Source organism: Passer domesticus, chromosome 7 (assembly GCF_036417665.1).
Source record: "Passer domesticus isolate bPasDom1 chromosome 7, bPasDom1.hap1, whole genome shotgun sequence".
Classification (NCBI taxonomy): domain Eukaryota; kingdom Metazoa; phylum Chordata; class Aves; order Passeriformes; family Passeridae; genus Passer; species Passer domesticus.
In genome coordinates, this window is record NC_087480.1 from 32380767 (window position 1) to 32440788 (window position 60022).

General features: G+C 52.9%; 1 protein-coding gene and 1 long non-coding RNA gene across 2 annotated transcripts; one reads left to right on the forward strand and one right to left on the reverse strand.

Annotated features, from left to right (window-relative positions):
• Window positions 1-11990: 11990 nt before the first annotated feature.
• Window positions 11991-46792, reverse strand: TMEM121 (transmembrane protein 121). Its single transcript, XM_064427453.1, has 2 exons — window positions 46625-46792; window positions 11991-14746 (listed from the first exon to the last, which is right to left on the reverse strand). The coding sequence occupies exon 2, from the start codon at window positions 14110-14112 to the stop codon at window positions 13174-13176; it is 939 nt and encodes a 312-aa protein (XP_064283523.1). The 5' UTR covers window positions 14113-14746; window positions 46625-46792; the 3' UTR covers window positions 11991-13173.
• Window positions 46793-53712: 6920 nt separating this feature from the next.
• LOC135304733 (uncharacterized) lies at window positions 53713-59445 on the forward strand. The gene is made up of 3 exons (XR_010366002.1): window positions 53713-54992; window positions 58904-58966; window positions 59316-59445. It is a non-coding gene; the product is annotated as an uncharacterized LOC135304733 (long non-coding RNA).
• The last annotated feature ends 577 nt before the right edge of the window (window positions 59446-60022 follow it).

Sequence of the window (60022 nt, forward strand, 5' to 3'; positions counted from 1 at the left end):
TGTTAAATGAAGAAGAATTTTAATGCAACACTGAAGTTCTGAGTTTTGGGTAAGAAGCACCAGCCCAGGCAAGCAGGGAAGGCTCCTGTGGCAATGTCCCTGTGCCAAGGGCTGTGCAGCTCTGCTGGGAGTTGGTCCCCAATCTCCCCAGTGGGGGACAGGCCAGAGGCTGCCAGGAGCATCTTTCTGACAGGGAAAAGCTCATTAGGACCCGGATTTCAGGCAGTGCAAAGCCTGCAAGAGTAGGATTTAGCACCTAGAAAACTGCATTTTGTGTGAGTACTGAGGGCTGGCAGCTTGACTTTTGAGGAGCAGATCCTGCAGCCATCAGGAAGATGCTGGTGCTCACAGGGAGAGGTGAGAGCCTGCAGTGAGCACAGCCAGTGTGGTGTGAGAACAGACAAGTTGGCACTCTGTGGGAACACCAGCATGCTGGAGGCCGCCTGCAGAATAAAGCAGATGAAATTTCACAGCTCTATTATCACTGTCTGAAAGGCAAGCAGGTCGCTGCTCTCCAAATGAGAACTCCTGACTAGCCCTGCATGCTTTGATGGCCCAGAAAATCTCACCTGTAAGGGCAGGTGCAGCAGGAGCAGCCAGGCCACGACACAGTGAGATGCTGGTGATAGCCTGGAAGGACAGACAGCAGGATGCTGCACTCCCTGATTTATCTGGGGAAAGCCCTGCTCAGAGGAAACCCCTCTGCCCTGGGAGGCAGCTGGGGGATGAGCAGGGAAGAACTCGTGCCCAGGCTGCAGGGACTGTGGCCTGCACAGGGTGGGCTGGGTGAGGGGGTATGCTGTTTCCCCTCTCCCGTGAGTCCCTGAGCCTGTGCAAGCTGCCCCTCTGCCTTCAGCATTCTGCACAGCTTTCTCCGTGGAAAGTGCTCCAGCAAACACATCTTGAAGAAAAGCAGCAGCTGAAAAGAAAAGCAGAATTCCCTTGGAATTCTCGGATAGCTGTGATTAGTGCTGCCAGGTGTTTGCCAGCCCTCGGGGGCAGGCTGGGACAGTGAATTCTGCTGGCCAGAGGGGCTGTCCTGGACTGGCAGCGGGGAGCACAGGCAGGAGCCCCTTGCTGGTGCTGCACAGCATCAGGAATTCCCTGGGGATGCTCTGGGATGCAAGAGGGAACTCAGCCACAGCGGCTCTGGATCCTTCAGGCTGGAAGGTCTTCCAGTGCCTTTGCCCAGGGACAGAGGGCAAATCTTCCAAGAGCACCCAAAGAGCTCAGGAGTTTGTGATGTCCCCAGTCTCACAAACACCCCCCAGCACCAGTGACAGGTGGTGGGAGCGAGCAGGCTCCAGATCCTGCTGTCCCTCCTTCCCCTTGCAGGAAGGGAAGGCACGGTCATGGCAGCTGCAGCGGCTCCGTGGGGCCATGATCTGCCAGGGACCCCCTCTGCATTTCCCTCATCAGCATCACCTGCATCCTCCAAATCTTTTCCATCCTTCAAATCTTTTCCAGCCCCTCTCCAGCTCTGGCAATCAGTTGCCTGTGAAAGAGCAATGCTCACGCCCAGGATGACTGTTGTAGTAGGGCTCCACACTGACAGAGATGTGCAGAGCCCTGCAGTGAAATTCAGGAGATCCTCATCTCTCTTCCCAGCTAAGGTGAGCTCCAGGTAGCTCCCAGATGTGTTTTAGCTCCTTGCCAGCTGCAGCAGAGGAGACCAACCATAATCCAGGGGGTGGTGGGTGGTTATTCACCAGTGCACACACTGATCTGGGCTCTGTTCATCGTAAGTCCAGGGAGCAAACACACCATCCAGACTGCTCCAGCAGCTGAGAACTGCCCCAAAAATGCAGCCCACAGGTGGAAAATAGGACACAGTCCTATTCCAACCTTCTTTGAGCATGCAAGTTCTCCTTTTCCTCTCCTAATTTGGGAGCATTCTGGGGAATTCTGACATTATGGCTGTAAGAGAAAACACAGCGTTTTGTTTTTCACAAGAATTGGTGGTTTGCCAAGACATATCTCTGTGAGGAATCCATGCCCTCTGCTATGCCTCCAGCTGAACACTTCCCAGCAGAGTGCTGAGCCAGCCCTGTACCATCCTCCCTCTGCTTGCCTGCTTGCAGTGAGGAAGAGGAGGAGGATTTGGGCTGGATTTTGTGGTTTTGCTCCTGCTTTTCCCTGACTTTGCAGAAACGTGAGCCCCTGAAAAGCCCAGGAGACAGAGGAGTGTAATTAAGGAACAGAGGAGCTCCAGATGACACTGGCTCTGGAGAGCAGTGCTTCCCCCTCCCTCTCGGTGCTCACTTATTGCATCTGTCTCTTGCTGGGGGCATGAGTCACATTGGTTCTGGTGATGGATGAAATTAGCTGCAGTGTGGAAGGGGAAATAAAAAGCCATTCACCAACAAGACATCTGCACAGGCATGGAGCTCAGGGCAAGGATCCTCTCTGCCTTTTTCTGCTCTTGTGCTTTTCACAAGCAGCTCCCTTTTAATTAGATAGGATGCAGTTCTAAGTCGACTATAAATGATATTATCAAACTAATAGAGTGTGATCATATCTTGGCTTTTATTGGTCTGGGAGCTGCTGCTGGCTGCCATGGGAACAGTGTTTTTCACAAAGCTCCTCAGCTCTGGCTTGTAGGCATCAAAAGGAGGTCAGGGGAGAGGTGATGAACCCCTGGGATGTCCTTGGCTTGCAAAGAACCGAGGAGGGGTTCCCCTCAGACACTCATCCACTGGGATGTTTTCACCCCCTCTTTCCTGGTCAAGGCTGCTCTTGATCAATCAGCACTGGTGTCCATCTCCTGCTGCCCTCCACCCTTGAGTCTTACTACTGATCAACGCCCTCACTGCATCCAGGCTGGGCAAAACCAAGAGTGGTAGAGAAGGAAAGCAGAAAAGACAAGGGAGGACATTCGCAGCCTGCATGTGAGCGTGGGGTGGAGCAGCATTTGCCCACACTGGGCTGTCCTCAGGACCAAACCCACTGTCCCCAGCTGAGCAGCTCACAGGTGCTGCCCTGCACCTCGGGGAGATGTGAAAAACACAGGCTTCCTCAAAGTTATCCGAGGGGAATGAGAGCAGTAGCACAGGGGAGGCATTTCCTGAGTCCTGCAGCTGCCACACCCCTGAAATGCCAGGTGGGAGGTGGGCAGCAGCAGGAGGGGACAGCGGGGCTGGAGCCTGCCCCCACACCCACAGGAAGGAAGGAAGGAAGGAAGGAAGGAAGGAAGGAAGGAAGGAAGGAAGGAAGGAAGGAAGGAAGGAAGGAAGGAAGGAAGGAAGGAAGGAAGGAAGGAAGGAAGGAAGGAAGGAAGGAAGGAAGGAAGGAAGGAAGGAAGGAAGGAAGGAAGGAAGGAAGGAAGGAAGGAAGGAAGGAAGGAAGGAAGGAAGGAAGGAAGGAAGGAAGGAAGGAAGGAAGGAAGGAAGGAAGGAAGGAAGGAAGGAAGGAAGGAAGGAAGGAAGGAAGGAAGGAAGGAAGGAAGGAAGGAAGGAAGGAAGGAAGGAAGGAAGGAAGGAAGGAAGGAAGGAAGGAAGGAAGGAAGGAAGGAAGGAAGGAAGGAAGGAAGGAGAGGAAAACATGGCTTGGTGCTGTCCTGGTTGGTGTTCTGAGCCTGACAGGAGGTTGCAGGCTCTCTGAGGATCAGAGGATGGCACAGTGGGTGTGCACCCTCACGGGCACACGGGGCACCTGCAGGGACATGGGGTCCACGGGGATCAGGGGGACTTGGTGAAATGAAGGCTTCTCTGCCAAGTGCAGTTCTGTCTTCCTGTGGCAAGAGATCCAGGTCCAGTCTCAGAGCAGGGCTTGTGGGGAATCAAGGCTGTGAGTGACCAAGGGGACAAGGGACAGCCTGGCCATCATCCCATCAGCTCCTCAGCTCAGTCCTGCCTGCCCCCTGCTCCTGCTGCCCGTAAGGCTGCATCTCACACTGCTGACTTGGCCTCGCCTTGCCTGTTAGCTGCTCTCCCCTTCTCCCAGCATTTGGGATCCTCCAAAGAAAACCTACCCTAAGAAGGAGGGGTTTGTTCTAATAAGCTTTTTCCCTGCCTGCTCCTTGATATCCCCTGGAAAAGATGTGTCCATGCTCTGTGAACAGAGGCAGCGTGAAGTCTCAGGGCCCAGCCGAGATCTCAAACCACCCCCTGCTGCATTGATTTTTTTGCATAGGACTAATTTTTTTAATCAGAGTGATATAGAACATGATCAGAAGCAATTAAAGGCTGGCAGGCTAATTAGTGTCAATCAGCATGGTTTACGGGTATTGGCCTTGTCAATCAAACTTGATTTTGTATGTTAGGGAGATTGCTTTTGGATCTCAGAGCTAATGCTTCACAGAGAGCTTTTCTTTCTTGAGATGCTTATTAAAATAGTGCAAGTCCTTCAGAAACCAGTTAAAGGACATATTTAATAGTCCTTTAGGCACTGACAATTACAGGTAGATCCTTTGCTAAATCTTACTTGGGGCTACAGCAGATTAAATGCCAAGCTTATTCCTGTGCTCCTGCAAACTGGGCTGGGTTGGTCCCACCCCTCCTGGGGCCATTGTGCAAAAGCTGGGGCTGAAGGAGATGGGTATGGCCAGCTGCTCAGCCCAGGAAAGGAGGGATTAAAGGGTCATCATGGCAAGGCTTAAGCAGGAGAAGGGCAGGATTTCTTCCAGACTGGAAATGTGATAAGGGCCATTGGGTGGTATTCAGTGGGATGTCTGGGAAAAAGAAAAAGAAGCAGAAACCTGTCTTGAGGTTGATCCTGACAGAAGCAAATCCCCAGGGTATGTCTCTTGGGAAGGTTGTGTTTGGAAGCAAGGAGACCTGCTGCAGCCAGGGCATTCCCAGCACAGCTGCTGCTGTCTCCACAGGGCTCCAGATTTCAGCTGACTGTAGGCAGCGTTTCCAGGATCCCACATGAACCCACAGAACAAGAGCAGAGCCAGCACTGAAGCACATAGTCCATGTGCCCTGAGCCTGGTTCTGCCCTTGTTAACAAAAAAGAATCAAGGAGCGAGTGTTAGGATGGCACAGGCACAGCAGCCATGAGTACACGCTGCCTTTTAGACCCTGAGCCCCACAGCACTCATGTTCTTTGCACTTAATAGTAAAGATGTAATTTTCTACTTGTAAGAAAAATAAAGGAAGAGCTCCATCAGGCAGAGCCCCTGGGAAGTGCCTGACAGAGGTGTGAGGTATGAGAGAGATGGTCGTGCCAGACAGGGCCAGCCAGGGAAGCAATGCTCAGGAGTCCCAGCAGGCCAAATCAGGGATGGCACGAGCCACCAGACTGATGGCATTGTCTTCCCAGCAGAAAACACCTGGCCTGCTGACAGCATCATGCTTGGGAGGGCTAAGATTCATGGCAGCATCATGCCAGCTCCTCCCTATACAGCCCTGGAAGGGGCTGAAATGCTGGTCCACATCCTGCTGGCTTTTATAGGCCTCCCTGGGTCTGAGAAAGGCTGGTGTGCTGCTCAGCATCCCCGTCAAATATTGCAGCTCAGCCAGCAGATCTCTGAGTGGGCGCCATGACATTTATCTGTGTGGTTGCTGGGCTCGTGTTGCTGGACTGCAGCTGTGTCATTGTGCCCTTCCTGAGGGCTCACGCCTGCCAGGTGGAGCTGTGTGAGGCACCACGGCAGGCTGAGCTCAGCACTGCTCAGCTGGGAGCTGGGGAGCTGGGTCAGGCAATGCTCCCCAGCTCCAGCAGGCAGGGAGCTGCTGCAGCATCCCAGCAGCCATGGCAGGAAGCAGAGGGATTTTTATGACACACTCAGTTCCATGGTACAGAGCCACATCTTGACATCATTGTAGAAGATCCTTTGCCTGGTTATTGCCTGAAGACATATATTTTATCTAAGGAAATGCTTAATTGCTCCTCGTTGGACACTGGTTATGGAACATTAGGCATCAATAAAAGACAACTCTTAAAATCGGGGCTGAATACCCTTTCCAGAAATGGTGGTGGTTACAGGCACAGAACAGATTTGCTTCACTGCATTTTTATTTTTTCTTGACTTTCCCATTTGGGCAAAGTGGGTGGTATCCCTGCCATAACCACATCCCTGCTTCCCAGCCCCAGCCTTTGCCCTGAAGCTTTCCTAATGCAAAATGCCCCACCCTTGAGGAGGCCACTGTGGACAGAGCCACGAATTTTAATTCCTAGCTGATGTAGGAAGAGCCCGGCCCTGACACAGATGAGGCTCAGCAAAAACATGGAGCTGCCAGTTGCTCTGAGGACATGGATGCTGGAGGAAGCATTAATATTCCAGGCCACCGTGCCTCCCTACCATCTGTTGCACCGAAGCAAAGGATGCCCAAATAAATTTCAAAATCCACTGCAAGGGAGAACACTCTGGATGCTATTTCTACATCAAGCTGTTCAAGACTTGCTAAATCATCTCTCTCCTTTCCAACCATTTTTCAGAGCTGTCTTGCCTCAGGGAGGTGGCTTTGGTGGCCGTGTCCCACTCGTAGGAGTGTGATGGCACATGCTGGGTGTTCACGGTGCTCCAGCACAGCCAGTCCAGCTGACTGCCAGGAGAAGGATGAGACAGGAACCACACCATGTCCAGAGCAGCTAGCTGGGATCAGGCAGGGATCTGCAAGCTGGCAGCTCTTGTGAAGCAGTGTGCTCCTGAGCTGGCAGCACCATTTGAAGTTTTTGGACATTTCCTGAGATGTCCCATGGAAAGACAGTGCCCCTGAACACCTGCAGACCTTGTGCTGCCCTACCTCCTTCTAACATCCTCCAAGGACCCATCTCCTCCAAAGATTGATGCCCTCTTGCCAGGAGGAGATCAAGAGGAAAATTTTATGAGGGTTTCTTCTTTATTTGCTGTTTGGGACTCTCCCATTATAACACACTTTCTGATGATGGCCTGTTCCCCTGTTTCCTACAATGCGCAGGTAAAGATTTATGCAATTCCAGGTGCCAGCTTCATTTGAGAGATTAATCAGAGATAATGTCTCACAAAGAGGTTTATTGAGTTCTCTGAGTTCATTCACCAGCTGTGAAGTGAAACATCCGAAAACAGTTTTTGAATACTAAGTTCTCCCTGGCACCAGCACAGGAAAGGCAAACAGTGCCTTTTTCTGCTTGAGATACTTATTCTGCCGGGCAGAGCCAGCTCCATGTGAGCGGCCCTGGGAGCTGGGATGCTGGGGTTTTAGCTGCCTGCTGGCCTGGCCCGCCTGGGGTGCACGAGGATGTGTCTGGCATGCTTAGGGTGCTGTGCTCTGGTTCTCAGCATCCTCAGCCCTGTAAGTGATGAGCTGCTATTTCAGGGCAGATTTGAAGAATCAGGAGAACTCTGGAGAGCAAGGTGATCACTCACCTACAGCCATGGAAAGGCACTAGAAAATGTATTTGTGGCTGCAGAACCCTGCAGGCCTCATATCTGCTGGCTTATGGCATGAAATTGATTTGATGTGGTAGCAATATCTCTTCAAGGGTGGAGAAGGAAGGTCCTTCCTTGGACCTCAGTCTGTGCTGGTCACCACTGGATGAGTTTGGTTCATTTGCTTCTTGGGACACCAGGAAGCTTCTTGCTCCTTCCCTGTGAAGCCAAGAAGCCAAGTTCTGGCTCTTGCACCTGCCCACTGGGCTGCTCAGAGGGCAGAGCCAGCCTGGCACCACCCAGCAACCCTGTCCTGGCACCACCCAGCAGTCTATCCCCTGGCACCACCCAGCAGCCCATCTCCTTCACCACCCAGCAGCCCATCTCCTGGCACCACATCTCCTGGCACCACAGGCAGAGCTGCTGCTGGTTTTCTTCCTTGGTGCACGGCTCCCTTGAACAGAAGGCACTCCTGCCTGGGCTGGAGGAAATGGGTTGCAATAAATAAACTGTCTTTTAAAAAAATCCTCCCATCAGCAATTGGGCAGGTGGCTGTGCAAGGGCCTCTTGGGTGCATCTCAGTATGCAAATGTGGGCCATGAGGAGATAATTATTCTGCTCTCCCGTCTTGAGCTCATTCCTACCTTGCCAACGGATCATTCTACTAATTTTTATCTCTGTTGCACTCAGCATAAAATGCCCACACTGAATTTGTGTTTTCACACAGACATTGGGGTACATTAGCTGGGAAGAGCCCATGTGGAAATCCACAGCTCTGAGGACAGATTTTGGCAGATGATTTATCCTTTCCATCAACATGCTGCAGCAAATCCCCAATGAGGCATGAGGGCTTTTCCTCTGGGATGCACCAGTGGGGAGGACCTGAGCATCTTCATCACTTACTTATTTATTTACACCTTGACATCCCTTCCTTGGAGATGACTTTTCTGCTATCTGCAGGAATTTCCCTCTAAAATCGTCCTCCTAACAATATCCCAGCAACACGACTTCTCCATGTCCTGGTGAAGAACTTGCAGACACTTGTTTGCAAATGCCTTTTGTTGTAACATCGGGAAGCTCACATAAAAACAAAACACAGCATTCCCTCTTCCATACAACTGGTCTTTGTCTTCAAGCAGCCGTAAAAGAGGGCAATCAATAAACCTTGCCAGGGTCTTTTTAATGCTTTTTGAGCCATTATGGTCATAATGCTTCTTCAGGCTGCCCTGTCAATACACTCGAGACACTGAATATGTCAAAACCACATAAAATCTTTATTAAGATGAAATTAAATGAGCAAGCCCAAATCAGCAATTTAAATGGATATTGTTCTTCAAGGATGCCAGACCTAAAAAACAGAGACAACTGAAGAATTCAGGGCATTCAATTAGGATTAAATTGGTATGAAACTCAAACTTTTGCCACAGTTCCTGGGCAGGAGGAATTTAGGAGGATGGGAATTGCTGTCAAGGTGCTCTTGACACCTGCCCTGTGTTTTCTATAGCAGCATTGGCCTGAGCTAAAAAAGTGAAGCAAATCTGGGGCAGGCAGGAAGAAAACAGTTATTGGCATGAAAGTTCAGTCTGCTTCTGCTCATCAAATTAACCCAGACTGATCCAAAGGGAAAAATTATTCCTTATTTACGTATGGTTCCAGATGACAGTGCATGGAGCTGCACCGGGTGGCACTGCAAAGAGTCCATCCTCGTGCTGCATAGCCCTGGTGGGTGGATTCCTTCTCCCAAATCCTCCCAAGCCTTTTGGGCCCTGCAAAGTCACCAGAGCCCTGCTCACAAGGAGAATCTGGCGGCAGAACCGTGGGGCACTTTCAGCTCAGTCACTGAACCCTCCTCCAGCCTTACACCGAGGCTGCAGCACCAGAGATTTTCACCTGCCAAAAGGAGGTAGGACAAGCAGGACGTGTGAGAGCTGCCAGGACCTTGGGAAAGAAAAGCTGCAAGCTCAGCACCCCCCAGCACACAGCTGAGTGCAGCAGCAAGAGGCTTGGGCTGCCTCGGGCTGCATGTGAGATCCAGGAGGGTAAAACACTGTGCTCAGCCCAAGCAGAGAGGAGGTACTGCAGGTACCACGAGGCTGTTGGGGCACAGGAGCTGGGTCTGGGCTCTTTCCAGTGTCAGGCATGCAACAGTTCCAGCCCTTTGCTGCCACTTTGCCCAAATTTTGCACAGCAGGACAGGAGCCAGGTGGGCTTGGCCGGGCTGGATGCACTCTGACAGCCTGCATGGCTTTGGGAGCCCCTGTTTTGCAGTGCCACAATGCCTGGGACATGGGTGGGTACAGCCCAGCCCTTTGGCACTGGCCAGCAGGTGATATCAGCTCCTCTGTGCCTGTGCAGGGCTGGCCAGTTCACTGACCCTTGGCACCAGCCTGACAGAAAGGCTCGGGAGGCTCAGGTTTTGCATCTCCAGAGGTGGCCACGACTCTGATGTGCCCTGCAAGATACAGGGTGGAGCTGGCTCCTCCAGGCGTTGTCACTTGGAAGGAGGAGTAGCCTCAGCACTGGCCAGTGGGTTGGCAATAGGTAGGACAGCACCAGCCTAGTCCCCAAAGCATCAGCAGGCTCCCCTGCCAAGGGCATGGCTGCCCTGTGCTCGTGGCTGTGTTCTGATGGCAGCAAGGGACACCATCCCTGTGGGTTCCACTGGAGCACAGGGATCCCTTCTGCATTGTGATTGTGCAGTTTTTGCTTCATCAGGTGGGATCCTACAGCTTGCCAGAAGGATTTCACTGTTCACAAAGGAGCTTTTTTTCTTCTCAGCGGAAAGCTGAAAAATTGCTCGGTTCCAGCCTATTTAGTTTTAATTGTTTCCTTTAGTTCTCATTGCCCACAGCAAAATATCACCTTCCCCTAACAACCAGCCAGGCTGGGAGCCAGCCACCCTGCCCAGCCACTCTGCTAACCCTCCTGCTGGTTCCGTGGCTCCCGAGAGTCTTGTCCGTGCTGGCAGGGCTGGATTTTGGGGAAGAGGCATCACCCTCAGCGGGCAGAAGAGCTGCAGTGCTGCCATTGCTGGGCTCTGGCCATGCCCCCAGGGCTCTGCTGGCTGCTCTGGCTCTCTGCCTTTCCCAGCTCAGCCCTCCCTGCTCCCCAGCCTTCCTGGGCAGCTGCTGAGGAGGGGCCAGCTCATCATCCCCACTTCAAGGTGGCTTTGAAGAGGAAGGGCTGTGCTGCTGAGGCAGAACGCCATGCACTCAGAGCCCTGGGGATGATGAACAGCACAAGATGAGAAAAGCCTCTTCTCTCTCCCTTCACCAGAGTGGGCTTCGAGCACCTGTGGCTTTTTGGGAATGATGTGGAGCATCCCAGGTGAGCATCACCTCCAGGACCTCTGTTCCTGCTCCTAATGCAGCCCTTCCACAGGGACACCCCGCTCCACAAAGACAAAAACCTCACATCAGCAGTAAAAAGCAGGGTCTTGCAACCTCAAGAAGAACCTGTGAGGACTCCTAGACCTTCTTGGAAGTTATGGGACCAGGAGGATAAAGCAATATTCCCTTTCCATGCAGCCTGCCTTCAGGGAGCACAGCCAGACACCTCCAAGAAACCTTAGCAACAGCTCAGGCTCAAGGGAATATTAATGTATAAGGCAAGGATGCAGGGCTAGCTATCGGGGTGAAACAGAACAAAAATACACCCAACCCCTCAGAGTAACCCACCAGATCACTGATTTTATCCCCAGGATCAAAGATCTCTGCATCAGGGTTCAGTCTGATGCCAGGCACCGCCTCAGCTGGCAATCCCAGCCTCCAGTGCCCGCAGCACCATGGCAGAGGTTTCCCTGAAGGTTCTGCTCTGCTCACTTCTGGGGAAGAACTATAAAACAAAGGCTCATAAATTAATTACCTAAAAGAGCAGCAGAATGTTACTAGATACTTGGGAGTTAATTGCACTGATGCTAATCACACGTATTTTAAAGGAACCAGCAGAGATGTAATATGTAATTCCACAGGTATTCCAGAATAATTTAGCAATTTAATTAATTTCTGCTAATACCTTTTAAAGCACCTGCCCACTTCCTCTCATGTTTCCTGAGGGAAAGGGGGAAGAAACTTTTCCACTTGGCTAAATCTGTTGCAAACTCACTTTTGTTGGCAAAGATATTGTTGTATTTCTCTGTGGATTTAATTAACATTAGAGTTATCCCTGGGTGACAGGGTGGCCAAGCAAGACTGCAATTGCCTGGTCCTAAAATTAGAAGTCTGGATCAGGGAAGGTTGAAATGTTTTGGACAGATTGTGATGGGCTGAGAAGATGGAAACTGAAATGATTTGTGGATTTAGGTCAAATTCGGTAAGCAGAGCCAGGGGAAAATGTGGAAGAGAAATGTAAACAGCACCAGGCATTTTATTCCATCTCCTTAAAATGCGACATTTTGTTTAGAAAAAGAAAAAAATATCCCATTTCAGCATGTCTGAGATGCAGGTTTTCTGCTTGTGTCCTTGTGCCTCCCCCAGGGTCAGGCAGCTGAGACGCACCCAGCCCTGGGGCAGCATTGCAGCAGGAGAAATTATTTCTTTCCTTTCTGGGCCAGCTGCTCAGTGAATGCAGGGCACAGAACCCAGGGATGGCACTTGGGAGTCCAGGGGAGGACAGAAGCAGAGACAAGCGATTTGGGCTGTATGAGAGCTGAGCCCCACCCTCCCCACGCTGGCAGAAAAGAGACCACCAGAAGCCATTGCTCTCATGGGGCTTTTATTGTCCGGCTGGCCCTCACCTCCCACCCTGCTGCGCATGGCTGAGCCCCTCAGCACCACCCACACCTGCAGAGGAGACCCCAGCCCAGCTCCTCCCCAGGCCCAGCCACCTGCCTGGGGCAGCACATTCGTCCCGGCTCTTTTTTGGGGGTTTGGTGGGTTTTTTTGTTTCGTTTTTTTTTTTTTTTCCTTTTTTAATATTTATTTTAAAAATATAGTAGCTGTGGAAAGCAGCCCTCTTTATAAATGCTTGATGCCAGAGTGAAATGCATCCTCGCCATCCTTGCTCCTAATCCCTCCTGGGTGCCCCTGCCTGCCAGCAGCAGTGCCAGGGGCTGGGGAGGCTGCTTGGCTGCTGCAGGCAGGGAGGCTCTCGATGGCAGGGAGAGAGAGAAAGAGGGACCCTTCTAAAAATAGAAATATTGTGCTGAGTCGTTTGGAGTGAATGAAATACATAAAACACCAGCATCAGATTAGCTCTAGCTCATAGATATTGCTCCCGGCAGAGTTGGTGCGGGGCGCTGGTGGAGGCTCAGACCTCCTCACCCGGGCCAGGGCAGCCACGCCAGCCCCGCCCCCTCCCCACTGCAGGGCTCCCTGCTCTCGCCCACCTCGAGGACACTGGCCCACAGGGCAGCCCGAGAGCCCCCGGAGCCGATATAAATAGGAAACTGTAAACACAACCATTGGAGATAAGAGACATCTACGATCACAGGGTTTACTGCTTCAAACGCCCCGCCCTCCCCCCAATCCGCACCCCTTTGCCCTTGTCCCCACTCCGTATAAAGGTCTCCAGTAACAAAATCTTCGATCCAGGCTTGGAGTAAAGGTGAGGTGCTCAGGGAGTAAAAAGGGACATTGCAACCTTAGCAGTCTTTGCTCGGGAGGGGAGATGGTGGCAGGAGGGGGAGAGAGGGTCAGCTGGTTCAGGTCCTTTGCAAGTCCATTTGGTTTGTCTGGAGGACTCCTAGGGTTGTACCTGAGATGAAGACGTCTAGAGGACACTCCATAGCTCAATTAGAACGCTGTTGGTGTTTTTGTGCCTAGAAGAGCCCTCACTGCCGGGATTTGTCTGTCGTGCTTGCACCGGGCAGCAGGAAAGCAGCATCATCCCTCCTCCACTCAGCACGGGGCCATCTGAACCGACGCTGGGCTGGGGTCCCCTCATGTGTCCAGGATCTCACTGGTGGGCGACGGCTCGTGGGGGATGCCCTGTGCGCTGTGGATGGTCTGGTTGTGCGAGAGGGAGTTCTGCTGGAGCTCCAGGGCGATGGCGTTCTGCGGGAACTCCTTCACCTGCCGCTTGTACTCCAGGAAGGTGCACGCCTTGGTGGCGATCGCGATGATGTTCTTGCCGATAAAGATGGTGGAGACCCTGCTATCCTGGAACAAGATCATGTTGATGGCCCGGATGAAGATGGTGACGATGTTGATGGTGACCAGGCTGAGGACGGGATAGAGCATCATTTTTTGCGGGGCAATGTGCTCCCCTTGCATACTGATCTCACTGAGGGACACGCAAGGCAGGATTAGGAGGAGTATGTAGCAGTAGAAGAACATGAGCCCCTCTGCCCAGATGGGCAGGCCGGTCCTGTGTGGCTCCCACAGGTTGGCCTGGATGTCCAAGATATCCAGCAGGTCGAGGGCCACCCAGAAGAGGCGTCCCCGCAAGTCCTCTTTCTTCCGAAAGGTCCGTATGTACTCCATGCTGTCCAAGGCCACCAGCACCAGGTAGAGCCCCGGCACACAGATGGAGAGCAGAAGGGTCAGAGCTTTCCTGGCCACCGTCTCCAGGTTCTTCTTGTCTGCTTTGTAATTCTGAAAGATGAAATACAGCTTGATCTCCAGCACGAAGATGTAGAGGAACCACAGGATCATGGCGTAGCCCCGCTTGGCCGTCTTCACCTCGGCGCCCACCCACACGGCCACGTAGCGCAGCACGATGAGGAAGCAGATGTCCCCCACCAGCACGATGATGCAGACGCCGATCTTGCGGGGCCCCTGGTTCTGCTCCACCAGGTAGGCGTCCATGAAGGCCATGCTGGTCATGATGACGATGGTGGTCAGGCAGACGTGGCGCTTGTCGGGCGGCGGCAGCACCATGGTGAGGCGGGCGGCCCTGCGTCCCTCGGCGCCGGCACTAGGGGAGCGGTCCCGCCGGCGCTGCGTGGGGGCACATCCGCGCCCGGCCCAGGCACCGAGCGCCGCTCTGTCCCCCGCTGCCACCCCAGGAAGGGGTGCCTGGAGGAGCAGTGGCTCGGCTGGCAGCCCCACTGTCCCAGGGCTTGGGGCTGCCCCTGCAGACCCCACGCCGGCCCTTCGCCCCTCAGGGGCTGTGCCCTGCAGGCACCGCGGCTCTGCCCCCAGCCCAGGGCTGGCTGAGCAGCCCAGCCCCAGGCACCCTCCACCACCAGCAGCCAGGGCTCACGGGTGTGCAGGGCCTTCCGGAGGAATGTCCCTCCTCGGTGCTGGGTCCCCCATCGCTGTCAGGCTCTCCAGCAATCCTATGGCACTAAGACGCCTCCAGGCTCCAAGCCCAAATCCTGGTATAGATCCCTGGAAACACGGCAAGCGACTGGGCAGAAGGGGAGCTCTCCCTGTTCCCAGTGAGATCCCACGTTCCTCTGGGGTCTGGGGGACTCCTGCTGTGTCCTCACAGGGAATCACTTTCACACCTATCCCCACAGGGCTGTGCTGGTGTCCTGCTGCTCCCAGCTGTACCCGCATCCCTCCATTCCTGCAAAAGATAGCAAAGAGCAAGCGTTAGGGTCCCTCTGTGAGCTGACCGTGGAATGGTGGCAGTGACAACCCCCACAGCTCCAGCACACCACGGAGTGAACCGGGCTCCCACCCGGGTAATGTGCACCATCCCACCACTGGGGCACCCACCACACACTGGGCCTGTGTGTGAGGGTGCAGGACAGCTTTCCACTGAGCACAAACACAGCAACGGGCTGTCCTGCAGGGAAACGCAGCCCTCTGCCCTTCCACGGGCCCTGCCTGTCCAGAACTCAGCTCACTTCACAACCCTCTGCGCTTCTGCTGTTCCAGCAGCACCGACACAAAACCACAAACCTGGTGGGGACACACAGGTTCACAGCATTCCCAGCTCCAGGTGTCCCTGCTCCAGCAGGGACACAGACCCACAAAATACTGCAGAGGTCCCAGCCTAGACAGTTCTGCTTAACTACTGGGATTCTACCAGTTACTGAGCAGCTCTCAGGGTGGGGGGCACATCCCTCCTCAACAGGTGAGGTCAGGGCTGGCACATGGGGGACAGGGCAAAGCTGTCCCCAGGGTGTCGTGATGTCCCAGCAGCTTTCTGGACTGGTTCAGCTGCTTGTGGACAGAGCTCCTCCTCGTCATGCTGTCCTTGCCCCATTAATTTGTTAATGTTTTCTGTGCAGGGAATGCACTCCCAGAAATGAACAGGTAGGTCCCAGTGCATGCAAAAATGTCATTGAGCTGCTCACGTGGAGACAGACCACGATCACAGCTACAGAGGCTGAAGGGAAGAAGCCAAGCCCAAGGAGGTGTAAGCCATTAAAAACCTGCCCTACTTTGCTGCTGCTTATGTTTATAGGGCCTCATTTAAATAAAAGCTGGATTCTCTCCCGCTTCAGGGAGACAAGAAGAACAAAGAAGAGAAAGTGGGAAGCCAGATGAGTCAGAGCCAGCCCTGCCTTGTGCCTGAGTAGGTGGACAGCAGGGATGCGTGTACCTGTGCCCTGGTTTACAAAGGATGTGGTGCTCAACAAACGTTAGCAAGGGACTTAAGGCTGCTGCTCCAGCCAGGACCCTCGGGATGCTCTTCAGAGTCTGCTGCCAGCAAGGAAAACTGGCATGTTAAAATAATTTCTCAAGCAGGAATTGCTCAGAAATAAACCAAAAGGATGTGGGAATTAATGAGAAATGCTGCTTGGCGCTTCCCAGGCAAGGCAGTCCCTGCAGCCCCACTCATCAGTGTGGCTCTGCAACAACTCAGAGCTGCTGTTTGGGGCTTCAATTTGTTCTTTCTCGAGGTTTCGGATAAAAATATACGGTCACTGCTGTAACTGCCTCAAAACTCATGCCAAGTTTTACAGAGGATTTATAGCCAAGGATAGATAATTCCCGATAAATTAGGTCTTTCAGGAGGGAATGGTGGCTTTTTTTTTCTCTCACCCTGTAAGTATTTATGCCTTCAAAAGACAGCAGTTATTTAAAGGGCACTGGGTTGCATCACAGCACGGTAAGGTTCAGAAGCAGCTTGCTTGTAAATCTTGCCCCTGTGCCCTGTGTCTGGGGAGCTGGGGGAAGGCACAGCTCTCTCCTTATGCCTACATGAAAACGGACAGAATGCCTTTTCCTGCCTCCTGGTAAACACCCAGGGCACCGAAAGGTGTTAATTCACAGCATTTACAGCAGTGGCCAACAGGTCTTTAACCACCGCTGCTGAGCAGATCGTTTTCAGCAAATAAAAAAACAGGCTCAAATGGCAGATGCTTCCCCCGTGTCTGCTCCTGAAGGGCTCAGGGCAGCCCGGGCTGGGTTTGACAAACATTTGTGGTGGTGACCTTTCCGAGGGGAGGAAGGGACTGAGTCACAGGGCTCGGGGGCTGCTTCCTCCCCGGTCAAATCACGCACTGCCCAGGGTGAGCACCTCTCCTGCCTTTTCCAAATTGTTTCCAAGCACTTGCTGCAGTGTGAGCTCTTCTGATTTTCCAAGAGCTGGTGTTTCCCCACCCCTCGCAGCCCTGGTGCTGTGTGGAAATACGGAGTCCTTTGCAGATCCATGGAGCAGAGCTTGCCCATGTGAGTGACGCCTGACCAGCCTGTCAGGGAGGGGGCACATAAAACTCTCCTGGGAAGACTACTGGAGAAAAGCAGGTCGTTTTAAAAAAACATTACTTGGGAACTTTTAAATGGCTGCATCGGACAGTACATTCAGAAACTGCCTGAGAACTGTGCTGAGTAAACAAGACAATAACCATGCCAGACAGCCACAAGAGCACATCTGAGGCAAATATTTGCTTAGAAAAGTAGTCACAAAACTTCCTTCCTGCAGGAATTCTTGTAAATAAAAGGCAGCCCACCTGAACACAATGAGTTTGGAGTGCCATAGATGTCAGTGAGCCAGGCTGCCAGCATCCTAGAGGAGGGATCTAACAGCTTTGGCATCCCTCTTGATGCCAGGACTCCCACAAGCAGGTGATGAAACGATGCTTCAGTTTTGGCAACTACAGGCCTCCTTACCAGGACAAAATTCTATCCCTAATTGCTTATTCTCCTCTACTTCTGCCCTACTCAAACAGCTCCATTACACTGGAGTGAGCAAATGACCTCAGTGACACTCAGTGTGTCACCAGCTGACAAGGCAGAGCCCAAGGCCAGCATCCAGCCCCACCAGTGAAGGCCAGCAGCAGGGAATGGGAATGGGGAACAGCACCCCGTCCCCTCTCCATCTCTGGGGTGTGCCTGGGGACACCCCATTTCCCAGCCCAGCCTGCCCTTTCCCAGCTTCCCTGCAGGATGGGAGAGGCTTCAGTGGGAATGGAGGGGGCTGCTGACTTCCTGGAGAGACTCAGGGGTCCTGCAGATGGGTCCAAAGCCGGCTGGAGGGCAGGGTTTGCACTCTCACCGCTGCCCTGCTTCCTCTGGTGTTATGAATAGAAAGTTGTATTTTTTTTTTTTGAGTTTCAGAGTTAAAAACAAGTCAGACCAGTCAGACCTCTTTGGTTTCGCTGCCAAAGAAAAGCTCCTCAATTACCCGTTAATGGCCGGTGATTAACTATTGTTTCCCTGATGCTTGCCAAGAAGACCCTCCAAGGTAAAGAGAATAGCAGTGACAGACAGACCCTCCAAGGTAAAGAGAATAGCAGTGACATCAGAGCCAGTATGCAGATGAGAAATGCATTGCGCCCCGAATTTTTACAGTTTTTACAAGAAAAAACCCTAAAATTACGAGCCAACAAGTGACTTAAGTGACGTCTAAGGATGGGAGCGTAGTCCCGTACCTGCTTGGACCCTTTTTGCTTCTCACCCTAACCTGAAAAGATACTGATTAAAGAGACACCCCGGGGTGTTAGACAAAAAGCAGGAATCTGCTACTCTCCCATGAGGACGGAATCCCCAGCTCTGTCTGCAGACCAGTGGACAAAGCTGCGTCATCCTCCTCCTCCGTGCCACGCCTGGGAGCAGCGGCGGCGTGGGTGCGACCCGTCGATTTCTCCCCACCTGAGCTGATTCTTCTTAATAAAGGCATTAAAAAGGAGAAAGATCTCCTGCCCATTTATTTCATCTGGCACTGAGGGAAAGGAGCAGCATTGGTGCAGCCAGCCCCTGCCCTATTCCTCTGGTGCCTCTGCTCTGTCTGAGAAGTTACTTCTTGGTTTTGCACCTCTTTTTCCTGGCTCTCCCAGACGCTATAAACACTCGTGGTCACCCAAGGACGTGTGTTCACAGCCTTGCTCCACCAACAGCCCAGGCAGTCTGGAAGAAAACCAAACTCTGCTTTTGCCTGCGATGCCGGCGGCTAATTGCGGTGATTAATTACCGCTGGCTCTGCCCTTTCCGGCCGCCCATCACGGAGCCCTTCTCTCCTGCCCCTGCGCAGCCCCTCCCGGCACAGCAGCCGCGGATGCAGGATCCGCACACCAAACCGCATCTCCCAGCCCGGGGAGCCGCAGCTGCAGACAGCCTGGGGGCTCGTGGAGCCACCAGCAAAACATCGTCATTAATGCCAGCAGGCGCTTCCCAAAGCCCAGCTCTACCTGGCAAATTAATTTAAATTATTTATGTAATTTGGATCCTGTCTATTTTAAAAAAGGGAGTGAGACAGAAGTATACACAACGCGCTTCCCAGGTAATTAGGATGCTGCATTGCTTAAAGCTTCATTTGCACTTTAATTGCTTTGATTTATTCCAGTTTTCCCGAGTGTAAATCCAAAGCTCCCGCTCACTTGGCCCTTCAGCCCTCTGGAGAGCTGCTGCTCCACCAAGGCCTTCTCCCACCTGGCAGCGCGGGCCCAGAGGAGGCGATGGGCACAACCAGCTCTGCTCGGGACTTCGGGGGCTGTGGCACAGCCACCAACGATGGCATCACTCCCTGGCAGCGGGCTGTGCTCCAGGGAGCTGCTGAACCACAGCCAGGTGCCCCGCTCATGGCAGGGGCCGGGACAGGGGGCTGCTCTTCATTGCTTACACAATTTGTGACTCCCTGAATCACCTGTGACTGTGCACCACGTAAGGATGGGGCTCACAGGCAGGGCAAGCTCGTCGCTGACTAAGAAGAAACTTTAAATCAGCTGTCCCTGAGCCTCTGATGTTCCTGCTGCTGGTTCAGCCTCACTGACCTGAAGGCTGAGGTTTCACCTTGCCTACCCCTGGCAGTCCCTGGGGACCATCGGAGGGAAGGAGGATGCTCCTACACTGAGGAACAGGGAAGGTCGCTGTGCCCTGCCTCCAGCGCCAGGCTCTCCAGTGCATCCTGTGAAGGAAATGAGATTGAGGAAGATTTTTCCGGACCCTGCCCACTAATTGTGCCTGAAGGAGGAAGCAGCCCACTTGCTAATGACTACAGATAATTTACTGTGTAGGCCCATCAAGAGATGGGGAAAGAGCTGCAAACTGTTCCTAGAACCTGCTCAAAATAAACAATACAATGTCAGACAAAACCAGCTCCTGCTTATACCAGTGAGTGCATCAACTGTGCTCTCCTGCTGCAAACCCCCTCAGTCCCCTTTGGGGTTCATTTCAGCCCCTTTCCCCAAAACAAACACAAGCAGAAGGCACCAGAACTGTTGCCTGAATAGGAAAAAAAAAAAAACAACAAAAACCTACCCTGTCAATCATACCCTGTCAATCACATAATTTTGGTGATGTGGTGGGGTGGGGAAATGCTGCTTGCCCAAAGCACAGGATGGATGGATGGATGGATGGATGGATGGATGGATGGATGGATGGATGGCCTTTTTGTTCTCAGTTTTGTCCCCCACACCCATCCTGGTCAGGGCTCTCCTGCTGACACAGGCAGCTGCAGCTGCTGGGAACATCTCCCCATTCACAACCACACTGAGTTTGATGATGTTTGACAGACATGTCAAAAAAAAAAAGTGCCTTTTTAGATGTTTCTGGTGTTTAAAAATAGTTAAAGGTAAATGATTCATTTTGACTTGTACATAAATTGTGAAATTATGATACTACATTTTGACTCTACCAAAACAATTTACCATTGGTCCCAGCAAAGTGCTTCTGCAGAGGAATTTCTTGGCATTTCCAAGTTGGGTGCGTTTTCAAGATTTTGATCTAATCTGAACCAAACCCCAGATATAAAAGCATCTAAATCCCCCACGGTTCATTGGTTTCTTGCCAAAAAGGGCATATTTGGCTAACATCTGTCTGCATGTATGTTTGCCACAGTGAGAGATGACATGGAGTTCAGGGGAGTGCAGGTTCTGCTCACAGAGCTATCCCCACCCTCCTGTCCCTGCTGCTGCCTCCTTGCACTCTTTATCACTCTTCAGTGGAGCTTTGCCCACTGGTCCTGGGGCATTTCCCTCTCTGCTGCCTCGGGAGTTGTGGGCTGGCTGCTCCTCTGCCAAATCATCAGCATCTTCCCTGAACCTCTGCCCTCCCAGTGCCAGTGCTCCTGCAACGCAGGACTTGCCCCTGCTGGGGGAATTTGACCCAACTAAGCTCTCTTTTTGGTTTGTTGGTTTGGATTTTTTTTTGTTTTCCAGGCTTCCCTTCCCCCTTTTTTGGAGATGCTGTTGGATTTTACGAGTTTCCTCCAGCATGCTCCCAGCTCACCCCAAAGGGAGCTGTCTGCAGCTACAACCAACACCCTTATCATCCTGTCCCTGCCTTGGAAACTGTTTGGCTTTCCTCTGAAGGAGCTGTGCCATCCTTGGGCTGGGAACAAAAGTACTTCCTGCCCCAGGCACGGCAGGGCTGAGAGTGCACCTGCAACTCGCAGTTGAATAAATCACCTCACTAAAATCCAGCAGCACACCACCAGCTCTGACCTCTGCTGGTGCCCTCCTGGAGAGAGAAGTGGTCAACAAGTTTCACCTGCACACAAAGACCACAGCTTGGATTTTTCCTGTGCCATCGGCAGGCATCAATGCAAACACCAGGAGCACAAAACTTGGATCCGATTTCAGTAGCCTGAGGATGTACTTTTGTGTGTGACTCACAACCATGTCCTCAAATAACCTCACACTGTCAGTGCTGGGGGAAAGGAAATCATGGAGCCAGAGCAGAGTCCTCACACAGATGCTTTCCCCCACTGCCTGCTGGAAATCCCTACAGATGGAGGATGGAAAGCTTCCTGCTCTTGCTCATCCTTGTCCTCGCTCTCCTGGGTGCTGGCAGAGAGTACGAACTTGCCTGAGTGCTGCTCCCAGCATCCTCACCCAATCCACTAGGTGCCTGAGAGCAGGTGGGAGAGGGAATCAGCTAATTAAAATAAAATGAAAACGGGAGTGTGAAGCTATAAATAGGAGAGTGCTGGGACTTTCCTGGTGTTAAAAAAAACCCTTGTGGGGAAGGAGATGCTGGAAGCTCTGGGGCAGGACTCTGGAGATCTACCAGGGAAGATGCAGCTGAGATCTGCTGGCACCTCCTGCCCGTGTGAGAGGAATGACTCTGCACTATGGGCTGGAAGGATCAGGGCTGGCTTGCAGGCTCCTGTAGGGACCTGAGCAGAGTCACCTGCTGGTTCCTCTGGCCTGGGCCAGGCTGGCTGTCAGACTTGAGGCAGCAGGAGAGGGTCCTCTCCCTCTCCCTCCCCCACACAAGGAAGGGCTGTGGGTGAAAGTGCCTGATGCAAGGAAAGCAGGGCAAGCTGCAAAGGGGAGAGCTGGGAGGACAAGGAGCTCTGACTCCCAAACCACAATCCTGGAGACCTCTGCCCTACTTGATGGTGAAGGCACTGAGGACTTTCTGCACTCAAATAGCTGTGGGGAGGTGCTGCTCCAGCACCTGTGCTAGGGTGGCAGGCAGCAAGAATGGCTGTGGTGTGCTGCTCTCACAAGAACTCTTACTTCCCTCGAGGCCCCAGGCGAGCAGAGGGCCTGGGTGCTGGAGGAGGGGAGGTGGCTTCAGCACCACAGAGCTGGGGACGTGCCTCTGGAGGCCAATCAGCTGCCACACAAAGCAAGTGGCATCTCTGCCTTCGCTGGGAGTGGCGTCCAGCTTGTCCCTGCTGCCAGGCAGTGATGGCGCAGAAACAACTGTGCCCCTGTTATTCCCTCTGCCCCCAGCACAGGGTGAGTGGAGGTGGGATGAGCTCAGCAGGCTGCTGTTGCTGCCACCAGTCTGGCCTTTGATTAAGAGTGATTGTTCTTCTCTTAATTAACAGGAGGCAGCTGTTGGCTGTTCTGGTGGAATGGAGAAGCAGAGCCCAGAGGCTGTGATAAAAGGAGATTGTGTCTGCTGGCTCCCACTGAGCCTGGCACAGCCATCCTCTGGCCAGCCACACACCTGGGCTGTGGGACATGTCACTGCGAGGGACTCAGCACTGCCATGAGCAGCAGATATGGGGCAGCCAGATAATCCCTGGGGTGATTTTGCTGCTCTCTGTTCTCCCAGGCCACCCTGAGGTGGAACTGCTGGTGATGCCTGCCTGGTTCCCACAGGGTTTATTTCCCAGTCTGCCCCTCAGAGACCCTCCTGAGGCAGAGCCTCTCCTGTGACAACAGGTCTCGTCCTCTGGTGACATGTGGCACTCTGCTGCTCCCCAGGTTTAAGGCAGCCATCTGCCCTGGGAGCAGGCATGCTGTGCTCAGCCTGTCATACTGACAGCTGAGCCAGCTGCCCAGGAGATGAGGAGGCATCTCAGCTTCTTCTGCTCCCCAGGGCAGTGACTCTTGAGCAGAAGCAGGGTGTATCCCAGTAAAAGCTCCACCATTAACATCATGCCATTTTGCTGAGTGGAAAGCTCACCTGGGCGATGACACTGCACCCGTCTGACACAGTGCAAGAAAAATAATGGCAGCCCTGAGGTCGCCAGGAAGACACTTCTCTTCCTCTGGTTTCTAGCCTTCTCTCTACCAGCCATCTAATAAATCTAATAAAATCTGTCTTGTTGATGCCTAATTCAATTCCAGCACCCAGAGACCAGGCTCCTTATATCACTCACAAACCTAACCAGTTCCCTCCTTGGCATATGAGCCAGGCCAAGGGGCTGCTGCAGGCTACTCCAGAAGAGAGCAATTACCTGGGGTCAGGACTCACTCTCCCAATCAATTATATGTTTATGGGTTTTCCTTGGTTCACACCTAATTGAACTTTTAGGTGCTTGGACTCCATGGTCAGAGGCAGCTGGTGACTTCTAGGCTGAAGTCTGGGAATTAAATGAGGTGCCTTGAGTGTCACCTCAAAGGAAAGTCACCACAGCCCGCCCTGTTCATAGCTGGGAGCCAGGCAGGAGTGGTGCCGGGAGCTGCCACAGCCCCTGGCACATGTGCCAGGCAGCAGGAAGGGGCTGGGGTGGCTGAGACAAGCATGACCTGGGGGATTTGAAGTAATAACTTGTGTATTCCAGATTCCCTCTCCTTTACATCCATCCCCAGCCAGGTGGGGATGATTCCGCCAGAGCAGCCCAGACCAGCCAGGGCTGAGCCATGGGTCAGACAGCACCCAGAGGTGAGTGCTGCTTCTTGGGACTAAGGCTTTTGTTTGCACTAAGTTGGCTTTTCAGGCTTTCCTTGCTAATGAAATTCTTTCCCCCTTCAAACAAACCAGGAGCAGGGGCCATGCCCGAGGTGTGGGAAGCTCCCAGACTCCTCATGGCCAGGCCCTGCTGAGGAGGGAGCTCAGCGTGGAGGCAGCAGGGAACCTGGGACATGGGCTCCCCACCCGAGAGCAGGGCAGCTCCTGTCCCCCAGCATGATGTGACAGGGGGATGTGACAGGGGGATGTGACAGTTTGCTGTGCTGGAGCTTTCTGCCAAAGAGATCACATATTTACGGCTGCTCTCTCCAGCTTCCCGTTTCAAGCCACAGTGACTTATTTGTTACAAATTTACATGCATGCTTAAAGACATCTTTATGTTCCTCCTAAGTATAAAAGGTATATTTCTCCATGTAGCATTTTGCCAGTCAGAATCAGCCACCCCATCTAGTATGTGACTGCATTTGTGCCCGGCTTCAGTGCTCATTTTCCTCTTGGTAATGATTATCATTATATGAAGAAAAATGGGTCATTTACAGCGGTTTCTCCCCAAATAAAAGGCTGTGGGATACAGGATATCATTAAAATTCTAAACCTGACTTCCAACCTCAAAAGCAGGCTCTTGCTATTCGGGTCTCTCTGTGGAGGGAGGGAGGAGGGGAGGTGGGGAGAGGGCGCGTGATGAATGTGCTTTGGCCATGAAATCTCTGCCTGCCATGTGCACTGGCATCGAGGCCCCGCGGCTGAGGTTATCTCTGCTGCTCACACACGGGCTCCCTGGCTGGCCCTGGGGGCCACAGGCTGCCTCCCAGTCTCTCCAAGCTTTCTCCTGGCCGGCACAGCCCCAGGGCTCCCACTGCAGCCACGCTGTGTGTGGGATGGTACAGCCAGAGCCGGAGTTAATTCCTGCCATAAAAAGAGCAATTTAGCTCCTGCCAGAAGGAGGTGGCTGGGTGAGGTCCCCTGCAGAAGGGGAGGCTGGCAAGCACAAAAGCTGGTGCTTGCACAAGGGAAAAAGCAGGATGAAGTGCTCAGACACAGCAGCCCTTGCCCTGCCCTCACCCACTGCTAGGGCTGAAACCACCCCTGTGAGAGTGTCACTGCTGTCCCACGGGCCAGCTGGCCAGGACCTGCCCCCAGCCCCTCCAACAGCCCTGTCCCCACAGCTGCAGCTGCCTGGGGGTGGAGGACATGCTCCCCCAAGGACTCTGCCCATCTCCTCAGCCCGAGATTCAGGCTCCCAGCACCAGGGTCCCCGCCAGGCTTGGGGCTGACTCCTTCCCTCCTCGTTCCTGATGACAGGAACAAGTGCCCTGCCCACATTCAGTGCTGGCTTTGGATGTGGGAGCAGATCTCCCACCTCCTGGCATTCTCCATCCCTGCTCCCCAGAGGCTCATTTCCATCTCCTGGCATCCCCAGAAGGGGCTTCACGGGGAATGTTTTGCTTGGAAAGGCTGTGCAACTCCTGTGCAAGCCTGAAATTGCTGTGTACAGGGCTGTAAGGCAAAGCTAATCCATTTTGCAGCTTAGCCAGCTGCTGAAAGATGCTGTTTAAGAGAGAGGAGCTGCTAACTGTTTTCGTCCCCTCCACGAAATGGGAGGGACAAGGGATATTCAGACGATGAGAGATGGAGACTGACCCAAAATGGCTAATTTAGAAGCAACTTTTAAAAAATGAGACTTGCCCTGAATTGTTAATTTTTGAAGTCATTCCTTTCTAAACGTGCTCAGAAAGGACTAATTTTTCATTCTCTTTCCCAACATTTTAAATCAAAGCGTGCATGAGAAGCTCTCTTGCTGCTGATCCCACCCAAGCAATCAGGCCATGGTTAATGCCCAGCCTCATCCTGGCACCTGGGAACATCCACCCAGCCCATGTCAGTGAGGGCATCCCCCAGCTCCAGGTCACAGCCATGGGGCTGTGAGTGTGCATCACAGGTGGGATTTGGGGTGTCCCCAGGACAGAGAGCATCTCTCCTCCTTGGCAGAGGTTAGGGGTGTCAGAATGACAAGTTAGTTTTGGTCTGGCAGACAGGCTGAAAATCCAATATAAATTATTTCTGTTATTTTCACTTGGGTTTTTGAGCAAAATAAAACAACCACAGAGTGGCTAGGAACAATCCTGGGATGCTTTGTTCAGCCTCAGAAATATTTCCTTTCTCTCTGGGGTCATTTTACCCTCCTCCTTCCCTCCCCTCTGCTGACAACTTTAGATTGCACTTGAAGTAGCAGATGGCTTGGACTTTTCAGGAACAATGAATGTGATTTGCTAGAAAACATAGATCCAGGGGAAGAGGATTCAAACCTCACTCCCAACTGATGCCAAACAAAGGGAAGAGCAATAAAACGCCTTTCTATCCACTAATGGCCACAAAGTCATCACACATATTCTCCCTCAATGGGAGGGAATCTCTTGCCTGGGAAAGGGGGATAAAATGTGGAGTGGAGCAGACATTTCCCAGTTTTCCAGAGAGAACATGAAATGTAGTAAATGGCAGGTGTTTCTCACACAAAGAAAACTGGTGTTTGCAGAGCATCCCTCGTGTACAAAACAGGCCGTGCTGAATCCCAGCTAAGGAAGTGGTGAGATTTGGGGAGGCTGGTGGAGACGGGGGGCTGTGGCAGCCAGGGCCACTGCTGGGCTGGCAAAAAACCCACCTGGCTGCAGAGGCACAGTGAGTGCAGCTGCAATCAGCTGCTGTTTTAATTTGCATTCTAAAAGTGCTTCTGGAAGCCCTCCCTAAGCACCATGCCAACAACTTGCACTGATTTTTGCACCACCATTTTCCCTCTCCCACCTTTGCTCAGCCTCAGCCTTTCCCACCCTCTGGCTGGGACCACAGCACTCTCCCATGGGATCCCCCGTGGCCTCTTTAGGCACCAACCATTTCTCATCAGGATTCCTGGAAGCCCAGGTCCCCCTGGAAGCATGTGAGACCCGGGGGATCCTCCACCACTCCTCCAGGGGGACTCGTCTGCTGTGTCCCCGTGCATTACAGCTCTTCCCTGTATCTATAGATTTGCCCCAAGTAAGGACAGCCCCACTCTGGGTGGTTAATTGATCTTAATTAGGTAGCCAATGTCTGCCACAGTGCCACGTAATGCCTGCACCTTGTAGCCACCAGCAGGCTCAGCTCCTCCCTGCAGGGGCATCCCTAGGTCCTCTGCAAGCCCAGAGGGGTTGGGAATGAGCACAGAGGCCAAATAAGGGACAGAAAATCATGAATTTCCGTGGTCTGTGGGGTGCAGCAGGAATTGTGCAGTTGAGAGGGGAATCCTTCACCCCTGGTCCTCCCCCAGTGCCTGGCTGGCCCCTCTGGGCTGGGTGCAGCTGGCTGAGGCAGGGTGCAGGCACTGGCCAAAGACTCAGCTCACCACAAAACTCATGACCAGGTGTTCCCACCTCGGAAACAGCGCTGAGGACCAGGGCTGAGCAGCTGGGAACAGCTTTGCAACATGAACCCTCCTCTTCCAGGACAAGCACCAGCAGCTTTCTGCTCTCTCCAGGCTTGGAGCATCTCTATCCCCCCAAGGACAGATTTCAATGTGATTTCTGTTATTTCAGCTTTGCTGAACCAAGTGAGTGGAGAATGCAAGCTGGATGTGTGCTCCTGGGTTGTCTGAGGGTGCCCCAGTCTGGGGGTGACAGTGTTCCCGTTGTGGGGCTCCTCAGCATGGCTGGGCCTGGATGCTCTGCCAGGGGAAGCTCTGCTTTCGGGATGGAGCCAAGCAAAGCCCAGCACCAGGGCACTGCTTCAGGGGTGGTGGGACCCTGCTTCACCTTGTGCTGTGTCCCACAGAGCCCCCTGAATCCCTTCCTTCCAAACACCTCTTGCTGGTCCCGTTGTGTGTCACAGATATCACCCTGCTCCTGTAGGATGGGCTGGAGCTGGTGGCTGTCCCCCTTGCCTGTAGTGTCACATGGGGGTTTCTAAGCACACCACCAAACCCTGGTGTCCTGCCAGAGGCACAGAGTGATGTCCTGCCAGGTGAGCTGGCCCAGGCAGGACATGCTTTCCACCTCCTGGACTTGCCTGCCCAACAGAAGTGAGGGCAGCTCCAGCTTGCAGTGTGAGCTGGGGGGTACAACCCCTCTCCAGTGCTCAGCCCTGCCCTGTGGCTGGGGTGGGGGGGTCCTCTGACCCTCCAAACCTCCCTGGTCCTGGGGCAATGAGGAGCACACTGGTTTGAGTGTTCCTACAAGAATACTGAGCCACCTATGGCTCTTTGGGCACATCTTTGCATTCTCTTCCCAAAGAAAGCTGATTTCTTCGTGCTGCACTCCAAAACAGCTCAAGTACACTTGTAGGAGAGACTGCAGAGAGCTGGCTTTTCTCTCCTCTGAGGTGGAACACAAGTAAAATTCTGCATGATGTTTGTGTGAGCTGTGCCCTGCAGGACACCCTGTAAGCCTTGGGGCCTGGGCTATGGCAGGATGGGGAGAGCACAGCCAGGTTCAGGCTTGCACTAATTTGATCTCAGCTCAGCTTTAAACTGATTAGGACACACACAGTGCAATGCTGAATTACTCCAGTTTATGCTTAAATAATAACAACTATATACAGCTTTCTGCTGAATGAATTACACGTGTGTAAACACACCCCTTCTGTAAATCCAAACAAGGTCTTGAAACACAGCTAACCATTCATCACCACACAAATCTGCCCCTTCAGATTGCTGTTAGTGCTGGGATTCCCCTCCTGGGCTGAGCAGCAAGCCAGCCCTGCAGCTCCTTCACTGCAGCAGCCAGCTGAGCATCACCAGCAGGAGAACAATGCAGAGAAGCAGGAAGGAGAGAAGGAACCTTGTACAAGAAACACGGGGCACATCTGTCCCCTCCCTGCCATCTGACAGACCTGCCACACCAAACCCCAGCTCCTGGGAAGCCATCACTTATCCCTGTGTGCTGCTGAACAGCATCTGCTGCAGGCAGGGTCCTGGATGGCCTGTTGGAAGGGGTCCTAGATGGTGACAGCCCATGTCAGGTGTCATTTCTTGTGTCAGCACATGCAGAGCTGATACCTGCAGCTTCTCTTTGGTGATGGTGAGCTCCAGAGACAGAGAGGCTCCTCAGTGTCAAGCCATGCACGTTTCTGTGGGCTGGAGATAACCCCCAGCAGCAGTGAGTGTTTTGGGATCCTGCAGCAAGGAACAGCATTACTCATTTTGGGCAGTCACTGGAAAAGTTTCCATTTTTGGTACAAACACTACAGATCAGGAACATGGGAATGATTCATGAAGTCTAAGCTGAGCAAGGCCACTCCACCTTCCCTTCCTCTACTGCACCAAAACAGATTTTTGTTTTTTTCATTATCAAGCTGGAAAAAAGCCCCGAAAATGAAACAATCAGCTGTGGGCTCTGAACCTGACTCTTAAACTGCATCCCCAATTTACCCAGGAACCAGCTCATTGCCTGAGAGCACCCAGCAGCCAACAGGGTTTTGCTGGCAGCTGCTGCCTTTCTCTCCTTCTATCCCTGCATACTAATATGAAGTAAAATGGGATGGTAATTTAATCCTATGCCACTAGAAGCAAAGCATCACACAAGCCTGCTCATCCTCTCCTCTAAGTTTAGCCCAACAGTGTATTAAAAAGCTGCTACTGGATTCTCGCCAGCCCCTACTTAGCTAAACTACCTGACTCTGCAGAAAAGCAGAAAATTCTCCATTCTGTGTTATTTCTGATCCTTGGGAGAACGACCCACATCTATCAGGGAACCTGACCCCCCACAGGGCCCGCAGGAAGCCAGTGTAATTTGGAGGAATGTGTGGAGTGACAAAGGTTTTCCTGTGCCATTGGGCATGCTTCCTGCTGCCCGGAGCTGGGCTGCTGGAATCTCAGCTTGGAGCTCCTTCCACCCCTTCGCTGCAAGCCCATACAGAGTAATGAATAAATCTACCCCTGCTCACTTATAAATAGTTTATAAAAGGTTCATAAATAATTTCTAGATGTTTTAATGAATAGTTAATCAATTGTTGCCGGGCCCAACAGGTCAGCAGATTGCTTAAATCCATCAATTACAATGGCTGCTGATGAGCAGCCATTATGAGCATCAGTGGGACACCACAGACGTCTGTGATGGGCTTGTAGCAGCTATAAAGGGTTAATAAGTAATTAATAAATGATGTGAGTGCTCTTTTAATTAAGAGCTGTGAAGGCCATTGAAAAATGCATTCCTGGAAAAGCCACAGGCAACACAGCAAGCAAACATCTGGACCGGGTTTTGTAACCCTGCCTCTGAGGAGCAAAGCTGGCAGAGAGGTGCCAGCCTGGCCCAGCAGGCAGCCCTGCTGCCTGAAGAGCAGCAAATTTCCCTCAGCCAAGCTGATTCCAGAGAAGCATGGCCTGTTCCCAGTGCCTCTTTGAGCCTGGAGCCTGCACCAGGGAGCTCAGCCTCCTCATCCCCACCTGCTACAGGAGCATCCTCCATGCTCTGCCTGCCGTGGGTAGGGTACCAGAAAGGCAGGGCACGTGGATGCATGGAAAACAAGACAATTCCTGGTTTACAGGGCTCTGGCCTTGCTCTTCCCTCCTAGGGGGTTTGGGGTGAGCAGCCCTCTCTCCCTGGGGGTGGGTGACACATGAAATGCCACACTGAGGAGTTGTGCACACAGTTGGTGTTTGGCCTCCTTAGGAGAGGCTCTTTATTATCATTAAGCACTGAATATTTCTGAATGATAAAAGCAATTAAGTGTAAAAAAAGGTAATGATCCGTCCCATATTGCATCCAAAAGATATGAAAATCCCTCATAAAATTATCACCCTACTACAGAATGGGACCTAAATATCTTTATAATGTAAGACAGAGAACTTTGCTTACAGTCAGAACATTTATAAGGCATTCAATTAGCCACCAGAGGCTTTCTTAGTATTACCCAATTCTCCACAAGCACAGAGGCAATTACAGGAGATTCTAACTTTTTAAATTAAAGACAAAAGGCAGGAGAATTTGGATAAAACCCGTTTCCAGGCTCACCCTGGAACATACATGCAGAGGAAATTTCATGCAGATCAGGCTTAATTTACTGCACAATTTAGCTCAGAGCAAAGCGAGACTCTTCCCACTCCTTTGCTGGAAGATCCTTCTGCATGGGAAGGGGACGAGTACATGATGTACTGCGCTGTGATCTGGTCCTGGGGATGCCAGGGCAGGTTGCCATCCCTCATCCCACCCCCTTTGCAATGTCCCCAAGCCCTTGGGCAGGGATCCCAACCCCAGCTGCTCTGGGGGATCCATCGTGGGGATGGCTGTCCCCCCTGTTCCTCTGGGGGGGCCTCTGGGTGCTGGCAGTGGGCATCTGTGCCTTCAGCCTGTACTGGCCCAGGGCCACCCAGCCCCTGCACACTCCTCCATGCATTGCTGTGCCATGCTGCCATGCCCAGGCTGGAAATGAGGTGTGCATCTGTAACGGGCAGTTAATGGTGAGGGAAATCAATCACAGCAGCAGATTAGCGAGGCACATGATGGATTTCCTGATTCCGACACCTTTAAATCACAATCAGTTTCTCCTTCCAGAACTGCTGGGGCTGAGCCAGAAGGGATGGGCTCAGTGATGCATCAGCCAGTCAAACCTCCCCACAAACTGGTGCTGTGGTGGGAGCCCCCATGCATGCCCACCTGCCATGGGGTACCAGGGCTCTCCAGGGAGAGGGCAGCAGCAGGAGGAGAAACTCTCCCTGAACAGGGGGCTTTGATCGCTTCCTCCTGATTTATATTTTGAGAACATTTCAATGGATCAAGGTGTCAGATCTGTAGTGCTGCCAGCAAACAGTATTTTCTTTTAATAAGGAGAGAGCAGCAGGTCATTTCATCTGCTGTACCTGCTCTGCTCCTCTGGTAGGGAGGTAGGGCTGCACCTTCCCAGCACCAGCACCTCTCTTCTCCTTTCAGGGTGGCTGTGACTCCCCTTCCCCCTCACCAGGAAGGCAGCAGCATCCCAGCACAGCTCCTCTCCTGTAGCTTGTGAGGATCCACACCCCCCTACACATTGCTGAGGGTGTTTGCTTCTCCAGGGCTGTTCCTCACCACCACGGCCTCACAGAAGCACCAGTGGCTGCTCCCAAGCGTGTGCTCCCCACGACAGACGTGTCATGAGTGCCTTCACCATCAAGGCAGTAGTCTACAAAGGGATCCAAAGCCATGCCTGTCACTTTGCTTTTGGCTCCCGAGCCTGCCAGCCTGGCTTGGCTCACAGGCAGAGCCTGCCTCCAGCCACCAGTGCCAGACACTCCTCGCTGGCTGCCAGTGCAAGCCAGGATCCTCCCGCGGCCGCACTCCAGCCTGTGCCTTCCCAGGCAGCAGGGAGCACGGGGCTCCTGGAGCAGCCGTGGGGGCCACCAGCCCCACAGCCACATCCAGAGGAGCTGGGCAGGCAGAAGCACTGCGGGGAGCAGCTGTGTGAGCCCCAGCACGGCCGTGGTTGTGGGGTGCCCTCCGGCTGGCCCAGAGCACTGAGAATCACTGCGTGCTGGGAAGAAAGGAGACAGGCTCCTCCTGACAGCGCCCTGTGCTGCACATCCAAACTCTTCCTGAGAAAGCAGCCCTGGCAGAGCAGTCTGGGCTCTTCCTAGGACAAAGTGTGCGGGGGAAGGAAGCAGCACAGAAAGGTGAAGTGAAAGTTAATATAGCTGCATAAACCAGCTCTGACACCGCATGGGGAGGATGCAGGAAAGCGTAATGCCGGAAAGGACTTCTGGGGTTTTCTGCTGAAAAGCAAAGCTCACCACTACTTTTTCCAAAGCACTTGGAAAACCTGAACATATCATGACTCCCTCAGGGCATTCCCTCACAACCTCTGGCATTCTCTCCATGGGTATCAGACAAAGGGCATGCACACTGTTGAATCCCATGCTGAAGAGCATTTGGATGCTGCTCTTTTGCCAGTACTCAGATCACTACAGTGGGGCCAGCTGTGGGAGGCAGGGCTGCAGGCAGCATCCCCTGCCAGCATCTCCAGGGCCTGACACCCATTAGCATTTCATTCTACCCAGTTGATCCCAGTCAGTATTAAAGCCATGCTTTGGCATTTCTTAACTGCTGCTGCTCAAAGAAATCACTGTGCATAATACGGCAGAGCTGGGTGCCTGTGCTGCCTTCCCTATGCCCAGGCAAGGGAGAGAAGGGCTATGAGTGTGCAGAGAGATTCCTCACTCAGACAGCAAGTTCTGCCTCTTGGGGCACTCACATTCAGCAAAAAAAATAGGGCGGGGGGGGGGGGGGGGAAGAGCGTGTTTACAAATCTGTATATTCATACCTATATGTATGTCATTATGCTAAGTCATGGTGAGACAAAGTGGATTGGCTACAGTCTTGACGTGCTAAAATTAGGTTTTATGTAAAATAAGTATTTGCTTCATGTAGGGCATGTTGGTATTAAGATTTATTTTCATCCTGACTTATATTACTGCTTGGTATGATTGGGCAAAGCCCAGGGCACACGCATATCGTTTCCATTCACAACATCTGCATGGATTCATGACCTAGCAAGCTGAATTGCCTTGCAATCTTTTTTCCACTGCAGAAAGCTTAATAACCATATCAGTCTTAGAGCAAAAAGAGACCCCATGTATTTGTTGTGCAAGAAGGGCTCTTGAACAGAGTTGCAGGAGGCAGGGAAAGCATCACACCAACTCCCTCACACCCATTGCACATGTGGACTCATTTCCCAAGCTGTGTCTGTGGGACTAACAGTGGATGCCAGGACAGTAAATGTCAGTGGAGTGCTTGCATAAACTCCAGGACACCCCAGGGAAAAAAAAAAAAATCCAGTGAGTTTGTTTACTTCAACTGTTTAACCAAATGGCTTTGGCAAAGGCAGTACTGTTGTGAAGAAAGCATGAACTGAATGCTTACAGATGTGCACATGAGAGCCCCGTGCTCCCACAGCCACAGAAATAGCTACCATGAACAGGTGGACTCAGGGAGTTAAATAATGACTTTTATGTCCCCTGGGGCTTTCCTGAGGAACCTCCCTCACTGTGGGGGAGCAGTTAGAGCCCAGGGATGGTGGGGACACAGCGTTCATCTCATGGAAACAAAAGGCCCATTGCCAAGAGCAGCCAGGAACTGAGGATGCCCGAGGGGAGCAAGGAGAGGAGACGAGAACAGGGTGGGAAGAAGCACCTGCTTATCTGCACAGGAGGGGAAAACAGGCACAGTCTGGATTCTGCTGCAGAGGAGCAGGGGTGACAGGAAAGGCACGGCATGTACAGGGTCACTGCTGAGAAACAGCCCCTTCCAGACACCCCTGCTCATCCTGCAGAGAAAAAACACCTGCCTGCAGATGGCAGAATCACAGTTAGTTTAGTAGAAGGAAGGTGTAGGTTTATAGAAAACTTCTCTCAGGTGGGCAGAGAGATTCACAGAGGACTGGCTAAAGCCCTGTGTTCCTCGGGTCAGGGCTGAGCTGTGACACCCTGATGCAAGTGAGAAGATGAAGGTGTACTCACTGAGAGAGCCTGGCCAAGGTCTTTGGAGGAACTGGGGTCACTGGCTCAGCTGAGAGACTAGGCAGTTTTGTCATAAAAGGACACACTGAGGGTTTGGTATGCATCTCCCTGAGAGTCATTTTAGAGCACTGCTGCTGGAGACAGCAATGCTGCTGGGACAGTGAAGAGTTTGCAAGAGGCTGATTTCCAGGTGGAGGCTGAGGTGCAGATGCTCAAACCAGCTCTGCTTGGATATGGCTGAAGAAGACTTTTTATGTGCCAGTTACAGAACTGACATGAGGACATGCTGCTTTTGTTTGCTTTTTAAGAAGAAAGCATGTTATCAAAAGAAGCCAGCTGTGCAAAGTAAGCTTATATTGGATACTTGTGGAGCAATCACCACTGGCTTCAGTACAACTCAACAGAAAGGTATGAAAAACAGGCTGGTAAGTGAGGACTTCATCCTGAAAAGGAGAAAAGGGATGAAGGGATCTCCAGCCTCTTCCATGTGAGTGCTTTTCTCCCCTTTGGCTTATCGCCCACTTTTCCAAGGAGATGCCAGGATGCAGCACCCAGGGTACCAGAGCTGTGGGCTCTACAACCCCAGAAGCCTTAGCCCACAGAGTTGCTACCACCTGCCACGGTCCCTTCCCCTCCTCCTGCTGTCCTGGGGCTGGGGGCTCCCTGCAGGACACTGCACCCTCGCTCCCAGCTCCACTGGAACACATCAGCCCTGCTTCATTCCATACACGTGGCTTTTTAAAAACATCCGTGGCATTCCCTCACAAGTGTCAGCATCGACCTTCACAGCTGCCATGGTGATGAGCACCACAGAGAAGCCTATAAATAACATCAATGTGCCACACACTGGCCCTTTTATGAGCCCCACTCTTTTTGATTTACTTATATGCAAGATATTTTACAGGACAACCCAATTAAGCGTGACAGACGGCTGACGATGAATTCCCAGTGATGACTCGCAAACACTTGGCTGTAAACCAAATAAAAGGATGCAGAAGACCAGTGGAAGCTACTGGTGTGATTTTGTATTACCCTACAACCTCTACAGCAGCAGCCACTGGAGAATACCCCAGTGGAGGAGAAGGGCAGAGCTCACCAGGCTGCACCAGGCTGGAAGTTTAGGAGGGTTCATTAACTCAGGGCAAGGGTCCCACTGAGTTTCTAGGATGCTACAAGAACCCTGCAGCCTGGTCGCTCCCAGTCTGGTCTACAGCTCGACCTGAGCAGGTCACTGTGCTGTCAATGGAATGCAGAAGTGTGCTCAGCCACCCTGTGCTGGACAGCAGCCATGAATTTTGTGTGAGGCCACTGTGGAACCAAAAGCCCTTGCTATGGGGTGCTTTGGTGGCAGCAGCATGAGCTGTGCATCCAAACTCAGTCATTTTTCCTGCAGCCAGGCTGCTCATCCAGGCTTCCACCACTTCTTCAACATGGGCACTCCTCACCCAGCAACCACCAAAAGCAATGCTTCACTTGGCAGTTTCAGCTGACACTCTGCCATCCCAGTAGTAATTTCTATATTCCAGATAAGCAACACAGATATAAAACAGAAGAGCCAGGGCTTTCATGGTACATCTATCTCAGCCCCTGACAAGTCACAGCTTTCCTGGGAAAGCCTCTTTCACCCTCCAGACCCGCTTCCATTTTCTGGCCCAAACAAATAAACAGGCATGATAGACAGCCCTCATCCCAGAGCTACTCCAGCTCGACCATTTCCCAGCTTGATGGCATCTTTCTTATGCTCTCCCTGTACACCACTGCACCTCTGGGTCAGGGGAGAGCATTCCCAGCAGGTACAGGTGCAAAAAAGAGGTTACTCACTGTAGAAATTACTGAAGTTGCTTTCTGTGTTGCTCTCTGGGCAAGGCAGTGCCTGGATCCTGCCTGAGCTCTCTGTGAGGCAAGGGCAACAAAGCCCCCAGGGTACATGAGGAAAAATACAGGTTCCTCACTTACAAATAAACACAGCAGCATTTTTTTCAGCTCTTTTTTGGCTGGAGCCCAGAACTGGATTCAGGCCCAAATATCCATTTTTAGATTTTTGATAGTGAATGATTTAACAATATTGAGGAAGGCAGGGGCCTCATGAAATCCCATTCAGGCACTTGAAAACCCAATTTCCTCACAATTTTTCAAACAGAGAAAGTTTTGATCAGCTGTGGTTTGATGTTGAGTTGACACCTGAACCCAGGTGCTGGAAGGTTAATAAAGAGCAATGAGTCCCCAGAGTCACCTAAACTACCCGCACTCTGTGATTACTTGGCTTCAGCTTTATAAATTCCCCCTAAATCCACATTAAGGCTGTCAGTTCTCCCTTCCCATTCAGCATTTTCTCCTTTTATGTCTGCAGCATTTTTCTCCACTCTTTATTCCCTTCTCTCTGCATAGTTTTATTTGCCTTTGCCAAGGAAATGGAGCTTAATGCAACTTTGCAAAGTTCTTTTGCAACTATAAATTTCCTATACTCCCCCTGCTAGACTTGGGTGTGAAGAAGGGAGGTCAAAGCAATGCTAGTCTCATGAAACTCCCATGAATTTGACAGAAGATCTGTGTAGGACTGCAAGGATTCATTGCCAAAGCTTGCTTATCAAGAGGACAAAATTAATTATGAGGTTATGAGCCCCACTATGACCTCCACCCTGAGTAAGCACAGGCATTGCCTGAGGTCTGAGGGCACACATAGTGCTACCTGAGGTGAAAAACTGTGCTGGTTATTTGTTTGGATGAGTTGTGAAGCTACAGAAAATGTGGGAAGATCAGAAAAGCCAAGAAATCAACGGAGGAAGCAGAGACAACACAAGATTGATTTCTATCAGGGAAGTAAGAAGTGAACAAACCAGTGATTATATTGCTGTACCTTGCAGAGGGATGGGGGGAGTGGGAGGAAGAGGCTCCCATTCCCAGGGAGCCCAGGGTGGTTTGCTGCTGTGCTGCACACTGAAAACCAGCAGTCATGCTCCCTGAAATTGAAGATAAATAAGGGGAACTCACACAAGAGTAAACAAGAAGCTGGGTATTTTGCAAACTGATTAAAAGAAAGCTTTAAAACAGGAGCTTGTAGCTCCACAGGTAAATGAATTGTGTGGAATCTCCCCAGGAAAAGGATGTGTAGCAGCACCCCTGGAGAGTGGTACAGGAGACTGAGGGCAAGGGGAGATGCTGCTCAGCAGAGCCACGATGCAGCAGGTTCTCCTGGGAAAAAAACAGGGAAGCTGTTGCCAGCCAGGACCTTGCTCGCAGAGGCAAACTTCAGCAGGAGCTGAAAATTCAGTTCTGGAAGAGAATCACAAGGTTACAGTCCACAGCAGGGAGCACTTGCTCAGACATAGAACTTGACCAGCCTCAGCACGAGGTGCTGCTGGCACGTCTGCAGGAATTTCCTCTGCTTTTTAAATGCAGGCATGCACATCCACAAGGATCAACCCAGGCTGTCCTATCTTTAATAGCACAAAAACTCAAGACCTTTAATAATAAAGTTTATTTCAGACTACATTTTAACCTCACTGTGTAAATGACAGGCAAGGGCAAGGCGTGGCTATAACCAAGCGAACCTGCGTTGCCTGGCTCTGCTGCTGCTGCAGCAATGAGCCCATGGGAAACAGAAAAGTCATCCCAGGGAAGCAGCAGTGGCAGCTGGAGCTCTCTGCTAATTGCTGAGGACAAGCAGGGACCTGCCATTTGCTTGTTGCCTTGCTGTGTCTGTGTGTGGGAAGGGTGAGGGCACGCTCGCACTCTGCCTGGTTTGCAAACAGCACAGGGGGAAAAGTTCAGCTGGAATGCCTGAGCTGGAAAATAGCAGCTCCATATGAGGATTAGTAACACGGCTTTCTTCTTAAGTGCAGCGACTAAAGACTCCAGAGGTGTGCTTGCCCAAGCAGGTGCTGCTCTGGGCCATCTAATGGTGCTGGCCCAGAAGCAGCTACCGGGGGCCTGTAACGCCTGGGGGGTGAGCAAGGCCAGAGTGCCCCCAGCACACCCAGCCCCTGCTCCCAGCTACTCCAGCAGGGTGTGAACACCAGGAACGTGGCATGGCCTGAAACACACACATCCCCAGCTACTTGTGCAACAGCCAGAGCAGCAGTGGCACATGGACAGGCTCCTTTCCTCTGGCAGGCCAGAGTGTTTATCTGACCCTTCCAGACCTGAGACTGTGAGAAGTCTGGATGCTTCCAAGGTGCTCATCTGTTTGTTCACTCCAGCCTCACAACCTGAGGAACCCACTTGAGGAACCCAGGGAAGCTGAGGATTTGTTGCCTTCATGGATGCAAGGATCTGGATCTGCTTCCAGGTGCTTCCTCTGGGAGAAGGAAAAGGTGTGATGGGCTCATGCAAACCAACAGAGATTTCCTTATGTATCCCAAGCACCAAATCCACATTCAAAGCAGGCTCTCTGTGGATGCCCTGCACAGCTGGACTCTCACATGGGTTTGTCTGCAGAGCTGTCACAGTCTGAGACTCTGCTTTGCAGCCAGATTTTTGTATTCTGTGCTGATTTCCCAAGGGTCTTCATTTGGGCTTATCATCCCCAGAGGGATCAATAGGACTGCAGCTGCTGTCCTAGCATCTGCAGCCAGCTCTGCTGAGCAGCAGTGTGGTCTGCTGGATAAAGCAGGGGCTGGGAGCCAGGGGCACTGAAAGCCAGCCCAGCTCTGCCAGGAGCCTCTGCCGAGGGCTCAGACAGGCTGATCTGTGTCTTCAGAGCCATGCAAGGCGTGTCCCAGCTGGGCACTGACACCAGTGACCATGTCCTGATCATCAGGGAGAGCCCTGAGGGTGGAGCAGGCAGAGGAGAGCAGGCACGGTCCACTCCTTCCACATCCCAGCCCAGCCCTTGCCTTGGCTCTGGCTTGTGAACTCAGTGCTGAAAGCCTACAGCATCCATGGCCAGGATCAAGTGAGAGGGATGGAATTAAAAGAGCCAGGGTAGGCCTACCTTGTGGCAATGGGCAGGTGGCTGAGATATCTCCTCTGCCCCAGCTCCACGTTTTAGGACAGGCCTGGGAAGAGACCCTTCTGCAGAGAAGCCTGGTGGCTCCAGAGCCAAGCACTGCTCACTAGCAGAGCCTTTCCAATCTCCCTGAGTGCTTTTGGCCTTTGCCAGCCTGTTCTTGGAATTACAATTCTGTGGAATTACAATTCTGTGGAATTACAGTTCCAACATCGGGCTGGAACAGCCATACCAGAGACCAGGAGCCACCTCAGGTGATGCAGACCCATAACTCTGGGTTAAAATCTTGATTAGCATCAACTGCATTCCTTTTTGTGTTGATCCTGTGATCCACAACTGCTGCACACTTCAATTTCGCCACCACCTTCTAAGTATCTGTATTAATGCCTCCCTGTCGTGCTTCACTCTTTGCTCCATGGTCACTGCTCAGATGTGCAGTACAGGCACAGGCATCCAAACCTGATTAGCAGCAGCAAAGCTTTGTTAATACAGCTCTATAATGATGCCATCCTAGCCCCTTCAGTCTGGAGGAGCTGGACCCACAGGAAAGGCCCCTTGTCCCCCAGTCACTGCAGAGCCACAACAACATCACCTGGGGTGCCACTGGAGCCAGGCCCACTGGCACATTTCCTTGCTATCACACTCCTTCAGCTGTAGTAACCCTCCAGAGGAAAAATTATGGATGCACTTTGCCAGGTGCCTGTGTTTGCAGTGATGGATTCTGCATCTGGTTATTATCGTCTTGCAAAAAGCTCAGTGTCATCTTGCATGGAAGTAATATTAAGTTAAACAGCTGTTGATAACTTATCTCCCATTATCCGCGACTTCATTCAAGGCCAATATTTACTCACATCTCAGAAGCATTGCTGCATTCCCAATGGCACTGTTTGTGGACTCAAATGAGAGCAAATTTTAATAGGCCTTAGGTACTCAGAGGACCATGTTACCCAAGTGCCTCCTAATCCTGACGTGAGACACCAGAAAACTCTGCAGAGGTTTCTTTGCAGGCCTGCACCATCTGCAGAGGAAAGATGACTTGGAGGAGGAAACCTAACAGTGGGAGGAAACCCAGCCCAGGGAGCATCTCCTGCAGCCAGAAAGGTGCTGACCCAAATTCCCCACTGCCTGCATCCTGCCCCAGTCCTACCCCTCGCCCGCCCCATCCTACCACTTGCTATGCTGTTGTGTCTCATCCCTCCTCCTGCAGAAGGCAGGTCAGCCATGGGCCAGCGGTCCCAAAAGGTACCAGCCACCAGTGTGACCCTTTCATTTCCTTTTTTTGTCCTCTAACTCAGCCAAAGGATCAGAAGAGACATCCTCTGCCACTTCACTCACTCAGGCTAGTGTAGGTCGGTTACTCTTAGCTGAACAAAATAACTCCCTGGGCTTTCTCTGCGGACACTGTCAGGAGTGTGTCAGTGGTTTGCTTCACAGCATTTTTCCAGGGAGTCCATTCTCTTCTTTATTACTTTTGCTGATGCTATCACAGTGTGGCAAAGCCTTAGGCAGACTTAGACCCTGCTGTGCTGGACATGGCAGAAGCAATGATCAGAGAACAGAATTTGCATCCAAAAAAATTAGATCTCTGCAGTATAATGTCTCCCACCATTATCAAAAGGACTGGGATGGAGACTGGGCATTCTGGGATGAGTTCCCAGGCATTTCCCACCCACACAAGCACTGCCAGGCACTCAGCAGAGCTCCTGCTGTCCCTGCCTCAAGTTTTCAGGTGTGAAGGCAGTTTCCCAGTGAGCTTCAGCCTGGGCTCCACTTATGACCTCTCCTCTCCTCCACACCACCACTGGTCCACACTGCAATGAGAAATCAGATCGTGGTGACCACTGGACTGTTTTATGATGCCATTGGAGCTGGTGGAGTCAGCAGGGCTGAACCCTGATCTGTGAGCAAGTGGCAGCCCTTGGAATGGCCAAGGACTGGCAAGAGACCGTAGTTAATGCAGAGTCTAAGCTGCAAGTGGCAGGTACATTTTAAGTGTGTCCCCTGACTCAGTACCCAGCTGTGGTGAGTTTATAGCCTTTGATATTGTTACATTCATCATAAGGAATCTCCCAGTTCCTTGGAAATAACAGCATCAAGCTCTCCAGGGCTGGTTTCAGTAGTTTTATTCCCAGGTAATAGCCCTCTCCCTCATTTATAGCTATGTCTAGACACATAGTGAGGAAGGTGCTATAAACACTTGATGGAAAAACCCTGTCTACCTCCTAATTCCTGCATTTCATATCCCGTGCATGCACGGAGTACATGGTTGTAAAGGCTGTGCTCACACACCTTCCCATGCCACCAGCCCTGTGTGACAGCAGCTCGCTGTCCCTGACATGGGGACACAGCTGGCCCAGCCCAGAGGGTGGCAGGGGCAGGAGGCTCCTTGCTCAGGTCCTGCAGGAGGCTCTTTGCTCAGGTCCTACAGTCTGCCTCGAGAAAATGGCCAAGTGAGAAGTAAAGAAGGAAGAGAGGCTGCAAGTCCCCTTGGGAAGAAGCAGAGGAAGATGCTCCTCGTGGCATTTCTCAGCACTGCCCTTCTGAGCACCAGGCAGGACAGTGTGAAGAGGAAGAAATTAAGCTAATACATAAACAAGAAGAAGGAGAGGATGTATTTATTCCTTTTTTGGGGATGCTGATTCAATATTAATCAAAACCAAGAAAATTAACATAATAGGATGAAATCCTACAATGTTCAAGGCCTCTATGAATGCCAAAAAATCATTCACCAAGTTTAAATACCGTGTTTAATGCACCCATAATTCCAGTGGCACCACTCCAGTTACACCTTGTGCAGAGGGAGTCTGACTATCTGTTTTATATCTCCCCAGGACACTGGAAACAACTGAGGGCTCTGAGCAGGGGGAGAGTGGTCAGGGTGAACACACGCTGAAGTCTGGGCATGACCCCATGTCCCTGAGGCAGGGCACATCACAGGGAAGGAGAATTAAATCACAGCCCCATGGAAGATGATGGTGGTGCTGACCTGGACCAAGCACACATGGGAAGGGGCTTGGGATGGGGCTCATTAGCAACATCCCACCTCGACCAAAACACAGAACCACAGAATCATTTAGACTGGAAAAAGCTGCAAAGGTTGTGGAGTCCAACCACTAACCTAGCACTTCCAAATTCACCGCTAAATGACATCCCTAAGTGGCACATCTACACATCTTTTAAATCCTTCCAGGGATGGTGGCTCAACCACTTCCCTGGGCAGCATGTTCCAGTGCTTGACAATCCTTTCCATGAAGAAGTTGTCCCTAATATCCATCCCAAACCTCTCCTGGTGAACCTTGAGGCCATTTCCTCTTGCCCTGTCACTTATTACCTGGAAGAATTGGGCAACTCACCTTTTTAGAGCCTTTTTTAAGGTGGTTGTAGAGAGCTGTGAGGTCCCCCATGAGCCTCCCTTTCTCCAGCCTGAGTCCCCCAGCTCCCTCAGCCACTCCTCATCAGATTTGTGCTCCAGACCCTTCACCACCTTTGTTGCCCTTCTCTGGATTTGCTCCAGCACCTCAATGTCCTTCTTCAAGTGAGAGGCCCAAAAATGAACTCAGATGAAGCAGAGAGGTGGTCAGGGACTGAGTGAGCCTGTGACCCAGCTGGTGTGACTGCTGCCAGCAAAGGTGGTGGTGCCAGCTGTTTTCGACTGTTTTTCAGCTCTTATGTGTATCAATGCACTGCACAGCACTTGGAACCTTCAAGATAAAAGGTACTTTCACCAGCATTTCAGTGGCTTGTTTCCTATTATAGGTCTGGTTTTGACACTCCCCCACCCTCTTATCTAACTTTCTCTACAAAGCTCTTCTCACTTTTTCATCTCTCTTCTGTGGTCCCTAGCCAGGGAAAAAAACAAAACAACAAAAACAATACCAACATATTTGTTTCCTTTTCAGAGAGCTTGAGCTTAGTCAGACACAGTGATCTAGAGACAGGAGACTTCCACAAAGGTGATTCCATAACAAAGAAATATTCATACTTTGCTGTAAACGCCTCTCTTCAAAATGGCTTGGTACTTAAGGAAAAAAGGCCTTTGTTTTTTTCTCTTTATGTTTTTAATGAGCCTAGTGAATGTTTTAATTAAGTTGGATAGAAATTTTCACAGTGACTTGATGTGAAAATGTGAGCCTTTAAGAGTCGCCTTTGATGCTTGAGTTATATTTTAAGCACTTGATGAGTCCTGCAGAGCTGGTAATCCTTTTAGCATAGCTAATAGCTGTTGCTGGAGTGCTCCTGAAATCCTGTTTTGTTTCTGTCTTCCGGGCTGGAGGCTCCTCCAGAATGGCAGCAGTCCACCCTGGAGCTGTTTGCAGCTGCCAGACCCAGAAGCCCCCGCACCACCGAAGACCCCAGGGCTGGTGGATCTCTGATGGGAGCCACGGGAGCCTCCCACACACATAACAGGGTGATGCTGGACAGCTCCAGGATCCCCCGGCAGGAATGCCACATCTCGGTGGCATTTCAGAGTTGTGCAGGGAAGGTCAGAGGAATTTATGAGCGTCCCTCCTCCCCATCAGCCTTCTGGATGGGTCACCTGCAAGAACGGGTGCAGCAGGAGCCCAGCAATGATCCCGACCCTGCACTCAGCAGTGGAGCACACACCGCAGCCTGTGCGTGCCATCCTCTCTGTGTTCACTGCTGCTGATTAAAATAAGACTTTTCATTATCAAATATTTTGAGTTCAGTTCTCTCCAGATTTGGCAAGCCACCCCACACCTTGTAAACAGGTTTTCCTCTGCTCTCTAGCTCTGGATTTACTTGAAGGATAGGTAGCAAACTGACTTTGGGGAAATGCAAATGCCTTCCACAAAGGATGCTGCAGGGAGAGATGAAAGCCAACTCCATTTGCATTAGTTCTGTAACTGGATGTTTTCCCTCTCCCGTTTAGACTGTAGTTCACACACACACACACATTTTCGCCACTGAGCTATTTGTTGTCAGCTGCTCCTCCCAGGAGTGGAAAGAAATCCCCATTTACACACAAAGCTACTTGTCAGGGCACCGGCAGCAAGCTGCACAGGCAAAAGGAGCATCCCGGGAGCTGGGATTTCGCAGAGCCCTGCCGTGGCCTTTTGGGCAAGTGCCACCTTGCTCTGTACCCTGTGCAGACCCCGAGCCTGCAGCAGCAGCAGCGGGACCCTCTGCACCGCCCCCGGGCAGCATTGCTGTCAGAATAACTACAAGCAAACCAAGCTGATGAGCTCCAACCCGGTGCACGGGCTGTGCTTTTAGGTGTCCCACAGCAAAACAGCAAGCTCTCAGTTTGTTAAAGGAGAGAAGCAGACACAGGAAAGCACTCTCTCTCTCTGGACCCATGAGCCAAATAACAGAAGGAGCAGGGCTGTCTCACAGGTTGGTGTGTGTACACGGCACTCCGGGGATGGATATCCACCCCACTGCTGCTGCTGCCTCTCCGCAGCAAGGGCCCAGATCCGCCTCTGCCTTTCCTCTGAAGAGCTCCTTGGAGCGCCTGCAGGGCACAGCAAGGCACCCAGGGCCCCACGAGGACACGGGGAAGCAGCACTGGGGACTCGGTGCCAGACTGAAGCTCCAGCTGAGCTGCTGTGCCAAGCCATGCTCACTTCCCTCAGCGCATCGCTCTGAGACCCTCCTCCACCATTTGCATGGCTTTTGTAGGTATTTCCCTTACCGTTTTTAAAAGGAAGCAGGGGGATGCCTCTCTGGCAGCAACCAGAGGAGTTTAAGAACAGTTATGCTCAGGCAGCCTTTGAAGCCACCGAGGTAAAGGGGATGGGGCTGGAGATCCTAAAACTGCTAATGTCCTAACCAGAGGCGTTTCTGGCTTAAACAGATAGCCAAACATCTGCTTTCATTCTGACAGCAAGAGCTTTGCATCGGGAAACAGATAAAAACCCACAGAAACCGATAAAAACCCAGTTTATATACAGTCCTGTCTACTGTTGGTTGCAGCAAAACCCGTAGAGAGCCCTAAAATTGCAGAATCTGTGCTTATTTCACCTTATGTCAGAGATGCTCAGGAGAAGGGGATTTCTGAAGGAGGATTTTTGCACGCAGCGATCAGAGCCCCATACTCACATCCGTTCTTGCAGATAAGCCCAGGGCAGCCTTAGGTACAGAACAGGCAGCCGGGGGAAGCCCGGTGCCACCTGCGATCCGATCCGTGCCCACAGGGCAGACATCCCGCAGCCGGCATGCAGCCCCGCTCAGCACCAGCGCCGGCAGACCGAGGAGCCGTGCAGGACCCGCGGGACACAGCAAGCCTGGGAGGTGGGGAGGGGATCCTGCTGGGACCAGCCACCGCTCTGCGCCCACGTGAAGGTAGCTCACAGCTAGAGCCACCCAGGTTCCCGGCACAAACCACCTAAATCCCCGTGCCAGCTGCCCGGCTGCCCAAGGAGAGGTGTGACAGCGGCATGTGCAGGGGGAGGACTCCAGATCTGACATGTCCCCAGAGCAGGAGCACAGGAGCGGTGTCCCCAGGCGATGCGCTGGGCTGAGCACACCTTCCCTTCCGCAGGGCAGAGCCAGAGATCGATCCCCCACGCCCCCGGGAAGTCACAGCTCAGCCGCACAGCCCGGTCGATGGCGACAGTCTGCCACCGTGCAGGGAAAAGAGGGAAAAGGCTGCAAACAGGGATCTTCCACGCACAGGGAAGCACCCCGGTAAAACCCGCACCCGATGGCACCGGCGAGGCAGGACAGGACCCCCAGCAGCACCCACGGCCCCTGGGGCACATCAGCTCTGCCGGGGGCAGCGCCTCCGCCGCCGGGGCAGGAGAGGGAAAGTCCCACTCAGAAGATGTTCAGCACTCTCGGGGAAACCTGACCCGCTGCTTATGGCGCCGGCTGTGCTGCCTCTCCCGTGGGCTATGTCCCCTCTCCCACACTCGCTTTCTGAGGTCGACTGCGAAGGGAGCGCGTTCCCGAGGCGGAAACGGGAGCATCCCGAGCCTCCCGGCACTCAGCCCTGCCACAAGGCTGGAAGGAGTCCGCGTTCCCTGTGGAGAAGCGAGCTCCAAAACGGTGCTCAGCCTCCAGCCGAGGCCTAGCGGGGAGCATCCCCAGGAGCGGGACGGGCCCCGCGGGGCGAGACACCCGCGCCCTGAGCCCAGCAGGCTCCGGGCACGTCTTTCGGGGCTCCCCCGCCCCACCGGTCCCACCCGGGGCTCCCACCCCGAGGCCGGGTTCCCCGGAGCCAAGTTTGGTCCAAGAGCAACAGAACCTTCTCCCGCAGCAGCCCGAGCAGCCGACTCCGTTCTGCCCCTGTCCCTCGCCACCGCGGCCGGTCCCGAGCGGGACCCCGGGCCACGCCGCTGTCCGGCCGGGGGCTCGGGGCTGCGGGCGCGGCGGGCAGCGGAGCGGAGGGCGAGCGGCGGGCGGGGGCGCGCAGCCGGGGCAGCCCCATCGCTGCAGCAGCCGCGGGGGCAGCGGCGGCAGCGGGGAGCCGGCGCCCGCTGGGACCGCAACGGGGGAAACTTGTGCCGCGTCCGGAGCCCGGCGAGACGGTACGGCGGCGGATGAGGGGGGATGCGCGGCGGGCACGGCGAGGCCCCCGGGAGCCGCCGGCCGTGCCTTACCTGCCGGGCCGCTCCGGAGGCTGCAGTCCGCGCCGTAAATCCGTGTGCCGGGTGCGGAGCCGGGTGCGGCGCCGGGCGGGCGGGCGGGTGCCCCCCCCGGGGCCGAGGAGCCCCGGCCGCCCGGCGCTCAGCCCCGCCGCCCCCGCCGCGCTGCCCGCCGCCCCGCCTCGCCGCCCGCCGCCCCGCCTCGCCGCATCGCCGCCGCTGCCGTCGGGGGCTGCGGCCGCCCCGCCGCCGCTCGCCGCCCCGCGCCGGCCCCGCGGCCCCGCGCCGCGCTCCGCCGTCCGCGGGAGGCGCTGGGGGCGGGCGGGGGGCGGCGCGGTGAGGGGGCCGTGCCCACCGCCCCTCCGCCCCGCGCCGCCGCCGCCGGGAGGGGCCCGCGCTACCCCCGGGCCCGCCGCTCCGGCCGCAGCCGCGTCCCCCGGGACCCCCGGCACCGGAGCCGGGGGTTCCTCCGCCGCCATCCTGCAGCCTGGGTCCCCCATCCCCGCTCTCGGCGTCCGGGAACAACCCGTCCTCCGGCATCCCGTCCCTTTGTCGCTGGGTCAGGGACTTGTCCACGACCTCAGCACGGCCGATCCCACCCCTGGGACCGAAGAGCGGATCAGAATCCAGACCCTTTGCCTCCTTCCCCCTGCCTCCATCCCTGCGGGCTGCGGTCGGTCCCTGAGCCTCGGAGTCCTCAGCGCCGACCTCTGGAGCCGACGCCGCTGCCGGAGCCCTGAACTCCCTGTCCCTGCCCTGGGGAGCCCTCTGGTCAGCCCCAGAGCCCAGGACACTGGAGCTCTGCTGGCTGTGCCCCGGTGTGGCTCAGCAGCTCCGAGGGGAAATGGGAAAGAGGCTGCCCAGTCTTCTCCTGCCCCGCACAGCCTGCCCCACGTCCCCCACAGCTGAGGTCGCACACCGTCCCACTGGCAGCACAAGTCAGGCTCATGCCCTGCCTCATTTTGCAGTGCCTCTCCTGCCACAGCTCTGAAGTTCCTACCTCTCCCAGCCCTGCCCAGGCACAGATAGGATGCTTCTCCGGGAACATTGCTGCAGCAACTCCAACCCCAGCGGCACTGAAACCACCCTGTCATAGGTGGGCTTTGCGTGTGGGTGATCGGGATGGGAATGGATGCTCTTAAGGAAATCTCTTAACTCCACAGATTTTGGCTTTTGACAGCAGCATGTGAAGAGTGGTGAGCTCGGTCCTAGACATCTCACCTCAGATGGAGAGTTTTCCTGGGGTGCAGAACTGGTGATCCAGGAGAAGTGACTCCTTGTGGCTGTCCTCACCACCGAGGATGTGCAGCACTGAGAGCCGAGGGGCAGAGGGACGCCAGGCTGAGCCCTGCTCGAGCCTCGCCCGCAGGCAGGCTCACAGCGCTTCGCTGAGCGGGAACCTTCACACCCTGCAAAGGGAAGAACCGTCCTTCATGCAGGAATGGGGGACCCTTCTGGGATGCAGAATTGTCTGGCCCAGGGGCTTCCACCCCTCCCAAGCTGCAGCTGCCCCTGTCACAGCTGGGGCCGTGCCTGCCTCAGCTCCCTGATGTGGCTACAGTTTGGGGATGCACTGGGATGCCAACTGTGGGAGAGTTTGCAAACCCAGAGAAACCAAGCTCTTCTGGAGGTGAAGCCTGGAGTTTGCTCTGCACCAGGTCACCATGCAGAAGCTGGGTGTCTTTACAGCCTCTTGCCTGTAGCCAACGCTGCTCCAACTGAAAGACCCCTGTGGAGTTATGGATGGGACTTTGTGAGAAGGGAGCCCTCCCAGGCAGTGGGATGAAAGCAGATTAAGGCTGCAAGTGTATTTAGATGAATATGAGCTTAATCCACTAACCAGATCAATCAAAGCTGCAAGTGATGCTTTTCCCCTGGAGTGTCTTGCTGTTCCTGTGCCTGTTAACTGCAGGAAAAGAAGCTCTGCCTGGCATGTACTGCATCTGCCCTCCTACATCTGGACTCCCTTTATCTGTGCAAGCCAGCCACATCCCTAATTTCCAACCATATTAACTAGCAGTACTGTAGATTGCCATGAGGGACCTGTGTCCATGCCAAGTATGGCATGCAGGCCTCACTTCTGCGTTGGAGCACCAGTGTGGCTGGCATGGAAGTCTTGCAGAGCAGGGCAATTTGGAGATATCTCTGTGCAGTTTTGGTCACTTATCACACTTATGCTGAATTATGCTTCGCTTTTACAAACTCTAATGGTGTTACTCAGCGAGGCAAAGGCAGCTCTTATGCTAATTTGACTATTTGTTAGTCTCATAACCCTTACTTACATTTACTGTGCAGCTTAATATTGTCAACATGCCTTAATTTTAGTGTGAGAGTGCCTTTATGGGGAATTATAACAGCAGAGGTTAAATTGCGCAAATGCAACTTCCCAACAGGTCCATAACTGTGGAGTTTATAGCTGAAGAGATTTGTGTGTCGTCACACCTGACCTTAGGACACCACGGCTTATTTCTGCATCAGGTCTTGTGTTTGACTTGGCCATATCTATAATTTATTCATTGAGGGGTGTTTCCAGATCACTTGTGAGCCCTGCTGAGCCCCCTGAGACCGTGTCTCTCCATACCACAGGTCTGCACCACCTCACCTCCCAAGAGTGCTGAGTAACAGGAGACTGTACAGGGCAGGCAGCACACAGGGCATGAGCTCAGAGAGCTGAACTGTGAGTCAGCACGGGGTCATTTGAGCCGGTGCACAACAAAGTTTATGGATCTTAAGGGTCCCTGTTTAGAAATACACATTAGTTGGTTGTCTGTGTCATAAATCTCCCCATTTATCCCGCTCGAGCTGGATGAATAATTGGAGAGAGGTTTGTGGCTAATTGATTTGCTGATCAGTGGAAAGAAATCACGAATAATTTATTTGATGAATATTCCTCAACCATCTGTAAAGCTGGTCAGTTACTGAAAATAATTAGTTGCAAACACTCAATTTTTCAGCCAATGGCTTTGTTCATTTGCAAGAGCGCCTCACACTTCTCACCCCTAGCCGGTCCCCACAGATTTCTCCCAGGCTCCGTGCAGACAGAGGCTGTTCTTCAAAGTAGCCTGAGGACTCCACCATGGCTGTTCTGTCCATCACTCCTTCTCAGTTCATACTACAAGGCTCCTTTTTCCTTCCCGTGTCTTCACAGGCACAGATCCTCAGACTGTGCAGAGCTTTCCAAGCAGGGCTCTGCTGCCACCCTCCACTTGGGATCAAGACATCGAGAAGTTTTGCCAGTGGAAGGGGAGGATGGTGGTGCAAATGTCTGTGACACCATCAGCTGTGACTCCATCAGCTCCTGGCTTTTTCTGCATGGCAGTTTTGCTGTCTTGGATGAGTCCCACGCAAGGTGGGACCCATGAAGCCAACCTTTGGAGCAGAGGTGCTGCCTCTCACAGCTGGCCAGCTAAGGGACAGAGCAAAGGGTAGGGACAGGCACAACAGAGGAGGAACATCCTCCACCAGCCAAGGCCTAATTCCTTTTTCTAAGTATAAACCCTTAAGCAGGCCACACAAGCATGTCATTTTCCCTCTATCTGCACGAGCCCTGGTTCTCCCTTTGCAGGCATCCTTGCAGCACCTGGCACAGTAATCAGGCAAGACCTGCGTGGCTGCCTCTTCTGGGTGCTAAAAAAAAAAAAAAAAAAAAAAAAAAAAAGACTCTTTGGTTTCTCTAAAATTGCTGTTTATTTGCCAATTTTTGCATGTTAAGATTTCTGAGAAAACAAACAATCTCCGGAGGCTTCTTGATGTTATTTGCCTCCTAGCAGAAATCCTACCAGCTTCTCCTGTGGTTCAGATGTGGCGCGGGCAGCTCCCCTCCCTCCTCTTTTTTCACCCCTAAGCAACACGCAGACACCCTCCCCGTTGAATTAACATCCTCTTTCCTCCGCAGCATCGTCTGGGAGTGACTTTCTTGGCTCACAGTTGCACATTTGTTCTCTCCCGTGCTGGGGATTCCGAGCAGCAGGAGTCAGGATCGGCCGGGAGTGTATGCAATCCTGTGCCAGGCTGCACTCGTTTGGAAATGAGAATCTCCTCTTCCCGTGGAACCGAGAGCGATGCAGGAACCCCTGCAGAAGTCCTGCTGTGTTTAGGTTAAAGGGAAGATACTGAAGAGCACATGAGCGCTCCCTGACGGGGCGGCGGGAGCTCCCTCCCTGTGGGAAGCCCATGACTTTGTGCGAGCATCCTCAAGCCTTGTTTGGTTTGAGGGAGTGATTTTTGCGGGAGCTCGGCAGGTGCCCAGCCTGGAGCAGGGCTGGTGAATGCCTGGGAGCTGAGCTGGCTCTGCTGCGGCTGCGGGAGCCCCGCAGGGCTGTGCCCGCCCGCTCGGCAGGAAGCTCGCAGCCTGGCACCGAGGGGCTAATTTCATTATGCAATATTTGGAGCCAGAGTCAGGACTTTAATTATGTCTCTCTTCTCCTTGCTGGCTCTCAGCAAAGTCACGTCTGCCCTGCTCTGTGCCGTGCCTGTGAGAGGGTTGTTGCACAGCGGGGAGGTGGGCACGGGGGCTGCACATCCAAGGGTCTTTGCGGGTGCAGTCCCTGCTTCGGGTGCTTACCCCGGTCACTGCTCGCTGTTGCCGTACTGGAAATTCGCATGTGGTCCTTGTGACCCGGGGAGAGGGGACGTGTCCCTGTGTGTCCCTGCTGCAGCTCCCCTCGGAGCTCTGCTGCGGGGTCGGGATCAGCCCGGGATGCATCCCCCTCACAGCAGGTACCCCTTTTCCTTCCTCCTCTCGGGGCTGTTCTCCCCCTCGTTGCTTCCAGGGGTGGCCAGCCCTGGCTGCTGCGGAGCGGGGCTGCCGGGGCCGCTCCGCCACCTGGATTGGCGGTGCTTGAAGGGATTCTCCCTTCCCTTCCCTTCCCTTCCCTTCCCTTCCCTTCCCTTCCCTTCCCTTCCCTTCCCTTCCCTTCCCTTCCCTTCCCTTCCCTTCCCTTCCCTTCCCTTCCCTTCCCTTCCCTTCCCTTTCCCTTCCCTTTCCCTTCCCTTTCCCTTCCCTTCCCTTCCCTTCCCTTCCCTTCCCTTCCCTTCCCTTCCCTTCCCTTCCCTTCCCTTCCCTTCCCTTCCCTTCCCTTCCCTTCCCTTCCCTTCCCTTCCCTCGCAGCAGATGCTCCGTGTAAATCAGCGCCTCAGGTGAGCCGCGTAGTTCTGCACCAGCTGGGACTTTTGGCCTGGCAAGGCTTTGCTGTGGCCTCCAAGAAATGCACCAGGACCCCCACCCGGGCTGAGCAGGAGGACAGCAGCTGCCTGCCGGCACAGCCCGCTCACCCAGACAGGAGCCTGCAGCCTTGCCAGGGTTGGGCGAGCCAGGCTGGTCCCCAGAGCGATGGAGAGGAGCTGTCTCGTGTGTGCGAATCCCTCCTGGGGGATAAAGGGCTCTGCGAGGGATGTCCTGAATGCCCAGCCTGCCTCGCCGCCTTTATCTTTGCAGCGCTTTGGAGAGAGCTTGCCTGGAAGCAAAGCACTGATGCGTGGGCATTTTTCACCTTCAGATTTGCCGTTGAGCTTGTTTAGGTGGAGGATGGGCTTAATGGTCCAGGCTTAGCAGAAAGAAAGGGGAAAGTTTGCTCAAGACAACCTAATTGATCTTAATGAGACGGGAAGGGCTTTGTGCTGCAAACACCAGTGTTTGTTTTGTGAGTTTAATGCGTTTTCTGGCTTGGTTTGATTACTCTGGGGAAGTCCTCTGGCCTAATAAACGGAGCCATAGGGAATTGGAACTGACAATTTCAGTTGTTGCTCTCAGCCCAAAAGAGCTCAGCCTTCCAGCGGGGGAAACAGAACTGGGGAAAAGGTAATTGCAATGGATTCAATTAGCTCCCAGTTATCAGCCAGCTTTGGTTCTGGGGGGTGGGCAGCAGCCGGGGCTGGGTGCCCAGGGACAGGGCACATCCACTGGTGTCCTCCAGTGGGGTGACACCGAGCCCACGTGGGCACCCAATATGGAGCCAGGAAACTGCGGGAAGCTTTGTGGATTTTAGGTCCAGCTGATAATGATCAAAATGGTTGTTGTCAGAGGGAAAATTCTTTTTCAGACCCTGGACATTTGGATCGTGACTTTCCTAGAAAATTGTGTGATTTCTGCTCTCCTCTGCACAGAAAAATGGAGCCACAATGTAGTTTTGTGCTTTTTATTGGTAATTAAATGGAGGGGGGGAAATGACTGAATCTCACAGCTGCTGCTGAAAAGGTGGTTCTCTGGAGAGCAGTGTTTCCACTGAGAGAATTCTTAGTGCCTGTTAACAGCTGCCCCATGGGTTTCCTGGGGAGAAGCCATATCCAAACCTGTCCCAAGCCAGGACTGGGACAAGGAGGTGCTGTGCTCATGCCAGTGATGCACCCCACTGCTGCAGCCACGGCTGAGAAATGCCCCTGGAGATGCCAAGGCCTGGCTTATCTTGTGGAAACAAGGGCAAGAAGAGGAGAGAGTCAAAGCACAGCAGGGAGGCGTCAGCAAGGCAAAAAAGGGAAGGCAAGAGAGGAATTGATAAGGCAAGGTAGTGGAGGTATAGGCAAGGAATGGTGCTGGGGGAAGGCCAGCACAGCTCCCACAGCATCCCTCCAGCCACTGGGGTCAAGTGATGCCTTCTTATGGCAAGGCAAGGAGTTGGTGGAAACACAGCAGCTTCTTAGTGCTTCTCTTCCACACAAGCATAACATGGAGAAAAAAAATCACTGCAAGCTCTCCTTGCTTCCATCAGTAGGAGAGAAAAGAAAAATGCTAATTTGTCTTCCTTCCTTCCTTCCTTCCTTCCTTCCTTCCTTCCTTCCTTCCTTCCTTCCTTCCTTCCTTCCTTCCTTCCTTCCTTCCTTCCTTCCTTCCTTCCTTCCTTCCTTCCTTCCTTCCTTCCTTCCTTCCTTCCTTCCTTCCTTCCTTCCTTCCTTCCTTCCTTCCTTCCTTCCTTCCTTCCTTCCTTCCTTCCTTCCTTCCTTCCTTCCTTCCTTCCTTCCTTCCTTCCTTCCTTCCTTCCTTCCTTCCTTCCTTCCTTCCTTCCTTCCTTCCTTCCTTCCTTCCTTCCTTCCTTCCTTCCTTCCTTCCTTCCCTCCCTCCCTCCCTCCCTCCCTCCCTCCCTCCCTCCCCAGGCTGTGCTCGCTGCTCTGCCACCCCCAGGGCAGTCCCGGCAGCCGGGGCTGAGCAGTGCCGAGGGGCTGTCACGGGCACACCGTGCCCCTGCATCCCAGGGAACGCAATGGGAAGAGCAGGGAGGGAGAGGAAGGTTATTTATAGCTGCAGGAGCAATTCCAGGGCTGGTGTGGAGGAGCTGGCAGCTGCTGGCTGTGCAGTCACAGTCACCCAGCAGTGGCAGGGGAGCTGGGAGCACACGCTGGCACGGAGGGAAGGCTGTTCCTGAGGGGCCGTGCCCCGCTGCTGGCTGCACTCTGTAGAAGGAGCAGGAATAGTCACTGCCCATCTCTGCCTTTCCCACCTCAGTACAGCTCTGGGGTCCAGTCCCCAGCACCCCACTGCTCACCTTCCTGCAGAGCCTGGAAAATCCCCTTTGTTGCTTTCTCGCCCCCTTGGACAAGAGATTTGTTCTGCTCATCGCTTCTGCTTCCCAGAACAATTTGCTGCTTTTCGCATTGATTGCTGTCTATTTTCCCACTCTGCCTGTTGGTGGATTTGGGGTTTTTATTGCTAATTACTCTTCTTGCTCCTCTGCTGGGGGAAATACCTCCCAGTCCATTTTTAACTGGCATTAAGGGCATTAAACAATATTTACTAGAGATAAACATTTTTAAATCAGTCAGTTTGGACAGGCTGCTTTGTCTTGCAGCTCTTGTCAGAGGCTAGTGATGCCCTGAAATACTCTCTTGTACCAAACCTGTCAGGGCTGAGACAAGGCACAGTCTCACTGTGCAATTTATGGTTGGAGACCAAATGGCTGTGTAGGGAATGCACGGCTGGGGACTGCGGGTGAGACAAAAGCTCCCTGCAGAAGCCCAGGCAGCTGCAAAGTTGGGCTATATTTAATTTCAAATGCCTGGAGGGCTCCTGTTTGATTTCTGGGAGGATTTCAGGCTGAGAGCTAATAGGGATATAGCTGAGGAACATCTAAGGCTCTTTGCAAACAGCGTACGGGCACCTGCTGAGCTTTTCAGGGGAAGCTGGGATGGTGCTGATTTCTCTGCCCAGCGAGGAGTCCCAGGCAGGAGGAGTGCCAGGGGAAGGCAGGCTGCACAGGCCATGGTGACTCCAGCACCACACACCCCAGGCAGGGCAGTGGGCAGGCAGGCATCGACCTGGCACCACAAACTGCCCAGGAACAGCCTTGGAGGCAACCAGTGGCCTTTTGATGTGCTTCAGGAAGAGACACAAGATTCAGGCCCAGAGATGTCTGGGTCACAAGAACTTCTCTTTTGTGAAGGAGATCCACTGGTGAGGTTTATTATTCCAAACCCTGGCTGAGGCTGTCAGGCCAGCCAAGCTCTGGAGCTGCTGGCCTTGCTCCTCGCTGGGCTTGACCAGGCCCAGTCCCAGGAGGGCTCTGCACATCAGTGCTCCTGCCCCCTGGGGGCTTTGCAGCCACTGGAAAACTTAAAGAAAAGAGGTTGGGAAATCTTGCCACATTCTCTGTTAGAAGGTTGAAAGCTCAAGCATCAGGAATTAGGCAGGGCCAGTTTTATGGTAGTTGGTTTGACCTCTGTTCTGCCCCCATCTACATTGCATGCAGTGTTTAGTTAAATGATCACTTACTCCTTCCTCCTGGGGCTTTTCTCTCATTGCAATGCACATGGAGCAAAATTAAATTGCATGGGAACCACAAATCTGGCCTTTCCCAACATTTGAGTACTTACTTTTCTGCCTGAGCGATGTTTTTTTTAGCAGAGCTTTTTTGTCTGTAGGATCTTAAATAATTTGGTATCAGTTGCAGTCCCACTGAACTCAGTGGATAATTAGCTCCTGGCTGTAGGTGAGCAGCACATGGCTTTGCTGCCTTGCCTCCCCCAGTGTGAGGCTTTGCGTGTGGTGGGGTTTTTCTGTTAAAGCAGCCTGGCTGGAAAACGCCCCAAGAGGCTCCTGATTCACATGCTGCAGACCAGGCTTCTACATTAAAAACTCATTTAAAGTTCCCTGGCAAAGTGCGTGAGTCAGAAAAGCTAAATTGTGTTAATTCTGCCTGGAATGTCCCAAGGATAAGCAAGGCCAGGACGCTGCTCTCAGGTTCCATACCCTGCTCTCTGCTAATGTGCACTAATTTTCCTGGGGAGCTGGAGATATCGCTGTTGAACAGGGCTATTACAAATCGGTTCCTGGAGCCTTGTGCAGGGGAAAATGGGTTTATTTTCTGCAGAGAGCATGGTGAATTTGCATCTCAATGAATGCTTTTTCCTTGAAGGAATTTTTCATTACAGGAGAAATAAATTCTTCTCGTGGCTGAACTGCTCCAGCCACCTCACACCTGTGGGATGTGTTTTCCCAGACCTCGCAGCCTCATCCCAGAGGTGCTGGCAGGGAAGCCCTGGCCTTGCTCTGTGCTCTGACTGCACTGCACAAGGGGCTGAGCTGGAGATGACTTCTCTGATGGGCAGAGCTACCCAATGTCTACCTGAGGCTGAAAATACCCCAGAAGCTGGAGCCATGGGGGGCCAGGGGGAGGGGGCTGGGGATTTTAGCTGCATGGGAAGGCACGGCTCTGGAAAGCAGCAGATAATCGTGGTGCTGATGAACTGCATGAATCATTTAGAAGGATGTAATCTTGCGCCATATGTTACGTGTCAGTGTGTGGAGAACATGTCACATCCATTAGGAGAATAATTGCACAGTTCATCTTTTTTTGGAAAAAAAAAAAATTAAAATCATTCCTAGACTCAGCAGCATTTGCAGGGCAGAGCCAGGCTGTGTTCCTGTGGTGGAAGCTGGGTAGTGAGGGCAGGCACCTGAGGAAGCATCAGGCTGTGTCAAAGAAGAAGAGAAAGAAACAGCTGGGTGGGAAGGAGGGAGAGGAGAGGAAATGCTGCTTCAGTAGGCCAAGAGGGCTAAATAAGACATGAGCCTTTCCCTAGGCATCTCTGAGGAGGTCAGGATGGATGCCAGGCCCTGGGTGTAGGAAAGCCAAAGGCTTTTGAAGACTCACATCTTCCCCATTTCCAGCCAAAACTGCTCTGGACTCTGCATTTTGTTAAGGCTTTCCCGTGAGATGAAAGGCAGCCCTGCTGCTAGAGATGCCCCCCTTGCTAGGCAGGGCTGTGCAGCTGTGAGCCCTGGGGAGCAGGGGGGGTGGCACAGGCACGGGGCGAGCAGCTGTGTCCCCCAGGAGCCCCCATGCCGTGGGGCAGCTCCTGTGGGCAGCATGGCCAGCAGGGATGGCCGAGCTTGTGGCCCTACCAATAGCCCTCCCATGGGTGCCACGGCTCAGCCAGGAATTAGTTTTCATTAGCAGTTTTCCAGGCTTTTAGGCAGTCAAGCAGCCATGCCTGAAAGACTCTGGGGTGTGCTGTCATTACTGCACAAAGGTAGCTAAGCTCCCAAATCCTGTTTGTGCAGAGGAAAGAAACACTGGGAATGACCTGAGGCAAGGCAGAGCCCAGCTGTGACAGCCAGGGAAGGGCAGCATCACCGTCCTCACACCTCTCTCACCCCACACCACCAACACTGATGGTTCTTTCTCCCTCAAGCAGCCGACCTGGTGCAGCCTGCACCATTCCAAAGCTACCTGACCTCTGTGGTACCCACCATCCTCGCTGGGACTGCCCTTACCATCCATCTCCTGGCACCATTCCCCAGGCTCCTCTGCCTGCTCCTCCCTCCACAAGTGCCTTTATACACGGAGGAGCTAAAATCCAGCCCCAGGCTCCCCCATCAAGCATGGCTCTCCTGCTAACATTGCCTTGGCAGGTGAAGGTTACTGTGCAAATTAACTGTATTTAGCCCCCCAGGTTTTTGCATGACACTTGATTCAAGCATTGTGTGACATTTCTATTTTTAAATAATAATGCTGCCTAACATCAATGAAGCTTAAGTCAAGAGGCAGAAAAATTGGCCAGGCTGGGAACTGCCATGAGCAGGGAGTCACCATCACCCGTGGCTGCTGCCCCTACCCAGGGAGGCCCCAGGATGTCCCAGAGAAGGGGCAGGGGGCGATGCCAGGGGTGAGCAGTGCCCAGGAGTGGTCCTGTGGGCAGGCACAGACCCTCACACACACACACTGGGCTGCTGGATGGGACAGGGCTGCAGTTTCACTCCAGGAGGCACAAGGAGGGCTCCTGTGCACAGCCTCTCCTGTCTTGTGCTGCCCATCCCACTGCAGGAGCTTCCTGCCCTCTCTGCAAGTCCTGCTAGCAGCACTCACTGGGATAATTCAGATTTCTTGGGTCTAACTCACCCCCCTGCTCCTCCTCCTGTCCAACAGCATTAGCCAATGAGGCTTTTAAAAGTGCAGCAGCATCAAGACACCTTCAAAGTAACACATTCCCTGCAGCAAGCAGGCAGCAGCTCCTCTTCCCAAAAATCCCAGCAGTCAGAGATGCTGAATCCCTCCCAAATGAGAAGCCCTGTGGGACAGGGCTCTGCTGGGCTCCACACTGCCATCTTCCACTCTCCAGAACTCGCTTTCAGGTCCAAAGGGCTGAAAAGAGTCACAAAAAGGAACGGTGGGCTGGCTTTTCTCTCCAAGCAACTTTTATACTTCTCTGATTGCTTGGAGTGCCCCTTGGGCCTTTAAGTGATAAACTGACCAAAAAAAAAAAACCCCACAAAATCAAAAAAAGCTAATGGGGTTTGCCCTTTTTGTTTCCCTCTTCATGGCAGAGCACTGCAAAGCGCTTAACAAGCCACCCCACATGGCCCAGGGGGAACAGTGTCTGTCTGCATCTCAGCTCCTAAACTGGGGAGAGCAGGAAAGTTTTCATTCACCAGAAATGGCAGCAGAATTTTGAAGAAGAAAATGCCATTACCCAGGAGGGACCGTGGCTGTGGCTGGAGATGGAGACAGGGACCAGGCAAGGAAATGCTTCCTTGTCAGAGGCATGTGGGGCTTCCTTTTGGGCCCAACACCAGCCCAAGATTCTGGGGAGCAGGTGCCAATATCACACCACCCAGAGCCCTTTTACTGTGCATTTCCCACCCTGACAGTGCAGGTGAGGTTGGAGAGTGGAGGACAAAAGCACAGCCATGTCTAGTGAGCTTTCTGACACTTTCTGCATGTTATACTCTCTGTCAAGTGATTTTCACCCCCAGCAAGTTCGAGGCAGCGTGGTGTGCAGTGAAGAATACAATAAAATTGAATTATTCTGGTGCGAGAAGTTTCCCTCCTCTCCATTTGTCAAGCTTTCTGCATCTCATTCCAGAGCAAAGAAAAATCACCCAGCAATCCATCACGAAGGGGAAAAACCATGAAACCTCCCCAGCAGGTGTGTTGGATGGCACAGCATCTGAGCAGTCCCTGGGGTGCTCAGGCTCCCTGCCAGGTTCCTGCATTTCCCCCAGCCCATACCCCTGGAGCTGTGCCCCTCTGGCCCCAGTGCCAGGCGATTTCTGACAAAATCTGCAGTGGAATAGCTGCTGTGTGCTGCAGGGCAGTCCCAGGTGAGGCTGTTTCCAGGGCCAGGTCTCCATTGCCCCCAGAGGGACTGGAAGGTGTTGGTGTTGCAGATGTTGTGCTCTCTGAGCTTCCCCCTCCGCATGCAGCGTGCCAGGGAACTCAGCTGCAAAGATGAATTTCATATTGATTTCTACAGCTCTGCTGAAATTCTTTATTAGGGAGCTGAGCAGCACACGGTGATGGAAAACTGCAGGGATGGCTTGAACTGCTGAAGGGTTTTCTGAAAATCATCGAGAAACTGGAAAAGCCACTGAGGAGGAGGAAAATACTCTGCTCTAAAAGGCACAAATAGGGAGATAAAGAGTTTTGCAGGCTACATGTTTCTTCTTTCTTCTGAAGGGAAATTATACCCAAATTCACATCTTCCTCCAGAAGCTTTTGATGAGGTAGCAATTTTTGAATTGAATGACTGCATTAAAAGGTGTCCAACCAACTCTATTCTGCTTTACACATCTGTTTTATCTGTAAACACAGACCGAAGACTTTCTTTCCATTCCCCTTTTTTTATTTTCTTTTTTTTTATTTTTTTCTTTTGGGACTAGAAAAGGTCAAACTCACAGTTTGTTTGAACTTCATAGAAGAAGCTGTATTGAACTTAGCAGGTGTCCTGGGGGTGAAGGAAGCAGCAAAGTGTGGCTCAGGAGCTGGAGGGGTGAAGGGCTGGGGAACAGGACAATTCAGCCCTCGGGGCAGGGCCAGGAGCTGGACTCGATGGTCCTTGTGGGTCCCTTCCAACCCAGGTTATTCCAGGATTCCACGATTCTTTGAGCAGAGTATCAGCAATGCCAGAAAACTTCATCCTTTCCTTGCAAAAGGGTCGACTTTGTGTGCTAAGGTTTTGTTCCCTGGCCACCCTTCCAGCTCC

Coding starts and splice junctions, on each gene's coding strand:
- TMEM121 (XM_064427453.1), bottom strand. CDS start 14,112: ATGGTGCTGCCGCCGCCCGACAAGCGCCACGTCTGCCTGACCACCATC.